This window comes from Lepidochelys olivacea (genome assembly GCF_965140295.1).
Source record: "Lepidochelys olivacea isolate rLepOli2 genome assembly, chromosome: 4".
Lineage (NCBI taxonomy): Eukaryota > Metazoa > Chordata > Testudines > Cheloniidae > Lepidochelys > Lepidochelys olivacea.
The window spans coordinates 95,011,227-95,075,126 of NC_140414.1; the positions used below are offsets into that span (position 1 = coordinate 95,011,227).

The window sequence follows — 63,900 nt, forward strand, 5'->3', positions numbered from 1 at the left end:
TGCTGTGTTTGGCTCCTTCCTAGCAGGGAGCTATCGCCAGTCCATCCTCAGACCCTGGTCACTGGAGAGCCTCTCAGCACAGAACTGCTCCTCTTCCATACTAAGAATAGGCTGTCTCTTCTATTTCCCCCAGTAGGCTTGCCTCCCCATCACCTGTTATCTGAGTCTTGTGATCTGGAGGGACAGAAACTAGGCACAAGTCTCAGCTGAGACGTGAACCACTTGAAGGCCAAGCTCACCCTGCAACAGTAGGTCACAGGTAAAAGCAGTTGAATAATAAAGGCATGTACTTCTAAGTTCAGTAATATGGTTACTACAATTCAAGATGGACAGTAATATGTTGTGATGTTATTGACATAAACTGTGACGGTATAGATCATTGTTGCAATCACTGTTATATATCTGCAGCAAATATTGTACAAAGCTGTCGTGTGAGGTGTCTATGACAAAGTTATGATTTGCTGGTAATGATTATGCTATCTGTATGCATGTATCATTTTTGTATTTAAAGTTATTAGTATAGGCTCTACACTGTCTGTATTTCAAACTTGTGCTATGCTTCTGGGTGACTCCACAGACAATGTGGTGTCAGCCCTGCCTAGCCTGCTTGATAGCCCATTAAGGACCATCAGCTATACAACTGACTCACTGAGAGAAGGCAGATACATCTTGTGACTCAGCAAGACATGCAGGGATATGCTTATGAACAAAACTCTAAGGTTTTTCCATGTCATGTGCTGGGTGGCTTGTGGTTGGAACAAAGAAAGCACAAGCCACATAGCAAAAGGACTGTAAAAGGCAACATAATCATCTCCATTTTGTCTTCAATCCTGCTTCTTACTTCTGGAGGAACCTTGCTGCAAACTGAAGCTCTGAACAAAGGACTGAATGACCCATCCCAGCTGTGGATGTACTCCAGAGACTTGATTTGAACCTGCAGTTTATTCCATCACTGCTACAAGCCTGAACCAAGAACTTTGTCATTACTGTATGTAATTGATTCCATTTAACCAATTTTAACTCTCATTTATATTTCTTTCTTTCTATAAATAAACCTTTAGATTTTAGATTCTAAAGGATTGGCAACAGTGTGATTTGTGGGTAAGATCTGACTTGCATATTGACCTGGGTCTGGGGCTTGGTTCTTTGGGATCAAGAGAACCTTTTTTCTTTTCCTGTGGTATTGGTTTTCATAACCATTTCAAAACATATGGTTTTCATAACCCCATAATGAATGGTACTAGTGGTGATACTGGGAAACTGGAGTGTCTAAGGGAATTGCTTGTATGGTTAGCTAGTGGGGTAAAACCAAAGTCCTCTCTGTTTGGCTGGTTTGGTGTACCTTAATGGTAAAGGAAACCCAGCCTTGGGTTGTAACTGCCCTGCTCTAAGCAATTTGTCCTGAATTGATACTCTTAGTTGTGTCCCGCCAGAGGCAGCATCGTTACATATGTAAAGAAATCATTTTATTTAATAAAAACAAGTGGTATCTCACAAATATATTGTAGAAGAGAAGACTTGCAGTGGGTGTGCCTTCTGTTGGCTGGGTGTTGCGTAGCAGCTCTGTCTTCTCTAGCACACCAGGCCAATAGTCACTCCAGTTCTGTGGTGATGTACCTCGTCTCAAAACTCAGCCTCCAGCCAGGTCGCATTTTAGTTTCACACCCATATTGTGGTAACACAAAGTCCAACAAATAATTCCTTGTGTCAGGTTTCCAGCTCCTAGCTCTGGGCCCAGTAGTCCTTACATCATTCTCTCAGGGCTCTGAACTGTCCTTATCCTCCTTATGTCAATGGGCTTCACGCCCAGTGGCTGGGAACCCAGGCCCACCCTCTATGGTGGGTTCCAGTCCAGGGACTCTAGAATGCGCAGCCAACGTCTTCTCTCCAGCTATTTTTCCCTGGAGCTGTGCATCTCCTTCCCCTCCGACGATGGCTCAGGCTTACAAGAGACACGACTGAACCAATAATCTTTAAAGTTTTCAGCTTTAGAATTTACTATACAAAAATACATGCATTAATCTATGTAATTTTAACGATTTTCATTTTGAGTCATTTTGGGGAATAGGTATAGGGGCCCTTTAAATTTTAATTCTGACACTGAGTTACCCAAAGTAAGAAATGACAACGCACAGAGTTCATGTTTGTGAAGGAGTGTGATTTTGGGAGACTGATTGTAGCTTAGGATAATGTGTATAGGAACAGAAGAGGAGAGTTCACCTTAAAAGGGTACTGAGAAACAAAAGACAAAAGAAAGGGATAAATGCTTACTTTGAGGAAATTTTTGGCTTTTAAGAATATTGATTGCTCTGCTTATTATTTTCTTAGGACTAGACTGCACACTAGTCTTGGTTATTGATAAGATAATCTTGTTGGTTGGTTTGCCTTTCAACCAAATGGTTTTTAGATCTACAATCTACCATTTATATCATTTACAACTTGCAATTAAAAGACTCCTATCAAATATTCTATACTAAACACAAATCACAGTAACTAACACTTTCAAAACATAGTGTAAAAGAAAGCACAATAGAAGTCACAAAGTTGCATGAAAACAATTGTAAGTATCTCTTAAGGGTCAAATAAAGGCACAGGCCAAATTGTTATAACCTACCATTATAGGGATAAACTAGAATTTTACTGATAACAATTTAGCATCAATATTGAGGTTTATCCCCCATACTAAGAGGGGCTGAAATCACAGTAAAGGGATGCCTTCACATATATCACAAACATTTGTCATTATAAATGATATTCAGCCTTTTCCCTCACTGTATTCTCTGATTCTCCACTTTTGCACTTGTTAGTGTATGGAAAGGATTATACACATAAACCAATTAGGGGATTGGAAGTGCTTTCCTGTAAGCAGGAAAGCTCATTTACAGATATTGAATGAGCTAAATGCATAATAACAATGCAGCAAGCTTTTTATATACCACTACAGATAACTAGAATAGTCAGGCACAGAATCTAATCTATTGCATAAGCATTATACAAGAGACATGAACTAGTTCTTTCCTGCAGCAGTGCCATATCTAATCCAAATATACCGTGGGCTGCATTTTCTCATATTTTGTGTTAGCATTGTTAATACACACGGCATTATTGGCATAGGTCATATGTAGAGTAAGAAAATACATTTACAAACAAGTTTGTCAGAGTACTGAAACCTCACATTGTAATTCAGCTATACCTGGCCTGAGGATAAAAAAAAAAAAAAGAATCTCTGTGTATGTTGGTTTTAGTCCTTTAATCCTTACTCAATATAAATATTGACTCAAACATTTTTAAAAGTAATAAATACTGTATTAGCAATTGGTGAACCTCAAAAGACTGAGAGGTTTGGTTTAGTTTGGAGTTTATCATCAAAGCTTAGCTGGTGTATCATATCTTAGGGTATGTCTACACTTCAGCTGGGAGCATGCCTCCCAACCTGGGTAGCCAGGCACATGCTAGTTCTGCTCGAGCTAGTATGCTAAAAACAGCAGTGTGGACGATGAAGCATAGGCAACAGCCACGACAGAAGAAGCAAGGTCTGTTATCCATGGTTTGAGAATAGCCTCCTTTGTTGTTACTAGCTAAAACAAGTGAGTAAAATTCAAAATTAGCATAAATTAATATCTGTCCACATACCTAAAGCATAAGTGTAACTATTCTACAGGATTTGAAGATGAAACAAATTAGCTGCTTTGCAGTGTATTTAACAATGTAGCTCAAGACCATGCAACAAATATGCAATAAGATTAGCCTTGAATGAGGACAAGAGGTTTAAAAAAGGAGGCGCCTCTGAAGGGCTAGAGAAATTACACCGTTAGAAGAATAGCCTTCTTGAAACCATAGTGTGAGCAAATTGTAGGTCTCACAATTCAACAGCCTTTTATCACTGTCAGCTCAGTAGGCCCACTTCAGCTTCAATTTAAGAACAGGAATCTTAACACTGTTTTCAATGAGATTAGAATTGGACCAAATGTGATCACCATGTTTGGTTGAATAAGTATTCTAAAGGCAGACAAAAAAGCTAGTGAATTCCTCAGGTGGGATCTTGAAGTGGATAGCCCTGCCTCTGTTTGTGGAGTGTTTTAATCCCAGGAACTGATAATAAGAGCTTCCTGTCTAATTTTAACTACCGGACTGGGTTACAGGATGAGACGTGGCCTCTCAAAGAACTATACACCAGACTACTCAAGTTTTAATTCATAGAATCATAGAATATCAGGGTTGGAAAGGACCTCACAAGGTCATCTAGTCCAACCCCCTGCTCAAAGCAGGACCAATCCCCAACTAAATCATCCCAGCCAGGGCTTTGTCAAGCCTGACCTTGAAAACCTGCAAGGAAGGAGATTCCACCACCTCCCTAGGTAATGCATTCCAGTGTTTCACCACCCTCCTAGTGAAAAAGTTTTTCCTAACATCCAACCTAAACCTCCGGCTCTGCAACTTGAGACCATTACTCCTTGTTCTGTCATCTGGTACCACTGAGAACAGTCTAGATCCATCCTCTTTGGAACCCCCTTTCAGGTAGTTGAAAGCAGCTATCAAATCCCCCCTCATTCTTCTCTTCTGCAAACTAAACAATCCCAGTTCCCTCAGCCTCTCCTAATAAGTCATGTGCTCCAGCCCCCCTAATAATTTTTGTTGCCCTCCGTTGGACTCTTTCCAATTTTTCTACATCCTTCTTGTAGTGTGGGGCCCAAAACTGGACACAGTACTCCAAATGAGGCCTCACCAATGTCAAATAGAGGGGAATGATCACATCCCTCGATCTGCTGGCAATGCCCCTACTTATACAGCCCCTAATGCTGTTAGCCTTCTTGGCAACAATGGCACACTGTTGACTCATATCCAGCTTCTTGTCCACTGTAACCTCTAGGTCCTTTTCTGAAGAACTACGGCCTAGCCATTCGGTCCCTAGTATGTAGCAGTGCATGGGATTCTTCTGACCTAAGTGCAAGAATGTGCACTTGTCCTTGTTGAACCTCATCAGATTTCTTCTGGCAAGGTGAACTTCAAGGGTTGCCTGAAGTAGAGCACAATACAATAGTCTAGCCTGGAGATGCCAAAGGCATTCATAACTGTTGGAAGGTTCACATTTCAGAGGAGTGGAGACCATTTCTTCACTATGTGTAGATGATTAGGATGCATGGAACCTGCCATGATAGAAATAATACTAAACTGCCATCATTTGTGGTCACACAGTTAATTATGTCAGCAATTATTTGTGGAGGTTTAATGGGAGGCAAGTTTTAAAGTAGTCATAAAGGATTTTATTTTATTTTATTTTATTTTATTTTACTAGCAAGTTTAGAGCTAAGCGGATGAACATTGATACTTCAAAAATCCTAAAATGAGGACAGTATTAAGGTCTGGGAGGTGCTATATTAAGCATAGTGAGGCATACTTACCCCAGGTATCAGTAGTGAACACCGCAAGAGCCAATATAAATGGACTAATAGATATGATAGACTTAGCAGGTTCCTGCTGCATCCGCTTTGTTTGGAGTTTTTACTGTGTGATCAAGTTGTGAAAATAAATCCAAAAGGATTGTCTGTAGTCTAGTTATAGCTCTCATAGAACAAATCTGTATTAACAATACTCACTTAGGGCCAGCCACCTGAGCAGAGAACATCATTCTGAGAGACAGCAGCTTGCGTATAAGCTGAGGACTTTTGCAGTTCAGGATGCAGGTACTTGTAATATCCAGAGTTGCCTCAGTATATGCTCTGCTCTCAAGCACTCATTTCACCTGTACTGAATGTCAATCTCAGAAAAAGTTGTCAACCATAGTATTAGAACAATAATGTAACAATACAAATAACACTTGGACTTCAACTTCACATGACCCAAGAGGCCTGATGGAATTGCTGATGATGTACACCAAGAGAGACCAGATGAAAATGTCCATGATTTGCTTTTAGAATAATAAAGTCCTTAGGTGCCCTATGGTCCACTCCTTTCTGCACAGCATAGCCAAGAATGAGACTGTTTGGATCATAGAGAAGACATGGATAGTTCAGCAACATACTGACCCCATTGCCCCAGCACCACGTAGTTGCTGGGAGGCTCTCTGTATCAAAACACACATATTGTTCTAAATTAGTCATTGGGGAAAGGTCACAAGGAAGGTGGAGCCAGGAACAGCTGTTGTCCATTGGGTACTCCCATTCAAAAAGGCTCTACGTTATGGGGCAAATTTCAGTGTAGTGTAATGTTGCTCATTGCATCAATGGCAGACACTATATGGCTTTCATATCACACTCACATACACCTGCACAGGGAGGGGTACAGCCACTGCCAGCAGACCAACAGCAGTACATCCAATGAGCCAGCTTTGCTCAGTTCATGGGTGTAGGGTAAGGAACTGGGAGGCTGGTATGAACCAGACACCGACTATCTCAACAAGTTCTAAACCTGGCCAAGTGGAAACAGAATGTCAGAGTTCTGCATTCCTACAATCTTGTTAATCTTACTTCTGCTTTCCAGTTAATTTATTAAGTTTTGTCACAGAACAAAAAGTCAGTTCACAGTATTCAAAATCACAAAACCTCTGGTCTTGGTCCTGTAGGCAGGTGATGCCACCACCAGACTTGGTAATTGGGTAACTTCCCACCATATGCAGCACTGTCTGCACAGCACTGCATTTGTAAGCCCTATTTATGTAACATGTAGTGACAATGCTCATGATTCAAATGGAAACGGTTCAGCAGGATCAGACACCAATGGGGAGCCTAGGATATGTACTGTAGTGACCAAGGAAGTTAGAATTGTACAATCTTAAACTAGAACAATTCTATTTAGTCATTCAGTCCATTTCCCTGCCAATGCAGGATTGTTTTCTACAGTGCACTTTCTGTTGTTTCTTTTTTACTGTTACTCATTACCTCACTCCGCAATGCTATAAAGTTAAGATGCAAGTTTAGCCTACCTAGACTGCATCATAATGGACCATCAAACCACATAGTTTTCAAATGATTTGATGAAATATTAAAAATATCTTGGAAGGTGAGGATAGTAAGTTAAATTCGCCAAGAGAAATTAAAACAAATTCTCATTCCCATGGAGAAGCTCATACTGTCCCTGTACTCATTCCAGGACTACCGTGGGCACTTCAATTTTCAGTGACGTTCACAAGATATCTTTCAATAACATTCAATTCCCTAAAAATGAGGCAAACACCTTTTAAACAAAAACACCTATGTGAAAAAACAAAACTTGCCAAATGACTTAAAATGAAAAGACAGTAATAGCAGCCATATGCTCCTGCCTAATTCACAGCACACAGTGAAGATGTCTGCAGTACGGTAGTACAGAAAGGGACAGTAAAATTACTGCATGGGTGAAAAGTGCTTAAGTGACAACATGCTGCAGTAAAGCTACAGTGTAGCTCATCTGCAAGAGACCTGAACGCTCTGAAATGGGGACATGATTAGGATGGGAGAAGTGAGGATCAAATCCAACACATCCTATGCTAACCTCAGAACAATTGCCTTGCTTCTTTTTGAACATCTGTTGAACATCCAAATTACTGCTGCATGGACACCTGTAACTGAGCACAGAGAGATACGTACTTCACAGTCTTGCTTTCCAATGTAATCGCTGACTGATTCAGACTGGGGCCATATGATTCAACTGTATGTGTGCAAGACAAAGTACAGCACTTGCCTCAACATAATTCTGTGCAAAAAGACACCTAGGCCCTTTGCCGCGGGCAACTGAATACTGGAAGTCTGACCTATGAGCCTTCACCAGTAGTATCACAGCAGGTACTGCTTCTTGAAAATGAGTTTTTCAATCAGACTTACTCTAGAGTCCTTGGGCAAGTGTTGTGTGCATATCACAAGGCAAGATGTGATGCTAATTTTTCAGGTCTTCATCACAGCTTTCTTTCCTGTATCTGCCACCACTGCACTGTTTTTCCACACGAGAAGAACATGTGGTTCTTACATTATATAAAGGGACTTTTCTTCAGCATGATCCCAAAGTACTTTAAAGTGTGTGTAAACACTACCGACTCTTTTGCCCACCAAAGCAAGGCAATCATGTTTGAAGAAGAATGTGGCAACTATTTAACAGTGTTAGCAACACTATACAACAGTTTAGGTTAGAAAGTGAAGAAAAATAATTTTAGGTAAGCAAAGTATAATTGTCCAGGATGGAATCTGGCCAGGAGATCAGAGTTTGAATAGTCTTACTCTTTCAAAAGGGGTTATAAGACTTTTACTGATCAAAAGTCAGCAGGGCTTGAGTTTTACATCTCACCCAAAACATTAACCAATATATTAATTATTATTCTTTATTATTGTGTAGCAAGGCACCTCCTTCATCTCCTCAGCCTCAGTGTTTCTCACTCTGGCAGCTGGGGGACCTGAAATAAATCAGTTCTACTCCAGACGTTTTCATTTTGGTTTATTTCTTTCAATATGTTGAAGGTGGGACTCAGGGTAGGCCCAAATAGGGGCTTGTCTCCTCTTACAGTGCTGCAGTGGTGGTGCAGCTCCATCACTGTAGCACTTTGTGAAGATGCTACCTACGCTAATGGGAAAGCTTCTCCTGAGAGGTGAGAGCTATGTCTTTTGGCTGAGACTGCTAGCCAGGGCTGGAGTCTCTGGGCTTCTGGAGAAATCTGCAAATAGATCTTAACAATGACATAAATAGATCATAAGTCCAGTAAAACATTTCAAAGCTATGCCCACAGCAGTCTTTTAGATTTTTCTGTAATAAACAGGGAAATTTATGATCAAATTTAATAGCATAACATGCCCAGAGGGAGCAGAGATGCATTCAAACAGAGTATGAGGGAATATTTACAAAGGCACTTATTTACAGAGGCATGAGGTGTACAGACTGTGTTCATGAAACTATGCAGAGAAATATTTGTTCTTTCTAAGTAAAACTATGCCATACCATAACTTTTAATACATCTGTTTGTCTGCATTAGGTTCTCTCTTGTTTGTTTGGGCTGGATTTTTTGGTGTACTGATCTCTTTCAGCTATGCACCTTACTTTAATACTATAGTTTGAAAAGTTATTAGCCAGTTTTTGAGTTAAAGAGTAGAAATAGCTTTTGTGCATAGGTAGATTTGTTACTATGTAGCATCGCTTAATGGTTACAAACATTTTCAAAGGTTATGGTGAAGATAATCCATGCAGCCAGAGGACTGAAGCAACAACAAAAGACTTATTTTTTAATTTTCTTATGTAAGTAGACTGGCAGAGAGCCAGCTCTCTCATTCTGAAAGCTAGTCTGAATCAACAACACAGTAGATATTCAGGAGAAGTTACAACAAATTGAAAAATGTGAATTCCTCTTATAGCCTTTGTTGCTTTAGAAAGAGAATAGTTTTCTTGTTTTGGAAACAACTTAAAATCAATTCAGAAAGTCACTTGGGAAAACAAAATTTAAAAATTAGTCAAACAGGATATTTACCCATTTGACCAGTTTGAATATAGAGTCTGATGTCACATGGCAATTGGCTACGAGATGACTAAATTGGGGGATGGGTGAGTGAGGGGGGACCACAAGTGACTGGAGAGGAATTATTTAGGAAGGTACACTGGGGGAAAACTAGGAGTAATGGGATAAAATTAAGAAATAGAAATGTTAATCTGAATACAGGGAAAGCTTCCTGTCAGGGACAGTACTAGGTTGTGGAATGGTTTCCTCAAGGAAAGGGGTTGAAAGATCAATTATTTGGCACATATAAAACTTCACAAGGCGCACTACAAGAATGTAGGGAAAAACCCTCCATTGGCAGGGAGATGACCCTAGTTGTCTTCTATGATTACTTTATCTACCTATCTTTGGTTAACTATGATGGGAAAGGACTGACGGATTTTAGTACTGGAACTACTATGAATGTGTATGTGAAGATATGCAAATATCCCTATCAGCAATATGGCAAATGAGTTCCCCATTACTTTCCTGATAAAATTTAGACAAAGGCCTAATTCCCCACAAGAGATACAACCAGGAATATTATTTGTTTGATTTAATGGTAAAATTCCTACCATTGTTACTCAGTTGACGTGGAGGGACTTGGCAAGTTACTGAAGTACTTGTCAATTAGTGTGTAATCACAAGTTTTTCTTTCTGTTTCCGAGACTGCAAAAGTCAGTGGTCATATAAAGGTTCCTATGAAAGGCATGATGGGATAAGTGCTATGAAATTAAGTAAACAGCAGCAAGAAGATTTTAAAATATTTAATTAGCCACCCTGATACCTGGCTGTCATTGGAATTTTGTGCACTGTTTTGGGAATAAGTAAGGCTACTTATGTCATGGAGGTCATGGAAGTCATGGAATCTGTTACTACCAGAGACCTCTGTGGCATTCTCCCTTCAGGCCCAGGGGCTGTGGGACTCTGGAGTTGGCAGCCAGCGGGGCCCTGGCAGGGTTCCAGCAACAGGCAACAGCAGTCACAGGGGCCCCCCCGCAAGGTTCCAATGACAGGTGACAGACTCCTCCAGCGATCGGGGACAGCCTCGCATGGGGGGAGGGGCAGATGCCTCGGGCAAGCGGCTGGGGGTGTCCCATTTTCTCTTTGGGAAATCTGGTTACCTGGCAGCTACCAGCTGCCATGGGTGGGGGCGGAGGGGGTGGCCCTGAGGTTTCCAGCCACCATGATGGTGGGGGAAACCAAGGAGCCGCAGCATCAAAAGTCACAGTCGGGTCACAGCTTCCATGAATTTTTGTTTATTGCCCGTGACCTGTCCATGACTTTTACTAAAAATAACCATGACAAAATCTTTGCCTTAGGAATAAGCCTTGCATATCAAAAAGGATATTTCTTGGGGAAATAATGAGTAGAAATAACTATAATTTGTACATGTAATTATATAATGCAGGAAAGAGTAATGTAGTTAATACCAAAACAGGCTAGGATAGCCAAACAATGAAACCATAAACTTAAATTTGCTAAGTAATATCAAGAACCAGTCAAAAACCCAACAAACCGCCAAAGTGCCTAGTCAGGAAACCAAATAAGTCACAATATGATTCTTAAGTGAGAGATAAATATTAAAAGTCCTTCCTTGCCATTTTTTCATATTAGCTTTATTTCGTTGCAAATGTGAAAAAGAGACAAAGTTGCAGTCTGATACAATTTCCAACCTTCTCAAACTTTATGAAGCTTTCAGCCATAGCACCTCAGGTTGTGATCTTATCTACTCCCGAAAGCGGAGCAGGGGGGCCTGGTCACACAGTTGACTGGGGAGTGAAAAGAAAAACCCTGGGTGCTGCCGGAAGTGGTACAGGTGATTCAGTGGGTGGCATTCTTACTTCTGATTCAATATTCAATCAATGCCATAGCATGGTGCTTGAGAGAAAAATATGTTATTGGAGGTGCTATCTTTTGGTAAGACATAAAACTATTCGTGATCATCAAAATCCTGTGGCACTTATTTCAAGAGTAGAAATGTCCAAACCAAAGTCCTAGGGAGATTCTAGCCTGGAGAACTACATTTTGATTCCCTGGAGTTTTAACTAGGTACAGTATTCTTCTTCATTTCATGTCCTAAGTTATCGAGTAACATTGCTGATAAACAGCTGCTATGTTCCACCCCAAAATGGGTTATGAAACTCCAGTGCCAATATAAGTAATGTACTTACATATATTTTGGCAATGTACGCTAAATATATACCTTAAGTGATAGGGGGAAAAAAGCATCTTTGATTATTAACCGGTTCTATTTCATCTAAACCGCTGTCTCAGCCATCTCTTCATAGAGTGAATTCATAATGATTGCCCCAGGAAGTTCTTCTGAGCCATGGCTAAAAATCACATAACTGATTCTTTTCAACATATACTGTATGTATGTATACTTTTATATATATGTGTGTGTGTATATGTGTATGTACACACACACACACATATATATATATATGGATTTTAGAAACCATGGGTGTGAATTGTACCCCAACAACTCTTTGTATTAAGTCCTATTTTTATTCCTTTCTTGTCAAACACTGCTGACTTGGAGAATGAATTAATGTAGTTCTCCAGAAAGAACAGCAGGGAGTACCAAAGAGCACAAATACCGGTAAGAACTCTCAGACACAAGACACATTGCTTCCTTCACTGCTCACCTTATAATAAATTGTCTCTCTGTGTCTGTATTTCTATTCAATTGCTATAACTTAATTCACATTAATAGAATAGTTTGAGGCCTTATCTATGCTATCATTAAAACTGAGTGAAAAGACACAATCACAGCTGTTGTCTGACCAGGTTACATACAACATGGGGACCCAGTTAGGTCCCAGCCACACTACCAATTTTTAACTGTGTTCATCATGGTCAGGGAATAAATTACAAACAGATCTTCTGATTCAGTTAGTTGTGGTTTAGATGGGGCCAGAGCATTATGGCAGTAGTGAGGGGCTTACAAGGCTGTTTCCAGATACTGTGCAAGATTATATTAGTATCTGTGTGTATTTTAATATCAACCCATCTTTCTATATGAGCTGTGGACAGGTAAGGATCCTGCCTCCATATCCAAAAGATTGCAGGTGTTTTATATGAAGCGTGTATGTATTTTTGTGACAAGAGTGACCTATGAGCTAAAGATGTGTGAGCAACTTCTGGCATCAAAATAGAAAGTAATTTTATAAAATGTATTTAAAACTTAGTAAAATGCAAGATCAATATTATCTTTTATTTCTTCTCCTGTAGGATGCATGGTTTCTTGAAATAATTAGAGCTATGGACCCAAATGTACACTCTCCCCTGAGATCCTTGCATTGAGGATCCCCTCAGATTACCCCCACCAGGAATAAAAGAAGCTCTCCTGCAACATCAGCCTTTTGGACCCCATGGAAGACTGTCTGTGGATCCACAGATCAGAGGGAGGGAGGGGCCTGTTGACTGTGAGTGGACAGTCCAAGCAATGAGTGAGAGAGCTGCAGTGAATGTACATTATTTCCCCCTATGATCGGATGACCACACCCACACCAACCCTGAAAAGGTTAAGGAAGCCGAGAAAGGTCCAATTAGTGTGATAGGCCACACAAGGGTCAGAGGCTGGAGAAACAACACCTGATTGGAAGATGAAGCTCAGCTGAGCACTTGTGGGGTGGGCTAGTATAAAGCCAGGAAGCAGGCAACAGAAACTGTGATGGTGAGGAAGTCAGCAGCTACTTTCTGTGCATTAGAGCAGGAAGGAGGGAACCCAGGTGCTTATGGAAAGGCATACCAAGAAGAGAGCCTGTGACAAGCAGAGCAGGGAGCAGCAAGCTTGAGGACTGAGTAGACCTTGGCTGCATGTTGTAGGGTCCCTTGTCTGGAATCCAGAGTAGTGGGTGGGCCCGGGTTCCCCCACCAGCCACTGATGGAGTGGCATTGCCTGGACAGTAGGTACAGGTTGACCCAATATCCCAGAAGGGGAAAACATTTAGTGACATGGCCAGAGGTCTGATTCTCAAAGAGGAAGAGCAGGGGTTGCAGTGTGAGAGAGGGCACAAGAGGTTGAGATACTGTGAGGAGAGGTGTTTGGACCTAAAAGAGAGCTATTCCCCAGAGGAGCCAGGAGGAGGTGTCACCTGCAGTGAGAGAGTACCCCATGACACCCCCACTCCACCCTTGAGCCCAGCAGAATTCAGGAAGGAATTCTAAAACAGCTTAAGGCTGTCTTATTTTTCAAGCCCCGCCACACTCAACAATACCTCCACCAGGCAGCTGCCAGCTGTGGGAGCCCTATCAGAGTGTCTCTATTGGACCCAGGTTACCAGGGTTTCATTTGGGTGGGGAACTGCCAGAGACCAAGAATCAGCAAAGAGGCATGGGGCTCCTGAGCAGAAGTCTCTAGCATTCCATAGATACAGTGGAAATCTGTGGGTATGCTCTGTTCTGTGGGGGAAGATAAGAAGACAAACATAACACAGAACAATGGGGGAAGGAACTCTCCAGGAAAAACCTAGTCGAGATTTCATCCCCCTTAGCCTCTGCCTATGGGTATTCCCACATGAGAAGACAAAAATAATAAACAACAACAACAATTTGGTTTTACATAGCTCTTTCATATATTTTAGATGTGAAGAATACAACCCATGTCTAATCTAACTAGCTACTTATATGCACGCACACCCCAAAACACTGTGGTATCTGAGCACCAAATAAACATTAATACACTTTTCCTTATAACATCCCTGTGAGGTGGGTATATTCTCAGTTTTACATATGGGAAACTGAGGAACAAAGATTAAGTGACTTGCTTAAGGTCACATGGGGGGCCTGTGGCAAAGGCAGGAATAAAACCCAGAGCTTTCAAGTCCCTGTCCAGTGCCTTAACCACAAGACCATCTTGTTCAGGTGTGCCATGTGATATGAAATTGTCTTTAATATAAGAGGCATTTTAAAAAAGTTAAAATAATAGGAACAAACTCTGCTGTCTGATTTCACTGAAGTTGCTCCAGATTTATGCTGGCCTAGTTAAGAGAAGAATTTGTCCCATAAATTCTGGAAGTACTTGGCTACACCCCAAACACAGCACTTATGTAACACTGCATAATCACCTGACACTTTGTAGCTGATTTTCCAAGTATGCTAATCCACTTTTCCTGAAACTATCCCTTTACTGAGCAAATATCTGTAGCCTGTTTTTTATATGTCTGTTTCAGAGCTAGCCAAGTATGCTGTCATGGAGTAAACAAGAGAATAATATTTTATACTCTCAAATATCAGAGATAAGGACAGAATTCTTACAGCAAAGCAGAGTGACTTGTCATATAAAAGGGACACACAACATCACCATTCCTTGCTTGGGAACCCCAGTAATACTGAATACTGCTCCTAACCATTAAAAAAAAGCCTTCCCATAAGAACAGTGAGGCTTCATTCGTCTTTTCTTTCCCACCAAACTAAGGATTCATCATTCTAGTAAGGGAGGTTTGTGGGTGGTGCAAAGCAATTATTAGGCTGTCCTGAGGAAGAGCAGAGTTATATGTAGCACAGCTAGATACCAGGTTGGAGCCAGAAGTAACTTGAACTTTTTATTCCCTGTAGCTTTATGTTTTGGGGTTCTTTTGCTGTAGACTACTGATATTAAGTTTTTTATCAGATGTCTAATTAGATAATAAGTAGCAGTTCCAAGTTGTACAGTATATTAGTGGACCAGATCCTCATTCCATCGGAGTCAGTGCCATACACTTCAATGGGACCAGAATTTGGCCCAGCATTATGCTAAGTATTTATCACTTAGGAGGGCCACAATATCAGGGTTATTCTTTATTAATTATTTTTGTGCATGTGGTTTATTCATGTCTTTTGTGATACTTAAGGGTCCTGCTCACACAGCACTGTCCTGAAAATAACAACAGAATTAAAAGGCAATGCTGGGCAGAGGAGGAGGCAGAGGGCACACGGAGCCTTCCTCTGTGCCATTGTCTATTTGCTCAGTACAATGGCAATCCTTGTGCTTTCATCTTGAGTAGACTGCTCCAAGCCTCCCAAAAGGGCTGTTGCCAGCTCCTCTCCTTCATGCTAGACAGCTGTGCTGGATCTCAACCAAGGTTTTCAGGGAAGTCTCCCATTGTTGCTCTGTCACCCATGCAATTCTACTAGTGTTAGCAACAGTGAGTGCCCTACTGTTCCAGAGCAGATATAGATAAAGAAGAGGTAAAAGCACCAGTGGTCATACACATTACAGCACCCACTGCTGCTTGCACTGGTGGTCTTGCTTTGCTTGGAGCTTTCCATAAATACTGTAGTGTAAACCAGGCAGGAGAATGGGTCTACAGGGGAAATTTTCAGTACTTATCCTACCATTGTTTCAACATTGGTGCAGTCACACCAATAGCAGCAACAGTGGAATCAGTGGAGTAGACAGGGCAAGACACAGGAATTTCTACCATCATCTCATCTAACTGTTCTGCAGCTGAGGCTGCACCAGTAAGCACTGCAGGGGTGGGAGATTTTAAGAAAAGTGTCAACATAGGCCACTTCAGAGCAACTGCCTCATCAGTGGCAATACTTGATCATTGTCACAAGCATCGCAGCCAATGGGAGCTGGAGGGAGGTGCCTGAGGGCGAGAGCAGCACGCAGAGCCGCCTCCCCTCTCCCCCCAGGAACTATACCTGCTGGCCACTTCCAGGGCGCAGCGTTGAGCCAGGACAGGCAGGGAGCCTGCCTTGGCCCTGCTGCACCGCTGACTGGGAGCCGCTCAAGGTAAGCCCACACCCCAACCCCAAGCCCTACCTCCTGCTGCAGCCCTGAGCCATCCCGCAAACCTGGATCCCCCTCCTGCACCCCAAGCCCCTCATCCTTGGCCCCACTCCAGAGCCTACACCCCCCTCCTGCATCCCAACCCCTGCCTCAAACTGCAGCCCCCTTCTGCACTCCGAATCCCGAGGCCCCACCCCCCAGCCTGGAGCCCCTTCCTGCACCATAAAACCCTCACCCCCTCCCACACCAGAACCCCCTGACTCAACCTGCAGCCCCCTCCCACACTCTGAATCCCTCAGCCCCAACCTGGAGCCCTCTCCTGCACCCCAAGCCCCTCAGCCCCACCACAGAGCCCTCACTCCCCTCCTTGGCACCCCAACTCCCTGCCCCTGCCTGAAGCTCCCTCCCACACCCTGAACCCCTCATTTCTGTCCCCATCTTGGAGCCCACACCCCCAGTAAGAGCCCTCACCCCAACCCCCTACCCGAGCTCAGTGAAAGTGAGTGAGGGTGGGGGAGAGCAAGCCACCAAGGGAGGGAGAATATTGTGAGCAGGAGCAGGGCCTCAGGGAAGGGGCAGGGTGGGGCCTCAAGGAAGGGCTGGGGCTAGCGTTCGGTTTTGTACAATTTACAAGTTGGCAACCCTACCCCCCACACCTTTCTGGATTAGCTCCTCACTGTCCTGGGACACAGTGAAGTTGAAGTGGCAGCTGCAGTCCAAGGTGGCAGGGGAGGGGCTGAAGGCTGCCTGGGCACCGGGACGTGCAGGAGACAGCGAAGGCTGGGCAGTGACATGGAGCCAGGCAGGTTGCTATGTTTGTGGCCAAAGCCCCAGCAGCACTCACAGTGCTGCTAGGAGCAGCAACTGAGACAGAGCCCCTATCTTAACCCCTAGCTGCGGGCTGCTTCCTGCTCCTTGAGCCACAGCTAGGGGCTGCCACCTCCCCCAGGCAGTCCCACTAGCTTCATCTGTAACCACTGCTGCCCACAGAAGGAATCTGAGAAAGTCTAAAGAATCTGCCTAGTCTGTCTATAGCTAAAGCACCCTCTCATGCAACTGATATACTCCCTCTGCATCAGAAGGTGGGAGTAGTTCCAGTACAGAGCCAATATGCCAGCTCTACACAAGCTGGAGAGGCCTTCAGAAAAAGGAGTTTTTCTCAGGTGGGTAATTCTGCCTCTTTGTGTAACTGAGCATCAGTCTGACTGCCTTAAATTTTTGGGAGAAGAAGGAAGTGCTTATTTAGTCTGCAGAAGAGAAGAGTGAGGGGGATTTGACAGCAGCCCTCAACTACCTGAAGAGGGCTTCCAAAGAGAGGGATGGAACGAGGCTGTTCTCAGTGGTGGCAGATGACAGAACAAGGAGCAATGGTCTCAAGTTGCAGTGGGGAAAGTGTAGGTTGGATAGTAGGAAAAACTATTTCACTAGGAGGGTGGTGAAGCACTGGAATGGGTTACCTAGGGAGGTGGTGGAATCTCCACTCTTAGAGGTTTTTAAGGCCCAGCTTGACAAAGCGCTGGCTGGGATGATTTAGTTGGGGTTGGTCCTGCTTTGGGCAGGGGGTTGGACTAGGTGACCCCCTGAGGTCTCTTCCAACCCTAATCTTCTATGATTCTATGAACCAACTTCCAACCTGCTCCCTGTCTAACTGTATTCTGTTTAGAATTCTCCCCTTAAAATATTTTGTTACTGCCCCCAAAATGTGTGTTCTCCTCTGCTGGGTGTGTGTGTGTGTGTGTGTGTGTGTACATTCTAGGTAGAAAGCTGTGAGATTGTGGGCATCATTCCCCTTTGCCTCTGGTTTCACAGTTTATGACAGGTCATAAGAATTCCGCATAGACCTTTTTCAAAAGCCTTCTATTATGTTGTGTTATCATTTACTTTTAATAAGTCAATGACTTTGGCTGAGATAAGAACTGTCCCTAACATGAGTGTAATACCTAATTTTGAAGAATGGGATCAGTTGTTGCCCTGATCCCTAAATTTGTAAATAAAGTTGCAGCGCTTAGCACCTGTGGAAGCCCCAGGACTAGTAACTGAAAATCCTGTGTGCTTTTTTAGGCAATTGACAACAAGACCAATAGGCACTGAAGTCATCCCAGAGGGCATATCCTTTGAATTGGGATGTGTTGGGGTCCAGAAACTAGTAAGCACAGTAAATCTGGACAAGAAAAATATGTTACAGCTTCTACTCTTAACTATCCTCATTTTGAAACCAGACCCTAAATGTAAGTTATAGCATGGATTTGTGATTATTAGGATATATAAGAGAGAAGATGTTTTATTTGGAATTTGTTCAGAAAAGGAGACTAGACTTACTGTGTAGCCTTGGAAAAGTCACTGGATCTTTATGAGAGTCAGTTTATCCATCTATAAAATTTGTGTGGTAATAATTACCTACCTCACAGGGGTTCTAAGAGACATAACTAATTATATTTGTAAAGTGCTTTTAGATACTCTGATGAAAAGTGCTATGTTATAAATGAATTTCATGAATTTCTATTTTATCAGTAATATTAGTATTAACATTTCACTTAGAACTAACATATGCATTGCATTTAATTTATTGGGCTCTATGTAGCCATCTTAACTGAATGATCTTTCATAAATCATTGCTTCCATGAAAGAGGATTATGAAGTCCATAATCCAGCTCAAGCATTTATCATGCATCTTCACCAGATCTTTCTAGGAGCTTGAGTGATGCAGTTAAACGTTTAACAGCTTTTATTGTTAATTCTTTTTGTTTCCCCTTTTATATTGTACTTGCTATTAAAAGCCTAATTAGTTTAAGAAAACCAGGTATCTGTTGCTTTTTAAGAGGATGTTCCCTTTGCCCTTACATGAAGGGGACAAATGTTGTGTGTGATAGCCTGATTGCTGGTCACGTGAGAAGAGATGGTAACTTCAGCTCACAAGGAGAGTCAGGGTAGATTAATTGTTTAAAGATAATACAAGTTATTTTAAAAACAAACTTCAACAGGTTAGGCATAAACCTGTGTGACCGCAAGGGCTGAGGGGGAAGATACCAGCGAAAGAAGGACACTCAGGCCTAAGAATAGTAAACTATGCTTTATTGAAGGAAGGAAGAACTTACGCTCCAATCTGCATGGGAAGCCCCTAGGACACGCGGAGGGGCTGCTGGGGACTCTGGCCATTCGGGATAGCTGACCAGTCAGGACTCCACCGGGGGGGAGTCCTCTGTGGCGCTATATTCTCCACGCTTATCTCGGGGTTACATGGGATCAACAGCCGGTTACATTCTTACATGTATGATTTATGCTTATTATATAAACTGACTTGTTTACAGGCAAAAATATGCTGAGCTATGCTACAATATCTGTTGGCAGGGTCTGTCAAACAAAGTTCATTGAAACTGCTTGCATCCTCCGCTTATATCCAGTCACAGTCACTCAGTCCACCACTTAGCTCCTCGCCAATCTTCCGCAACCTTGCCCCTATAACCTGTTTTATAGCTCATTCCAAATTAAAGCCACACATATACACCTATATAGTTATAATTTAGTTACTTTAATGGTATATTTAACTCCATGAAGAATGAACAGAACAAATAAAGAATGTTGAAATATTTGTCAGAGGCAATCAATATGAGTGCACTTTTTCCCCACATATGTTTTGGAACTGTGTAAAAAAAAAAAAAGAGGATTTGGAGCTGATGTAAAGTCTGTTGGCATGGACCCAAGCAAAATCCTTAAAAAAAAAAAAAAAAAAAGTTAACATCAAATTAGATTTTCAAATACTCAGTAACTATAGACAAAGAAAAAATGCATTACTGTAAATAAATGCATTTATCCCAAGGACTGGATAAAAGTTATGGGATCCTCTCTGAAATGTGTATAAATGAATAAGAAAAACTTAGGGCCTGATCCTGCCAATCCTTATTCATCTACCCAAATAGTCTTTACTTACCTGTGTAGTTGAATTGACTTCACTGGGTTAGTAAAGGCTACTTCAGTGAGTTCAAGTTTTCTGGACTGGACTCTAACACTTCAGAGACAGAAAGAAAAGTACAAGAGTTTTCTACCCATTTTTTCCCTTATGAAACAGAGGTTGAGTATTTGTTGGTTGTTTTTCCTGTGTTTCCTCACAAACTCAGAACAAAAATCAAACTGTCTGAAAGGAACCTTGTAAAACTGAAAAAAGCTAATATTACACCGGGGGAGGAAGGACAAATCACATCCAACGTAGTCCTGTAACAGGGTAGCTCACCCCTTAAGGGCTGGTGACTCTGGGGCTAGCCAATCCTGTGTGGTAATGGACTTTATTTTGGGACACTGAGCATTAAAAATTGTTTCTGTCATTAAACCAGCCCCAGGAACAGATGGTGTTAACCAAGAAGTCTGTGTGCAATTCTCAAGGGGCCCTGAAGTAGGGGAGAAACAGAGGCAGAGTGCAGCAGAGTAACCTGAGGCCCCAAGGGGTTGCTCTGTGAATGGCAACCCTGTTACAAGCCAAGCTTTTTTATAGCGTTATTGCTCTTGTGGTGGAATAAATCATGCATTCTTTACATTTTGCATTACAAAAGTAAGAACAAGTAGTTTATCCACCTTACTTGGCAATTGTTGCTTAATACTGACTCAATACATATTGAGTTACATAAGCAATAATATGTAATGGAAAGTAATTTTGTTCCAGTAACAGAATATATTTTCCTACCTCATAAACAATGTTATTTTTAAAACCCTATTATATAGCAGTGTCACTGTAGCAAATGTTGTAGCAATGCTGCAATTTAAACATCCACCTTTGGGGATATCTATTTATCTAGGCCTTAAAGCAAATATTCCATGTTTAGGCCTTGATCTTTCCCTAAACAGAAAAAGCATGTCTATTAGACTGAAGACTCTGAGGTTCACTTTGCAAGAGCTACTTATAGTTGAGCTTGCTGTGGTCAGGATTTGCCTCTCTCTGCTGTTCAGGACGAGGTCCAAGTTTGTACAGTGCTAATCACAATAGGACTCCAATCCTAACATAGCTTCTGGGTACTATCACAATACAAATATTTATCTTAATTCATGAGAAGTAATGATTCTCTTTTTCAATAATGTCAGTATATTCCTTTGAGTAACATGGGTTCAGTTTCCTTTTGAAGGACATTAATTATATAGCATGGAGTGAATAAATCTGAAGCTGTTTGGATTATAGTTATAAAACTCAACCTTAGTGATGATGTTTGTACCACAATAAAAATTTCATTGTGCTGTGACACCAGCGCAGAACAACCCCCTGCTCTATAAGTCCATCCCAAGCACACAAAATGATAAAGAGCAGATTGGAGAGGGGTTTCTTCTTTAATGCCTGCAGAGAAGCAGCCAGCCCATTTTTTTCTCTTCTTCTCCACCCTCAAACTCTCTGACTGTAGACTTCCAGGACATGACAAAACAGGATATGGTGACATTTACCTCACAATGCAACATCGCAATATCCTGATTCAAATGTCTACATGAGATTTTACTTTAGCATGGCAAATTCAAATCCACCAAGTTTGAGCAAGCTCAGAAATTTTTTATACAAGGTTCCATTTTAGGGCTAAAAAAGCCAGTCTGCCCCATGATACCCAAAATGTTATTTAACTGAAATCCTTGAGAGTGTCCCAATCTTCTTGATGGAAATTACAGTATTTAAAATATTTATTAGAAAAATCAACTGTATAAAGCTCAACCAACCCATTACAACTTACTGAGTCAACAATGCGTATTTTGAACACTTTGTTATACATATTTATACAATAGTTCACACTGGCTCCAAAGTGACTACGGCAATTTATCAGGCCAAAAGAAATACTTTAAAATTCCATCATATATATATTTATGTGCTCTACTTCACCTGAATGAGTCATTAAAAACTACTGTCCCAAAAGGAAGCAAAATAAAGTTTAAGGTATGACACAAAAAAACAAAAGCAAAACAGCGTGAAGTTAAGACTGACACTCAGTTTACTTCTGAATTCATCCCTTGTGCTTAGCTCTCATCAGTGTGTTAGAGTAACATATCTGTACATATTGCAGTACTTCCTTGCTTTCACCTCTTTGCATAACACTCTTAAGCTTACTTCTCTATAGATTTGTACGAGTTATTATATTTAGGATGTAAATATGCTTATATCAGGGAATTAGAATCAAAAACAGTCATCTGTGCTAGTTGACATTAAATGCCCTTGATTGCATTATGCAACACACTGCCTCACAAGATAACAATTTACTTTACATAAGTCACTGAAAACTTTCAGTAAAACAAGTTTCTATTTAATATTTCTATATCCTGTCTTCCATAAAGCAAGTTCCTTATTATTATGGACTGTCATTTAATACACAGTGCATATCTTATAGAAGGAAATGTGAGCATTATGCATATGTTCAAAAATATAATAGGAATGCTTGAAATTTCTACTGATATGTACAGTATGTTTAAATTTGCTAGAATTTGCTATTTTCCCCAAAGGTGTTGCAATCATCTACCCATATACTAGAATTAGATTTTTTTATTATTTTATTAATCATTCATATCATAGCACCTATGAGCCACTAGAAATCTGTGGAAGGTATGAATTCTGCACCCCCAGCAGGGTGGAGAATTCCCCAGGAGTAATTTGCTGACCCGAAATGGTTTTGCTTTCTCACCCAACCGATGCAATTGTTTTGCAGTATTGGCAAACCCAGCAATGAACCTTCTATAATAGAAGTAGAGCCCTGTAAAACTCTGCACATCTGGGGAGTTGGTCAGCTCTGCACAGCCTCAGTTTTCTTGTTCTCAGTGAAAACTCCCTTCTCACTAATTGTGTTTCTTAAAGGTAGACTATCTGTTTTCAAAAAAAAAACAAAAAACAATTCACATTTCTTTGGGTTCAGTTTCAAATTGGCCACCTTCAGTTTATCACAGACCACTTATAAAAGTTTTAGTTCCTGCTTAAATGTTTTACCATGCACCAGGATATCAAGCATCTAGGAGTAATAGACAGGCTGAGGGGTGAATGCCACATAATACCCTCTCCATTAGCCTCCCAATGTGACTAGTCCAGTGGTTCCCAAACTTGTTCCACTGCTTGTGCAGGGAAAGCCCCTGGTGGGCCAGACTGGTTTGTTTACCTGCTGCGTCCGCAGGTTCAGCCGATTGCGGTTCCCAGTGGCCGCTGTTCGCTGCTCCATGGGCCAATTATAGGGGTAATCCTCATATAGGGGTGTAAGTATGCAAAACAGTGGCCTCCACCTCACCTCTCCTTCTCCCATATCTCTGCTCATGACATCAACAAACACTTGAAGGACTCTGAACTGGGGGAGAGGTCCCTGGCTGAAAGGAAATCCAGTCTGTGAACTATTACAACTTGTGGTGAGAGAAAGATACTTGCTTTAAATCCTATTAGCTTGTTAAAGTTTAGCAATTATCTTGTGTTATCTTTTTATTTTGTTTTGTAACCAATCTTGACTTTTATGCATTATCACTTGTAGTCACTTAAAATCTACCTTTCTGTAGTTAATAAACTTATTTTATTGTTTTATCTTAATCAGTGTGTATTTAGATTAAAGTATGGGGAAACTCCAATTGGGATAACAAAGTTGGTGCATTATTGTTTTCTTTTGTTTAAATGACAGACTATGAGCTTATACTGTCGGGGGGGGGGGGGGGAACTGTGCAATATAATATACACATTTCTGGGGTCAAGGCTAGGACTAAGAACATGTTGGTGTCACCCTATAAGTAATTTATGAGTGGCTAGCTAGTAGTACTCAATATTGTGTGGCTGGGAGCAAGTTACATGCCTGAAGCTGTGTGAAAGCAGAACCTGGAGAGGTGGCTGTTCAGCAGCAAAGCAGTGTAAGAGGTATCTCAGGCTAGAGAATTAAGGGGGCACAGCTGTTCAACACTCCTGATTGAACCTTGGGGAATGTCACAGCCGTATTTTTAAAGGAATTTTCACAGACTAAATTTGTATGACACTTTTCCTGGAATTGATTACACAGTTACTAGTCGTAGGGAAATCCAAGCAAATTATTAGCTCATTCATTCTTTCAGCCACACAAACTTCTTGCTCAAATTTTAGAGGTCCAATCTTCAAACCCAATTTTCCCAGTTTTTGAATAGGTACCCTTGCCCCAGTCAGTCTACACTTGAGACTAATTAGGCAGTTCAGTTTTGGATCCCCTATTCCTTAGCCTTTTTAACATGTCTGATCTAATAACTTACGTTTGAGCCTGTTTCAACTATTCCCATACACATCACAGATTCTATTCTACAATCAATAGCCAAACTCCGATTATTATTTAACTGCCCAGATCTAAACAAAAACACCGGGTCTCATACTTACACCTCCATCAAGCTTTGCCTCTTCTGTGTGGTGTTCCCCATTTTCCTGAACTGGGACAGAAGCTTTTGCTAGACACCTTCAACTGTCTTGGTCTGCCTTCAATTTTTAGCAATCCTTCTTTGTGGCTACTCTTGTCATACTATCGACACTTAACTGAACTGTTTGGCAATAATACAAAAGAGCAATCCCCCCCCCTTTTTTTTAAACAAACCAAATGTATCTGTTTGAATTGTTCAGTAAGCTCATGAACCAGATTAGAATCCACTCTTTATCATACATATTAGACACAGAACTGTACCTCCAGGGATAATGCTGATCAGTTTCCATCTTCCTCAATAGTAGTTGCTTCCTCTTCTGGTGAACTACTGCAAGGAAAGATTAAAGTTTTGTGGCAAATTCCACAGTCTCGGGTCTCCTTTTGCTGCTCTTGATCTGTAACTCCAGCTGTGTATCTATAAACTGGTCCATTGCCAAATGCCTCTCCTTCTAGCTCTTAGCTCTGCCAGGCTAGCTCAAAACTGCATGCTAAGGGCCTGTATCAGGTCTGGATAAGCAGTCTCTTTTCTGGGGGTAAGTTCTGCAGGACAGAAAGAGCTGGGACCTGTAAATTGGCTGCTAGAAACATTCCTTTCTGTCCCACTTACCACCCATTCATTTTAGTTGAATTGAGCCAATAAGTCTCCCAGAGAGCATTTTACCCCTTGAAGATATGAGGCTTTTGCATTATTTGAACTGGGAATCCTCCAGATGCTACTTTAGTTATGTTTGTGAAACTTCCAGGTCTTACACCAAATTCTTTTGTGAAGGGTCCAGCTCCTGTGTTAAGTATTGTTTTACATCCTGCTGCCCATTTTTGATTCCTGCAAGCACCTCCATTATTTGTTCTATCTTGCTTAACAGCTCACAGTCTCTCTCCTTGGAAACTAAATCCCACTGCTAACACAGTTGTTATCCCTCTTTGACCTGAGCAGCAACTCAAAGTTGAGAAGCCCGAGGATGCTTAATTTAGAAGTAGACCTTGAAGGAGTCAAGTATTTTTTGTTGCAACTGGGTTTATTTATAAAGAATGTAGAATTGCTTTCCCCAATGCAGGAGGCATAAATGGAGCAATTATTTAGCTTACAGCCCCAAGCCTCTTCAGCTAACAGACCCAAACACACTCACTCCAGCTTTTTCTAGGATCACAGCCTATTGCTTGGCTTTCCTGCTTCTCTCTCTGTTCTTACCTGTCCTCCCTTCCCCCCTGTTCTCCCCACCACCTACCCAAAGAGCTACTCCACCAAAATCTCCTGCACCCACCTTTCATCTGAGGTGGGGGCTTATGCTTAGAGTTATGTTCATTGATAAGTGTGACCCTTCAATCTCAATGGGGTTTTAACTCACCCCCTAATTTCACCCAGCTCCTAACAGGATAGGGCCTAGCAGAGCAGGATTCTGGTTCATGAGAGGGGCTCCTAGGTTCTACAGTAACATAAATAATAAGTAGCCTTCAACCCCAGCTGAAATGCTGTAGGTTACAGTGACCCACTGAGCACCGCCCAGGGGCAGTTTGGTACCCGCTGATCACTCAGCGCAGGCTCAAAGAAGCGTCTTGATCTCATGAAAGCCCGAGTCAGACACAGGCACTGTTTAAAAGCTATTTGAAAAAAGTGCACGTGTGTGTTTGGCTGCGGGGGGGCAGGTTCTTTCATAACGGGGGGCGCTGTAGAGCACAGAGGCTCCAGCATTTTTAACATCACTGGGCTGTTTCTTCTCTGCTTGCCTGTCTGCTGGAGCCTCTGGCGCACTGGGTCCCGGCCAGCTCCCCTCCTTGCCGCTCCAGCCCTGCTGACCTGAACGAGCTCCCTGACTGCCAACGCCTCACAAGCATCGAGTCTCCTCCCCTTCCCCTAGGCCCTGCCCACCACCCCGTCGGGCTCCTCCCACGGCTCCCCCGCGCCTCTAAGCCCCGCCCTCTCCTCGCTGAGCTATGGCACGCGGGGAGCGTCGAGCTGTGTTTTGTAATCTCCTCCGCCCCCTCCCCCACGCCGTGCCTCTCAGCCTATGGGGAGAGCCTGCTGTGGTCAGGTGACGCAGCTTTTTATGTAAGCCAGCGGCGGGTCTGCGGCGATGTTTGAAAGGGGGTTATGGTCTAACGACCGCGCTGCGAAGCTTCTGCTGTAGAGCGCGCGCGTGCTGCGCCCGTCACCCGCTTAAGTGTCTACTCCCCCCGTCGCGAGTGCCTCAGAGCCGTGCGCACAGCCGCGCCGCGCGGAGCGCCACACCCCCCTCTGGGATCCGGGCGGGAGCTCGCAGCAGGATGGCGTCGTCGTCGGTGGGTGTGAGCTCGGAGGGGTCCCCGGAGCCAGGGGGCAGCGGCTGGCCCCGCAGGGAGCCCGAAGGGGAGCAGGAGCGGCTGCTGCGGCGCGGGGAGCTGCTGGCCCTGGGGAACCACCTGAAGGAAGCGCTGGAGACTTACTCGGCGGCACTGCGCCTCGGGCCGCCTGCGGGACCCCGCCGTCTCGAGACCCTTGTGGACTGTCTGGTGCTGAACTACCGCCTCCGACAGGGGCCGGACTGGAGCCGGGACCAGGGGGCCCGGGAGGAGGGAGGCGGCGCGGTCGCAGGGCCCCTGACCTGCTGCGGCTGCCGGGGCTTCTTGGGCGAGCCGGTGACCGCTCGGTGCGGGCACAGTTACTGCCGCCGCTGCCTCCGGGGGGAGCTGCGCTCCCGCTGCCGCCTGTGCCGGGACCTGCTGCTGCCGCTGGCCGGGGGCGGCCCCGCCGCCCAGCTCCGGACCAGCGTCATCCTCAGCCAGTTGGCGGAGAAGTGGTTCCCAGCCGAGTGTGAGAGGGCGAGGACCGGCAACCGGCTGAGGGAGCTGCTGAGCCAGGGGCGCTTCCGAGAGAGTCTGAGCGCCGCCAGCCAGGCCTTGCGAGCAGGTAAAGGGCAGCGGGGGAGGCCGAGCTCGGCTTGCGCGCTGGGCCCTGGGACGGGCCCCCAGTCTGCACCCGACGGGAAGGGAACCTGCTTCGGTTTAGTGGCCGTTGGCGCGAGGGGCAGAGACTTGGCTCCCCGGGTGTGCCGCAGGGCGCGGAGTGTTCTCGTCAATCTCCGGTCCCTTCATCTCCACTGTGCCCCTCCCCTCAGCGCTCAGTCGGGTGCGAGTCGAAGCCGGGAATGAAATAAGCTTCCGAAATCATGAAGGGAAGCTGGCAGGGATAGGCAGCCATTTGAAATAAGTCTGAAGTTTGCTAGAGCTCCAAGAGTTGACTTTCCTAATGTCACTAACTTACTACGGGAATGAGCTGCGAGAGACCGTATTGTGGGGCTGCATGAGGGCTGGCTGGTGAGCAGATACACGTGAGGGGTATTTGTGGAGTAGGGCACGCTGCTGCAACTCTCTACTGCAAACCTTTTCCCAGGACAGCTTTTGCCGTGTCTCCGAGATAGACCTTGTTGGACGGTGATACGGTCTCCTAGAACCATGCCTGTTGTATTTGCCTTGTTTCCAAAGAGAGAGCTGTTTTCCCAGCCTCTCAAGTGTGTCACTGAGACAATTCCCAGCAGGCCAGGCCTAGTTGCATAAGCAGAGGGGGCATGGAGGGGGACAGGTTATGTAATGCTAGTGACATCACAGATGGGTGTGGTAGGAGTTTTATAATACACTGTTGCTAGAGAGGTCAAGGGGGGAGGTGAAAGGGTGTGCTTGGATTATTATTTATTGAGCACTGGCAGCATTCTTGATTCTGTACAGACTCATACGTGGTCACTGTATCAGTGAGGTTAGTGTAGTTCACCCAAGCATTTTGACACCATAGTGATGAGAGAGATATAAACACCTAGACAGAAACAATGCCAGGTTCCCAATTATGATGCCTTAGTTCCAGTTTGGAAGACTGAATTTGGTTAAGTGCTGGTGTCTTATTTTCACTGAGTTTGTTCAGAAACTTAGTCTGGTACATTTAGAAATGATACCTTTTTAACACTTGACTTTTAATACTTGGACGCTGCATTTATGGAATTGCCAGCTGCAGGGGGGGAGAAGTTCAGATATCAAGCTAAACAGATTCATTTGACACAAATCTCTTTTCTGATACATACTAGGGAGAAATGTTAGATGCAATTTCATAAACTGTTGTCAAAATCAAATCTTAAACAGGAGTGTTACAGAATATTTCAGTCATCTCTTGGTAGCACAATATGTGAGACTGTGAACTATTTTGGTTGTAGCAGTGTCCTGAATTATTTTTTAGCACAGTTGTAGCATCTTGTGTCAATGGAGCCAAAGAAGTGTGAAGTGTTGAGTGATTTATTTTTAAACTAGGAACTTCTTAAGAATTAAGTATTTTATTTTAATGATCTAGAATTTAGCATTGTGGCACACACACAGAAGGGAATCAAACAAACGAAGTAAAATCTAAATGGCTTTTGGTTTGTAAATGGGTCTCTGTGATTATAAACATTTATATGGAAGACACACATCACTTTATAGTTTAGGAATTTTGAGGAGGACGAAGGAGGAGGAAATAGATTTTTCTGGTTAGACATTAAGAATCCAAGGGATCTCTTCTCCTCCCCCCCCCCCCCCCCGTGCGCCTTGCTAATGGTTCTGACTGTCATAATACTTGAGGTGTGTATGAATGCAGAGTTTTTTCATTACATTGTTGTACCAAGTTTACATTTAGGTTTGGGTTTAACAAATGGCAGGTAAAACCTAAAAATATAGCTTTCAATCTTAATATTTATCCATAGTTTTCTTATGCAGATTATTCATGCAAATATTAGATTGCAGATTTAGAGATTTACTCAGTCCACGATCCTCCGTACGTTGTTTGTCTTTTCCTGTTGTGTAGCCCTAAAAACTCAGCATTCCAAGTACTGACTAAGTGTACAATAAAGTTGTTACTCAGTGTGGTAGTTCTAATGTTTCAGAGGTGTATAAGAGAACTGTATAAATCTATAATAGATGTCATACATAGGGACCTTTAAATTCATTGATCTGTGAGTGTGTTCTTACAAAACATTTGCTGTAATGTAACTAAGGCAGATACATGATTCTGTTAGTATATATTCTGAGCTATTGGCTTGACAAGTTTTTCTTTTCCTCCTGTAACACAGAGGAATTCTCACAAAAGGCTCAGAGTTTGAGAGAGAGGGAAACAATATTAGCTTACTCTTTTTAAAAATAATTCCCTTGGTTCAGATGTGTTTTAAAGAAGCTTTTCTCCTTGTCAGCCCATCTTAGTTCTACTTTACCCAGATATACAGTCCAAAATCTGATTGACATAAATCTGTTGCCCTGAAATTGAACTTAATGCCATAAACTCCGCTTTAATCAGGTTAAAAGAGAAGATGAGTTGTAAAAGAACAAACCTTTATTCAGACAATTGCTTTTAATAACTTTCTCCTATTATTTGGGAACGTGAATTAATTATAAACATGGAAGTTTGCCCCCTAACTCTTCACAAATGTGGGGATGCGTAGTTCTTATGCCGATTAAGTTGAAATGAAGTTAAGTAGAAGTCATTAAAGGGATGCTCTCAGGTTAAAATCAGAATGAAGGCATCTTGAGTCTTTTAGGTTAGCATGTACCTCCTACCTCCCATATAACTGATATAGGTGCAGCTCCACCATTTAGTAAATTTATACTGTAATCATAAATAGTATGATTTGAATTTTGTATCTTTCTTTTAGCATATCTGAAATACCATAATAAATTATGAAAATAAACACTTATTTGATTTCCTCCTGAATAACACTTTAATTTGGTGAAACTGAAAGTTTTCGCATACAAATGTATTTTTTACAGTTTATGCTGCCTTATTTATTTTTTTGGTATCTTTGTTTGAATAGTTAAACTGGCTAGTTGTAGTCTCACTTCCGTAATTTGTAATAGAATAGGTTTGATGTTTGCAATCTAGATGTTGCGTGGATATATTTTTAATTTTTATAAAAGCATAGGCTTAACCTAAAGTTGGGGCCAAAACTGACCCAACAGTATTTCTTTAAGCATTGCAGTGCTGCAACAAACACTTAAAAACACCTTGCAGTTTTGGCAAGTACAGTCACTGCCATTTGCAAATAGGATTTATGCCTGCTATATGCATATGCATATTGGGTAGTTAGTGGCTGATAACATGTTAATGGGTCACTTCAGCTCAAATGGTCCCTTGAAATATGTAACTACTTATGCTAAACAATCTGTTCCTCTTTGTATTTAGCCACTTTGTATTTAGCTGTGACACTCTGGGTATGTTTCCCAAATCTGAAGATCTCTGCATAAGCCTGAAAGCATGTTGCTCTCACCAATAGAAATTGGACCAATAAAATACATACATCACCCACCTTGTCTCTCTAATATCTGGGGCCCAACACTGCTACAGCAGCACTGCATATAATGTAACGTAGCATTTAGATTATGCTTACAAAATTGCACATGCAAATTTAGGCCTTGATTTTGAAAACACTTTTGCACACAAGTAACTTTACAATGGGAGAAGGTCCACTAAAGTAAACTGGATTACTCGCTTGTGTAAAGCTAATGTACATATTTTGCCAAGTAGAGGCCTTAAAGGGCTGATTAAGACCCTTTAAATCTTGGCCCATCATTTTGTACAACTCCACTCAAAACAACTATCCTATCCTTTTTTGGAAAGGGAATTGGTGTGTACAGTGTGTTAAAAGAACACTATTGATTCGGGTTAGGCTTCAGTTTATCATCTTCTTTAAAAAGTCAGGCAAACAAGAGGACTGGCAAAACCATAATATTAATAGAAATGTTCTGACATTTAAAATTCAAAATATATTTTTATTTAAGGGACACTGTCGATTCAGAATCTAGTCAATAAAAAACAAAAAGTTAAGTAATTTCAGGTACTCTACCTGTTGCCAAGCCCCTACCAATGATTGTGTTTTTTTTATAGTCTCCTATTCCTTGAGACTGTTTCTCTATAACGCTTTGAATCCTGACACACAGTAGTGCTTGAGAATTACAGTAAAATTGATCAGTCTAACTTCCTGGCCTAGGCAGAGTGAAATGTTAACTTACTTGTTACAGCAGAAAAGGTGAAAGTAAATTAGACCTCTTCTAAGAGGCGTAAGTGCTTTGAATTAAAATGATTTTGCTTTTCTCAGTGCAGAGGTGAGAAATTAAAAAAAAAAAGTCTAAACAAAATGTAATGTACATGTGAATGCAAAACTAACTTGCAGATACTTAGACTGTCCACGTTAAGTATATTAGAAAATTTATTTGTTTGGGCATCTTAAGTAGGTTTCAAATGTTACCTTTTTGTTCATTTTTGTAACTAATAAGTAGTTTTATCTACTTTTTTTAATCTAAGATTGTGTAAGTACATTAGAATTTGCTATCCTTAAGATTTAAGGGAGGTACCAAATATTTTGCAAATCATTTGATGCAAACATTGTTTTTAAGTACGTTCAATTTAGGGAAGCATTGCATTTTTAAAAAAAAAAAATCTCGTATGCTTGTGGGTCTTGTCATCTTATAGGTATGTGTAACTTTTTTAATTAAGTCAAAACATGTATATGTATTTAACTAAAAATGTCTTGTTTTTAGATCCCAGTGACTTGATGTTAAGAGTTTACAGAGCTGAATCATATGCTGGCCTCCAAGAGTTTAAAACAGCCATAGAAGAACTAAATTTTATCATCTCTAAAATGTCAAATTGGCCAGAGGTAAGTTGGCTTACAATCTGTGTGTTTTTTTAAAATCTGAATTTGTCCACAATATAATTAATGCTAAATTATGTTCAAATGGCATCAAAATAAGTTGGCTGACCTGGTTACTCTTACTTATTTAAACTTTCAAATCAATGTTGTCTAAATGGTTGATTTAAAAAAAACCAACCCCACCCTTAAATCTGTGAGTCGATGAGATGTGCAAAATATTGCTTTTCTGCATCCTTGTTTACACTTTTATCAATTTTGATTCTAAACTCTTCAGGGTGGAGGGAACCTCTTATCCATCTTTTTTTGTCAGTGAAGTACCTTGATGCTAAGCGAATATTAAAAAATTATGGATTTTTTTTGTTCTTTTATGTTAAATAGACCGGGGGGAGGATTAGTTCCAATCCACCAGTGAGTCACAGGAAGGTTCTAGGTGGGTTGCCACATCCCGCGCTATTTAACTCATCACTGAGCCCTGGCTTAGGCAAACCTAAATTTCTTGAGGCCTTGAGAGGAGCTTGTGGGGCAGGAGGGTGTTGGAGAGCAAGCCTATCTCTCTCTCTCTGATCCCACTGTGGTGGCTTCCATCCCTCAGGGCTGGGTGTTGTGACCTGGTGCATGGTTGTTGGGACCTCAGTGCCACTTAAGATTACTCTGACCACCCCTCTGTCCATTACAGGAATGGCCAGGCCAAACCTTAGGGGTTCTGCAAACCCATGCACCAGGTTGCAGTATCACTCAGTCAGGTTTGGCCCAGCTACTCTTCTGTCATGGACAGGAGCTGCTGCTACTCTTTCGAGATGAGTATGTGGCAGGCTTGGTCCCCAGTTCCCCCTTACCTCTGCACCAGGTTGGGATTAGGGTTGTGGTGCCTGCACTGTGAGTGCTATATGTAATGGTGGGTCATGAAAAGACAAAATGCAGTTGATGAGTCATCTTAGTAAAATGTTTGGGAACTCCCAGACAAGACTAAAGATGTTTGCTTTCAAACCAGAGAAATTCTATTACCATTTTGTTATTGCTAAATATAAATAGACAACACTATTTTATAAGTTTGAAACTAACTTGCTGTTACAGGCTCGGTTTTGACATGCCCTGTAGTCTGGCAAAACCTAACTAAGCTGCCTGAAATGTCAGACTTCTGCTTTATGCTGTCTTTCTTAAAAAAAAAAAAAAAAAAAAAAAAAAAAACTTGGATGAGGCATTTGGGAGGCAAGACAGTCAGAAGTTGAGGTGGTTTTCACTTCTGAAACATCTTGCTCATGATTTTGTTGTTGCAGTTTTGATTCTAAAACAGCTTATCTCCCTCTGTGGAGATAGAGGTGGTTAGGGACTATTTAGAAAAGCTGGACGTGCACAAGTCCATGGGGCCAGACGAGTTGCATCCGAGAGTGCTGAAGGAATTGGCAGCTGTGATTGCAGAGCCATTGGCCATTATCTTTGAAAACTCGTGGTGAACGGGGGAAGTCCCGGATGACTGGAAAAAGGCTAATGTAGTACCAATCTTTAAAAAAGGGAGGAAGGAGGATCCAGGGAACTACAGGCCAGTCAGCCTCACCTCAGTCCCTGGAAAAATCATGGAGCAGGTCCTCAAAGAATCAATCCTGATGCACTTGCATGAGAGGAAAGTGATCAGGAACAGCCAGCATGGATTCACCAAGGGAAGGTCATGCCTGACTAATCTAATTGCCTTTTATGATGAGATTACTGGTTCTGTGGATGAAGGGAAAGCAGTGGATGTATTGTTTCTTGACTTTAGCAAAGCTTTTGACACGGTCTCCCACAGTATTCTTGTCAGCAAGTTAAGGAAGTATGGGCTGGATGAATGCACTATAAGGTGGGTAGAAAGCTGGCTAGATTGTCGGGCTCAACAGGTAGTGATCAATGGCTCCATGTCTAGTTGGCAGCTGGTATCAAGTGGAGTGCCCCAGGGGTCGGTCCTGGGGCCGGTTTTGTTCAATATCTTCATAAATGATCTGGAGGATGGTGTGGATTGCACTCTCAGCAAATTTGCGGATGATACTAAACTGGGAGGAGTGGTAGATACGCTGGAGGGGAGGGATAGGATACAGAAGGACCTAGACAAATTGGAGGATTGGGCCAAAAGAAATCTGATGAGGTTCAATAAGGATAAGTGCAGGGTTCTGCATTTAGGATGGAAGAATCCAATGCACCGCTACAGACTAGGGACCGAATGGCTAGGCAGCAGTTCTGTGGAAAAGGACCTAGGGGTGACAGTGGACGAGAAGCTGGATATGAGTCAGCAGTGTGCCCTTGTTGCCAAGAAGGCCAATGGCATTTTGGGATGTATAAGTAGGGGCATAGCGAGCAGATCGAGGGACGTGATCGTTCCCCTCTATTCGACACTGGTGAGGCCTCATCTGGAGTACTGTGTCCAGTTTTGGGCCCCACACTACAAGAAGGATGTGGATAAATTGGAGAGAGTCCAGCGAAGGGCAACAAAAATGATTAGGGGTCTAGAACACATGACTTATGAGGAGAGGCTGAGGGAGCTGGGATTGTTTAGCCTGCAGAAGAGAAGAATGAGGGGGGATTTGATAGCTGCTTTCAACTACCTGAAAGGGGGTTCCAAAGAGGATGGCTCTAGACTGTTCTCAATGGTAGCAGATGACAGAACGAGGAGTAATGGTCTCAAGTTGCAGTGGGGGAGGTTTAGATTGGATATTAGGAAAAACTTTTTCACTAAGAGGGTGGTGAAACACTGGAATGCGTTACCTAGGGAGGTGGTAGAATCTCCTTCCTTAGAGGTTTTTAAGGTCAGGCTTGACAAAGCCCTGGCTGGGATGATTTAACTGGGAATTGGTCCTGGTTCGAGCAGGGGGTTGGACTAGATGACCTTCAGGGGTCCCTTCCAACCCTGATATTCTATGAAGTCTGGATTTGTTTAAAATTTGGTCTTGGCATATTTACGTGACTGTGGTGGGGTGAAAGAGAAGGGGGTGGGCAAGGCAATACATGGGTTGGAAGAATTTTGGAAAGGACGGGGTCCTTATGGTTTGTTAGCTTTGCTTGGATTTCTGACAGAGCAGTTTGATTGAGAATGGTGAAGCCTTGCAAAAAATCTCCATAGTGGAGCTAAAAAGAGGGACACCGTTAACTGGAAATCTAATCATGTCCATAAACTACTGTAGTTTCTAGTAAAAAGAAAAGGAGTATTTGTGGCACCTTAGAGACTAACCAATTTATTTGAGCATAAGCTTTCGTGAGCTACAGCTCACTTCATCGGATGCATACTGTGGAAAGTGTAGAAGATCTTATTATATACACACAAAGCATGAAAAAAATACCTCCTCCCACCCCACTCTCCTGCTGGTAATAGCTTATCTAAAGTGACCACTCTCCTTACAATGTGTATGATAATCAAGGTGGGCCATTTCCAGCACAAATCCAGGGTTTAACAAGAACGTCTGGGTGCGGGGCGGGGGGTAGGAAAAAACAAGGGGAAATAGGCTACCTTGCATAATGACTAAGCCACTCCCAGTCTCTATTCAAGCCTAAGTTAATTGTATCCAATTTGCAAATGAATTCCAATTCAGCAGTTCTCGCTGGAGTCTGGATTTGAAGTTTTTTTGTTGTAAAATAGCGACTTTCATGTCTGTAATGGCGTGACCAGAGAGACTGAAGTGTTCTCCGACTGGTTTATGAATGTTATAATTCTTGACATCTGATTTGTGTCCATTTTACTCTTTTACGTAGAGACTGTCCAGTTTGACCAATGTACATGGCAGAGTGGCATTGCTGGCACATGATGGCATATATCACATTGGTGGATGTGCAGGTGAATGAGCCTCTGATAGTGTGGCTGATGTTATTAGGCCCTGTGATGGTGTCCCCTGAATAGATATGTGGGCACAGTTGACAACGGGCTTTATTGCAAGGATAGGTTCCTGGGTTAGTGGTTCTGTTGTGTGGTATGTGGTTGCTGGTGAGTATTTACTTCAGGTTGGGGGGGCTGTCTGTAGGCAAGGACTGACCTGTCTCTCAAGATTTGTGGGAGTGTTGGGTCATCCTTCAGGATAGGTTGTAGATCCTTAATAATGCGTTGGAGGGGTTTTAGTTGGGGGCTGAAGGTGACTGCTAGTGGCGTTCTGTTATTTTCTTTGTTAGGCCTGTCCTGTAGTAGGTGACTTCTGGGAACTCTTCTGGCTCTATCAATCTGTTTCTTCACTTCCGCATTTGGGTATTGTAGTTGTAAGAATGCTTGATAGAGATCTTGTAGGTGTCTGTCTCTGTCTGAGGGGTTGGAGCAAATGCGGTTGTATCGCAGAACTTGGCTGTAGACGATGGATCGTGTGGTGTGGTCAGGGTGAAAGCTGGAGGCATGTAGGTAGGAATAGCGGTCAGTAGGTTTCCAGTATAGGGTGGTGTTTATGTGACCATCGTTAATTAGCACTGTAGTGTTCAGGAAGTGGATCTCTTGTGTGGACTGGACCAGGCTGAGGTTGATGGTGGGATGGAAATTGTTGAAATCATGGTAGAATTCCTCAAGGGCTTCTTTTCCATGGGTCCAGATGATGATGTCATCAATATAGCGCAAGTAGAGTAGGGGCGTTAGGGGATGACAGCTGAGGAAGCATTGTTCTAAATCAGCCATAAAAATGTTGGCATACTGTGGGGTCTTGCAGGTACCCATAGCAGTGCCGCTGATCTGAAGGTATAAATTGTCCCCAAATGTAAAATAGTTATGGGTAAAGACAAAGTCATAAAGTTCAGCCACCAGGTTAGCCGTGACATTTGCTCCAACCCCTCAGACAGAGACAGACCTACAAGATCTCTATCAAGCATTCTTACAACTACAATACCCACCTGCGGAAGTGAAGAAACAGATTGATAGAGCCAGAAGAGTTCCCAGAAGTCACCTACTACAGGACAGGCCTAACAAAGAAAATTTGTGCTGGAAATGGCCCACCTTAATTATCATACATTCATCATACATATCAGCATTGTAAGGAGAGTGATCACTTTAGACAAGCTATTACCAGCAGGAGAGTGGGGTGGGAGGAGGTGTTTTTTTCATGCTTTGTGTGTGTATAATAAGATCTTCTAAACTTTCCACAGTATGCATCCAATGAAGTGAGCTGTAGCTCACGAAAGCTTATGCTCAAATAAATTGGTTAGTCTCTAAGGTGCCACAAATACTCCTTTTCTTTTTGCGAATACAGACGAACATGGCTGTTACCCTGAAACCTGTAGTATCTAGTGTTACCCTTGCCCCTGAGGCCCCCTGGCAGTTTTTGTGGCCTTATAGGCACAGTATCCTGTTTTTTAAATGTTTTTTCTCTCTCCTGCTATATAAAAGACTTGCAAAAAGAGGAAAAATGACTATACAAAAGAAATAATGAAATTGACTACACAAAATGGAATCAAATGCACAACGTAAACAAACTAAAAACAAAGTGCTTTTCTGTATTCTTTGGTGGCTGTAACAAAAGCAGCATTTTTTGTTCTTGTTTTTTTCAGATGGAAGTATGATATTTTTTTTTATGTTGGTGTTTCTTCAGTATGTCTTTCAGTTCCTGTAGGGGGAAAATGTTCAACAGCTATTGGTGTAATTGAATTTGTCTTGTGAATTAAAAAAATTAAGATTTCTTGTCTTAAATTTATCAAAAACTTCATGAAAGACCAGCAATGCCTTCAGCTCACATGTGAGGTGTGATAATTACGTAGGGTGAAAGATTTTTGATTCTCCAATATGTATTTTCATGCTATCTAATTTTAAATGTTACCTTAGTTAAGAATTTCCAGGCTTTCCTTTTTTTTTTTTTTAAGAGATTATTGTTCACTTAAGGGAAAACACTTGAAAATGTAAATATTTACAAATTTAACTCAGCTTAAATTCATTGCTTGGGAATTGTGGATGACTCCGGATGTGGTGCAGGTAGCTGTAATCACTTAAAGGCAGGATCTTTCTGGGAAAATGTGCTGTCTGTATATGCAGTAGGTAACTTAGTGTGGAGATTTGAATGAAAATTGAATTATATCTGCAAATGTCTCACTTTAGAGTTCTGCACTTAATGTGAAAGTATAAGCACTTGCATAACATTTTTTCTCATTAAAGCATTTAAACATTAAATAATACTTGGAGTAGTCCTGTAAGGGGAGATGCATACTGTTGTCAGCCAGGACTAAAAACTTCAGATTTTTATATCATTCTTAGAACACATGTCTCTTCATTCCTAATTTTGAAGTAGAGAGACTTATTTTCATTGTTACATAAATAAAACTACATTTCCCCCAAGCTCTTATCCCCATCAAACTGAAAACTGAATGCTTTTTCATTGTTCTCAGATCCAAGGGTCTGGGTCTGTAGTCACCTAGGCAAATTGGTGAGGCTTTTTACCAAACCTTGCCCAGAAAGTGGGGTGCAAGGTTTTGGGAAGTATTTTGGGGGGAAAGACGTGTCCAAACAGCTCTTCCCCAGTAACCAGTATTTGTTTGGTGGTGGTAGCGGCCAATCCAAGGACAAAGGGTGGAATATTTTGTACCTTCGGGAAGTTTTGACCTAAGCTGGTAAAGAGAATCTTAGGAGGTTTTTCATGCAGGTCCCCACATCTGTACCCTAGCGTTCAGAGTGGGGAAGGAACCTTGACATAGGGAAACTATCACAGCCAATTATTTTGGAATTATGGCAGTTGCTCCATAGGTAAAGCTGCACTGAATTTCCTTTTTATCAACTTGGTTTTGGCCCACTTACCTAAATTATTATAAAAAGTCATTGGCCTCAATATTGTTAGTTAGAAAAAATTATAGTGGATTGACAAGATGTTTCTGAATTGACACACTAAATGTGTACATCAGGATTCAGAAAGTCCTGTTTCTTCATCTTTCCATAGCAAAAAAAAATCTGAAAGGGGAAAGAATCTAGTTTGACTTCTGAGATCTAGCTATCTAGTGCTCACGAACAAAATTAGTTGATTAAAGTCAAATGTCAAATGTTTTTAACTTTTGTGTTTGGAGCGTGAGCTCAAATAAACTTAATACTGCATACTACATGATTGCTGGAGACATGAGTTTTCAATTTTTAAAAAATAGTAAGTATCTAGCTTTTTCTCTAGGTTAGAACAGAGGGCTTTGGCAGTGGGAGAATTGTCATCACTGGGAAGACTTTGTCAATGGAAAAGGTAGCTGATAAGGGAGAGTGAGGGACCATTCATTAATTTTAAAGTCTAGCCCAGGCCATGTGGAGCCTCTTTTTGCTCTGTTCCAGTTCCTCCCTATCCTGTACTGGTAGCTTTGATGCTATTTTGCAGATGCTGCAAGTCTGACCAGCTGCCTGTTTTGGCATCAAGAAGGAATTTTTCTTCCTATAGAAGCCAAATTGGCCAAGGCCTGGGTAGTGCAGTTAAATAGGTGTGGGTTGAGTAAATAGCGAAAGTACTTGGTAATGATATTAATTTGTCGCAACTTGGCAGTCAGTTTCCACTGGGGTTGAAAGGAATGGTTCCCAGAATTGAAAGACCTGGGATTTTACTAATGGGCCTTGTGTTTATGATATAAGGGGAGATCTTCATGGGGCAGCACCCCCCCCCCCTTAATATCTTCTGTCCCCCTTGTGGGTAGGATTAGGGTGATAGGACTCAGAAGAGCTGAGTTCTAGGGGTAGGCTGTGGAGTGTCTACTCCAAGTTATGGGTTGTATAGTAAAATCACTGTAGCTCCCACACTGGACCCATTTAAAATGCCTGGTATGTACGAATATAGGTGACAGGGCAGGTAGCACCCCTCCTCTGTGTTAAGCTGTAACTTTATTAAACTTATCACTTAAAATCCATCCCTATGTTTGTCCTATTTTGCCATCATATCCAGATCAGAGAATTTTTCCACTCAAAGGCTTGTGGGGTGGGAAGCGGCACATGGCAACGCATTTTTCAAGTCTTAGTATAGGGATTTTACCTTTTTCTGCAGTCCTCAAAAGTAAGTAGGAGAGTGTACTCTACAAAACTGCCATCTTACCCAGTCTCCCCTTCCTGTGGACCTCCTGAATAGGGGAATGCTGCTCCTGCAGACCTTGAAATACAGTAGAACCTCAGAGTTATGAACTGATCAATCAACCACATACCGCATTTGGAACCAGAAGTATGCAATCAGAGAAGGAAAAAAAAGCAAGTACAGTACTGTGTTAAATGTAAATACTTAAAAAAAAAAAAAAAAGATTTCACAGGATAAGGGAACTCTGCTTGTTTCATTTAAATTAAGATGGTTGAAAGCAGCATTTTTCTTCTGCATAGTAAAGTTTAAAAGGTGTGTTAAATCGATGTTAAGTTGTAAACTTTTGAAAGAACGACCATAACGTTTTGTTCAGAGTTATGAACATTTCAGAGTTACGAACAATCTCTATTCCCGAGTCGTAACTCTGGGGTTCTACTGTAGCTGTGTGGAGGACAGAGACTAGAGAACGTGGTATGTTCCTCCTTTCTGTGGACCTTCTAAGATCTGCAGAAGAGGCATATTTTCTTCCCTATCACAACATCTCTAATTCTCACCTCCATGTGAGATGGAAAAGACATGCAATGCCATAGTGTGTCCGAATATTAATATATAGTCTCTTTAATGAAAGTATGAAAATATCAAATGTTACTTCTATATCTTTAGATTTACTTCAGGAAAGCAAAGGTGCTGCATGATGCTGGGTTTGTAGGTGATGCCTTACAACTGTTCCTACAGTGCTTATCCCTTGATGAGGATTTTGTTCCAGCAAAGCTAGAAGTGGAAAAGGTAACGTGGTATTTATAAACTTTGCTGCTCTTTCTCTTAGGTGGCCCACTTTACCCTAGAATCTCAGTCTTCAATGTATTTATGCTCATCATGTCTGTATTTGTAAGAAGATGTTCAGCTAAAAATTTGGATGACTTTATTTTCACATATCTAATTTTCTGTGTAGAGTAGAGGGTCCTAATATGCTTGGATGCAATAAGGGTTCTTGTGCCCATGTATTCCAGAAAAATCTTTTTTTATTTTTATTTTTTTAAGTTGGGTTAGGGGAGAGTATATATACTTAACCCAGTTACAATTATAGTTGGTACAGTTTTCAAGTAAAACAGGCATCAGATTTTCACACTTTCCAGTAGATGTCAAACAAATTTGAGTAAGAAATCAAACACTTGAATCTTTTCATTCTATGGAAACAAATATCTGCACTATCAAGTTTGCACAATACAGATTAACATTTTTACAGAACTGCATCTTGTTTAGTTACACCTCACCTAAATAAGAGTTGGGAGAAGATTATCATCACTTCCTGTAAGGGGGGGAATTTAAGAGCTTAACTTGTGTATAAAGATAAGGATATAAACCTTTAATTAGGAGAAGAACTACTGAACTGAACTTGTGCTACAGCTGATCATAAGGTAGAGAATAAGATAAAGGGTATATTTAAAACAAGAAATTTTGATATAAAGTAAGCTTCTTCATGGTGGTTATGTAGTTATATTAACTAAAGTTATAGCTGAATCTTTTTTCCCCCTAATCTTAATGTTAAGATGTTTATCTTATAGACATTGTATGATTTGCTGTCACCAGAAAATGTGAGAGAGAGTCTGAAGGAATCTACTTGGACTTCACCTCATATTCGAAATAAGCCTTTTACACTTGGTTCTGAAATGGAGGAGTCTGGCTGTAATCTACAGCTTTGTCCAGAGCAGGTAAGTAAGGAAAACCATGTAGTATTATATATATTTTTGTCCCTTAGTTAATAGACAAACTCAGGGCATCAGAACTTAAGCTATTTATCAAACTTTTATTAAGCTTCATATTAAGCTCCAGACATAATATGCTGCTACACCTTTCTTTCTGCTAGTTGTAGACTTTTCTGTTGGATTTCATGAATCAGCTAGAAAGTATCTTAATTTTTTGACAGTTCATAAGACACAATCTAGTGAACTTTTTCATTATTTAAGGTTTAATGCTAATAGCTCCAAAATAAAAAGGGTATTGTTATAGATTTATTTTCCAGATAACAATAATTCTAAATTTCTTTTCCCAAATTATTTTCCCCTTTGAGGGAAACTGAGGTTTTTAATCCCTTTTTTTATTTCAGCAGGTGCTTTCTTGACCTGCCAAATTCCATAAGTTAATCATTGAGTCTGGCTGTGCAGTGGAGAAGTTTATCTGAATTTGGCTTCAACTTATTCATGTTCAGCTGTCATAAATGATTAGCCTCAATTTGAAAATGAGAATAAGTACTATTAACTTTGTTCATTTTATTTCTGTAGAATTTAGACGTGTCCGAGATAACAGTGGAGTCTTTCAGACGAAGCCTAAATCGTGTACAATCTGCCCATGCTCTTAACTCCACAGAAAAGCTTGCTAAAGGAGATGGATTAAAAAGGGTTTCTTCTGAACCTTTGCTTTCTGGTCAGGAAAAAAGTGCTCTCTTAAAAAGGAAGCTTTCCCTTTCAGAACAGGATGCAATCATGTGTGAAGATGGAAGAAGCAAACATAAAAAACAAGGAGGTAAATAGCCACTTAATGTCAAGATTAAACATACTTATTTTGATTTGTTTTGTCTTCAAACAGTATCTTCTCTTGTTTTTCTTAGAAACCACAAAAAGGGATACTGCATTTTCACTGGTTTGTGGAACAGTTCCACAGCACTTAATCGATGTGGCAGATTTTGAGTGCTCTCTGTGTATGAGGTAATATTTACTATTTGTATAGTATCTTCCATATGATATCTGCATTATAGATGTGGGCAGATACCTTTTATGTGTAAACTGAGGTAAAGAGGTTATGACTTGCCTTATTGTCTGTTTTATTTGAGAATGGTGGGTGGGTGAGGTTTGGTGGGTGGGTGAGGTTCAGTGGCCTACAATGGGCATGAGGTTATGCTAGATGACGACTTCCATCAAACTGGATTCTCCAGAGGACAAAGAAAGTTGGTCCGTGGGATTGTGGAATACTTCTGGTAGATTTCCGGAGGACAAATCCAGTGGAGCTGTGTCTATATTGCAGAGCAATAGGGCTTGAACCCTGGGTCCCAGTTTGACTCTGTCTTGGATCCTCCACCACTGTGGGGTCCTGGGACCCTTGGTCTGAGCCCTTGGTTAGTGTGATGTTCATGTAGATAATAGGAGGGGGATTAGACTTGAGCCTGAGTTCGAATCCTGGGCTTAGGTTGCAGCATAGACATAAGGAGTACCTAGACTTCTTGGGCCTTTGCTGTTACCCATATTAGAGTTGCAGACTAGTGGCTATGTCTACACAGCAGTGCAAGCCTAGGCTCAAATCTAACCCTCTTTGCATCCACACACCAATTGTACTAAACTAGAGGTCGAACCTAGGGTCCCAGGACTCTGCATTGCTAAAGAGTCTGAGCCCATGTTAAGCTGGGACCTAGGGTCTGAGCCCTGTTGCTTTCTTGTGTGCACGTGTCCCTGGCTTGACTCAATCCCAGAAGTCTTCCAGATGCTCCCAAGAGTTCCTTGGGGAAAACTTCCTTTGTCCTCTCTATGCTGACAGTCTGTGGTGCAATCTGTTGCCACACCTCCCTTCACAGAGGGCAGCAACTCAGGTCAGTGTTAACCCATTGTCTGCAGAACACTAGTTTGCAAGCACATTGTCAGAGAGCCTATACGGTTTTTTATGGAGAGTGGTCAGAAGAAGCTTTTTGCAAAAAGAGCTGCTTCCTGGTCACAATAGCAGAGCCAGATTTTGGTATACACTGCCTTCCCTTGCACACACAGCCCCAGAGGGGCCCAGGAGCAAGGGCCAGAGAGCAGAGCAGGGTCTAAGCAGCTGCCCTGCAGGGAAAGGGAGCTGCAGAGCTCCTGGCTCAACATGGCTAGGGAAGGATGATCCCCCCCCCCCCCCCGACCCAACAGCCCAGGTGCTCCCCCTCCCTGCAGTGTAGTCGCTTGATCCCTGCCCTGCTCTCTGCCCTCTTCCTCGCCTCCAAACCTCCCCTTTCTGGAGCTTCATGTGCAGGAGTGTTCAGGCAGTGTGTGCTGTCAGGACGGTGAGGTGGGAGCCAGCCCCAAAACCTCCATGATGCCTCCTGCGGCAGTGGCTTCAGCTCCTCCTCGCTGTTGTGAAGAGCTTGCCCAGGGCAGGGAGCACAGCTGATCGGTGGGAGTCATCCCTCCCATGGATCATCCCTCCCCTGGCTGTGCTAAGCCAGGAGCTACATATGTGTAGCAGCATATATGTAAACACTTGGTCCTACTTGGCTCTTTGTTCCTTGCTCCTGGCTCTCCTGCCCTCCTTGGGGTTGTGTGTGTAGAGGGTTCAGGGCAACATGCACTATGAGGGTATTGAGTGGGAGCCCCCTCCTGCCCGGGGTGTGGTGGGTGCAGGGATAACAGATCCCTGGGGTGTGCTGGAGCACACTACACATCAAGCCCTAGGGATTCACTTCACTGGCAGCAGCTGGGCTGGGGTGGGTGTGTCTGTGGGTGTGTTTTTCCTCTGATACCTACATTTTATATCAAACTTCAAAACAGAAAAATAAAAAACTGAATAAAAACACCTTCATTGAGCATTCCATTTTAAAAATTAAGAATTGCAAAATTTCATTTTTAATACTTTGACAGTCCTGGAGACTGATGTCCTAATTATCTTCAGAACATGTGCACATGGGCATTTTCCTACCAATGTGACACAGCCTATAGGCGGAGAGCCCAATTTTCAGATTAGATGGTAGTTCAGTATAAATTTTTCCCAAACTGCAGTCATTTCTACTGAGACAGCCACCAAAGGAGGCTAGGCCCTCTGGGATAGGGTTACTCTGATTTGTCTGTGCACTGCAGTGTGAATCCCAGAGCCCTAGGTTCGACCGTGGGTCAGAAAATCCTTAAATTAGGGTTAAAATGCAATGTAGACACCAGTCAGCTGATTCGAGTCCCATTAACCCATGGCTGTCATTGCTGTGTCGACGTACCCTTGGTAGATGAGTATTGGTAAGGACAGAATATTTGTATTTAATTTTATAGGTGTGACACAAACTGATAATTGAGTTAAAAATGGTATTCTATTCTTAAATGTCAACAACACAAGAAAGAGAAAATGTCTTAAAACTAGAGTACGCTTTTTTTATCTAGAAGTCATTTTGTTTTGGTGGATAAACTGACAAATACTGTTTAACACTTGCACCTAAATTTAGCCTTTGGGTTAAGGTATTGGTTGAGATTCTCAAAGCAGTATAGGGGATTTACACATGTATTTTCTTTGAAAATCTCACCTCCTCTTTTAGTAGATTATTTGATAGGCTTCTTAAGAACTGCAAATCTTTCTGGTATGTCGTATAAATATACACCATATGTTCTAAAGTATTAAAAATCAGAAGTAGTTATTATGTGTGCAGATGATGTTGGTTAAAGTATACGGTTTATCATGACCATTGTCATATCACATTAAGTTAATGCTTTAAGGAAGCACTGTCTGTGTTTGTGTAACTTATTTATATTAATATACTTTTAGACATTAAATATTTGAACCTAGAAATGTGATCAAATTAACTATGAAGCGCAGAATACATTAGGTTGTGCAGTGTTGAGAAAATGGAAAATACACATTCAAAAAAAGTTCTAGCACAAATCTTGTATTTCTAATTTTCATTTAACTTGTCTATTTTCTTATAGTATAGCTAGACTTCTTTAACATTTATTTAAAATATGTTAGAATCACTGTATCAATTGTTGACTGACTTGTTTTAAAAAAAATTTCAGGTTATTTTTTGAGCCAGTGACAACCCCTTGTGGACATACCTTCTGCAAGAATTGTTTAGAACGCTGTTTAGACCATGCCCCGCAGTGTCCCCTATGTAAAGAGAGCTTAAAAGAGGTAAATATTCAGAAGACCTATTAAACTGTAGTAGAAGGAACTTCATACACCATCACACAAAACCCAGATGACTTGAGTCCACTGAAAGCTTGGATGCGTCCAGAATCCAAAAACCCAATCGATTACGTATTGATGGTACTTTATGTGGCCACTGAAACATGAACACATGATTGACTCATGCTACAGAATTAAAACATGAGCAACTTTGATACCTCGTCAATCAGAGTTCTCCTGCCTACTCATGTAATTTTTCTATCACATTTTTCTTTGTATTTTTTCCTCTCTTGTGGCTGTGGAAAGGCTGGGGAAATTGACTAGGCAGAGGAAATATTGACACTGATTAGACACACGTCTTGTCAAATGTACCAAATAAACTGAAAAAAGTAGAGAATTCATTCTCTTTCCGTTACAATAATTTTAGAGGTTACAACTAAGACTGCGGGAATGTCTTAAGTTTACTGTCTCTTTAATACTGTTTTGTTAGGACAGATTTTATAGTCCCATATCTGTTTATAGTACTTTTTAATTAAAAGTAGCTCTGAATTTTGTGTTAATGTTGTATAAGAAATGGTTTATGGTAAATATATAATTTATTTTATTTTAGTATTTGGCAATTAGGAAATACAGTGTCACAGTACTACTGGAAGAATTAGTGGTGAAATATCTGGCAGATGAATTATCTGAGAGAAAAAGAATTCATGATGAAGAAACTGCTGAACTCTCGGAGTAAGCCTACCATGTGTATTTTTTTTTTATCCAAGGAAATTTGAAAGCAAAATTACTGTATTTTTGCACAGTAGCATTGTAAAATAGTGTCTATGGGTGTTCCACTTGAGATGTGCATGTACCTTTGATCAGAGATTTTTGGCAGCAGTGTTCATTCAGTCTGCATATGTGCCCCAGTTATTCTCGTGCCCTGTACTGAGGATATATAGGGCTGCAACAGATGGACCGCCCTCAGTTCCTTCTAGAACAATTCTGCCCAAGACAGAGACCGGACAAGGCCATGGTCGTTGTCATTGCACCAACCTGGCCAAATCTAGTGTAGTTTCCTTACTACCTTTGCCTCTCCTCCATCAGCCTTCCATCAATGTCCAGTCTTCTCACTCAGGGCTTGAGGAATGTTCTTCACCCCATACTGAACACTGTGGCTCAAGGCTTGGTATCTAGATGGCTCTCAGGGTTAGCGCACTCCTAAGGAGAAGGATATGAAGTCCTGCTGAATAGTAGGAAAGATTCTACCAGAAAGACTTGCCTTCAGAAATAGAAAAGATTTTACCACTGGTGTACTGACTGGTGTACCAATCTCTTGCTGACTCCACTATCTGAGATTCAGGAATATCTTCTTGCTCTGAAGAAAGGAAATCTTACTTTGGGTTCAATTAAAGCTCTTGTAGTAGCCATCACAGCACTTCATTCTCTGGTGGAGGGCTTCGCGGTATTTGCTCACCTTGCAATTTTGCTACATCAAAGGATTATCTAATCTTTCCCAAATGTCAGATACCCCATTCCCACCTGGGACTTAAACTTTGTTCTTAACTTTCTGATGGAGCCTCCCTTTGAACTGCTAGCTACCTGCTTGTTTCTAAATCTCTCCATTAAAACAGCCTTTTTAGGCCCAAAGAGTTGGCAAGCCAAGAGCTTTGATGGCTGACCCTCCATATTTTCTCTTTTTAAAAGAAAAGACATCCCTTTGACCACACCCATGTTTCTTGCCCAGAGTTAGCTCAGACTTTCACATAAACTAGACAGTTCACCTCCCAGTTTCCTATCCTAAACTCCATTTGTCTAGTCAAGAAGTTGCCCTTTATAACTTGGATGTTAAGAGGCTACTGACCTATTATTTGGGCAGGATTAGACTTTTTTGAGCCTCTGAGACTATCTGTTTCTATTGTGGACACAGCTAAAGGAGTGCTAGTGTCCATGCAAAGACTTTCTAAATTGCTTTCTGACTGGATCCTCTCTTGCTATACAGCTTGTAATATACTATACCTACCTTCCAGATATAAGTCTACATCTGTTGTTCTGCTAATGGACGGAGATTTGCAAGATTGCTTTGTGGGCTTTGGTTCATTCTGTCTCAGGACACTCTACCATACTTGGTGCTTCTTGAATAGATACTGTCACAGGCTCTGCAATTTTACTATCAGTCTTAGATTGCAGGAGATGGGAACTTTGGAACTCAAAGGATACTGCTCGGGAGCCACCTCAAATTGAACACCATAGTGGGGAAGCTTCTCAGATAAGAAAGAAAGGTTACTTACCTTGTTTAGTAACTGGACCTTTTTCAAGATGTGTGTCCCTATGGTTGCTCCACTACCTTCCCTCCTTCCACTTTGCTTCAGAGCCTCGTCTCCTTAGGCTTTGCAGTGGAGAAGGAACCAAGGTCTATCCACAGCTCTATATGTGCTCTGTACAGGGCTTGAGAATAGCTAGGGAACATGTGGACTGAATTAGTGCTGCTGCTGAAAATCTCTGATTGAAGGAGTGTGAGCACCTCAAGTGGAGCCACCCATAGGGGGACACAGCTTGAAGAAATCCAGTTACTGTCAGGGTAGAAATATTTGTATCATTTGTTAATGATTCTAATGATGGCATTTCATAGTTTTGTGAAGGAACATTAAATATTGGAAAATCTGTTAACTTAGTATTTAAATTTACTAACTTCAGAAAATTAATGAATGTCCTATTTTAGTTAGTATGGCATGAAATTAAAAATAAAACATTTTTATAAGGGTCTCTTAGGTGAGCTCATGATTAGCACCACCTAACATGATCAGGCCCATCTCTCTTCCTTCTCTGTGCCTACATTGCTGTCTATTCAGTTTCAGCTTTGCTACTGTTATATGTAAATATCCTCATGCAAAGCCTGGGGAAGAGCATACTTCTGAGTTTCCCTCAGAGTTGCGTGATCGATAAAACTGCACAAAATAAACAAAGTTCAAAAATGAGTACTTTCTCTAATCTTTCAGTTGTAATCTTAGGGGTTATCTTTAAGTACAAAACATTCGAATAAAGTGACTTTCAAGTTGTTCCTTTTAATATTTAGAGCCATCTGTCTGTCAGAAAATACTGGTGAGAAACTACCACTTAGGCAACTTACAGTGCAGAGCAAAACACTAACATTCAAATGACCATTTGTGTACTCTGAAAGGCAGAGGTGTAGTGCAAGATATAGGGTAACTTTTAATGCTAACTGTTTGTGTCTGCTTCTAGCAAAAATAAAAACATTGATTTAAAAAAAAAACAAACAGGTTGGAAAAAATATTTGACCAAATCCATTTCATTCCCTCAGTTAGCTGCTACTACTTGAGCCATGTAGTTGTGTAGCAAATTTTACCTTGTATTGCACTGATGGCTTACAGTAACTGCAACTATAGAAACTATCCTCTCACTTTGGTAAAACTTTCACAGATTGGTGCATCTCACAGAATAAGTGTTCTTTCAATGGTAGTTTATATGCTACAAACTACTGAATTTTTTTTCTGGCTATAAATATTTGATCAGAATAAACTACTGTCCACAATACACTTAAATGTTTAAAGAGCAATAAATGTTCACCCTGCCAGGGACATTTTATGAATTCAGGTATAATGAAAATCAACAGACACCCAGCACTACTACTTTATATATATTTTTTTTTAGATCACCTTTGGCAAAATAAATGTATTGCAACACTTTTGCTGTTGTTTATTATGGCTTGGCACAGTCTTGTGGTTAGATTTCAAATGTGTATTTAATCTATTTTGGTTTTGTCTTTAGCTTGACCAAGAATGTTCCAGTATTTGTTTGCACTATGGCATACCCCACTGTGCCTTGCCCTCTTCATGTGTTTGAGCCAAGATACCGACTGATGATTCGCAGAAGTATGGAAACCGGGACTAAACAATTTGGGATGTGTGTCAGTGACCCTCAAAACAAGTAAGCATCCATTCTTGTGCTCTTATGAGCTAAGAGTTCTCCATGGTTCTACCCTCTCCCCGCATTTGGATTTCAAAAATGCTTGAAAATTGTGAATTTAGCATTGCTGACAATGCTTCTGGTTCTAGTTTTGCAGATTATGGTTGTATGCTGCAAATTAGGAATATTCATTTCCTACCTGATGGGAGGTCTGTTGTTGACACAGTTGGTGGAAAGAGATTTAGAGTTTTACAAAGAGGGATGAAAGATGGCTATTGTACTGCAGACATCGAATATTTGGAAGATATTAAGGTATCTAGAACTCTTTCTGAGCAGTAACACTCCTCTTAACCAGCACTCTTAGTTTGCTATACCATTTGTTCATAAAGACTCGGCTTCAAATGTTTGGGATTATACAGCAGTTACTGGGAGACATGGTTCTCCTATATTAAAGAAAAATAAAAATAGCTAAGATTTTCTAGACCTTTTGAGATGTCAGATTTATCTTAGAATTGCACTTTTTTTGCCAAATCAATACTATCAACTTTTATGAAGTAAAAAATACTTTTGAACTGGTACATAGCTAATAGGTGTCCAAAAAACCCACCACACCTTATTTAAATTAGAAAAAAATATGTATTGGCTATCCACCATAACTATAAAACATGCCAAAGTACTGATTTCTAGAGTTTAGCTGCATCGGAATTAGAACTTGATCTAAATGTTGTGACTGTAGTAAAGAATATAATAAAAAAGGTGGGCCCATCAAATGTAAATTAAATATGCAGAATGATTTTAAAGCAGGACTCTAAATATGACCTACTTAAATACAATTGTGTCTTACATAATTCTTGTCATGTTGCTATTTTATGAGAGGTATTTGGTCTGAAGTGAGGGATTTCGGTACGACAAGGTTTTTTCTTCTCCTTTCTGCCATTGCCCCTCAAGGCTAGGATGAATGCCGAGGCTTAATGATTGTTACTAACAGTTGAAATGGAATGTATGTTAAACTGATTATCTCATTCTTTGTTGTGTATTTAAGCTTACTCTAGTGTTCTATCATAGGTTGCAGATGAAGAAGAGCTGAAGAAACTGAGAGAGCTTCATGACATAGTATACAATCAGGCTTGTGGCTGGTTCCAAAGCTTGAGGAACAAATTTCGCAGCCAGATCCTTCAGCACTTTGGGCCAATGCCAGAGAGAGAGGAAAACCTACAGGTGAGTGAAGATTTTGGCATCAGTTATTCATTTATTACTTTTTAAAAAAACCTGCACTTTTAAACATAGCAGTTTTTACAGGGATCTGCTGTGTGGAGGATGCAGTACCATCTTCCATTTCCACTAGTTATATCCATTCTATAAGCAGCAACAGGAGGTCATTCTGCCCCTCTTTTTGTGCTGCAGTTGCTTTGCATGAATCCCTCATTGACATTCTAGGCAGGGCAGGGTAGTGCTTCTTTGTAGATATTTTTATCTACAAAGTTAGCAAAAAACAAACATGATCATCTTTATTTTAAATAGCTTCTTAACACTATTGGTCAAATAGATTTGTCTTATATTGTACCTAACCCAGTTCATTGGTGAACTTTTAATTTTGCCCCTAAATATCAAGTGTTCCAGTCTCATCCTTGTGGGCACACTGGATAGTAGCAGTCGTAGGGCTTGTCTTCACTACCGGGGTAAATCAACCTAAGTTACGCTACGCCAGCTGCATGAATAACGTAGCTGGAGTCGACGTAGCTTAGGTAGACTTACCCCTGTGTCTTCACTGCGCTGTGTCAACAGGAGACGCTCTCTGGTCAACTTACCTTACTCTTCTGGGGGAGCTGGAGTACCGGAGTCAACTAGAGAGTACTCTGCTGTTGATTTATGGGCCCTCACTATACCCGCTAAATCGACACCCACTGCATTGATTGCAGCAGTGTGGATCTCCAAAGCCCTTAGTAGCTACATAATTACCTCATTGTGGGTACAAATCTTGTAGGTGCAGGAAGTACAGGCTTATCTTTTGCAAGCACAAATTGAACTGCAGACAGAAGTCAGGCCTGAGCGTAGCTGAAAACTGTCCATTTAAAGAAGAGCTTCATTTAGCTAAGGATGTTAAATTGTTTCTTTTCGTTTCAAGTTTCTCCTATGTTACTTTTATATTGGTGGTAGTTTATTCTGAAGACAAGGACACCCAATCTGCAGATATTCTTCAAACACTGATGGCTATATTTATATTAGTACTCATGCTTTTCAGCCAAAGCTTCTGCAAGACTAATTTTGACTACTTGATATACAATAACTTTCAGCTAGAAGTAAATAATACTTAGCATGTGAAGCGCTATATAAATACTCTGATAATATTGCAGATACCAACAGTTAGTGATTATATCAGATTTTAATCCTTTGGGAACTCCAGTGTTCTTGCTTATTGTGTGTTCCGTGTTTTCAGTTTTTTCTGATTTTTCACCGATAAATTGTGTGGTGGTGTTTTTTTGTTTTGTTTTAAATATTAAAGGAGTTTTGGTTTTCTACTGATTTACACCCACTTATTCATTAATTATTTTTTGGGGGTACTTATTTTTGTTAAATTCTAATGCTTTGTGCGATTGTTGTGTCCTGCAGCTCAGAGATTTGAAGCAATTCCACAGTGTAAAACATACACAACACACATGGTAGAGGTCGGAAAATCAAGTTAATATTGCGCTATGACTGGCTCACAAGGAAATGCTGCCTCCTATTTCTTTCTGTCGGTTTAGTGCGACGCTGAATTTAGCCAGTCAATCCTCCACAGATAAAGAGAAAGTAAACATGGGGGGAAAAGGGAAAACTGTCTGAATACCAATAAGAAATCAGTGCTTAAAAGTTTTCAAGAAAAGTAAAGACTGGAATGAAGAGGATGCATCGCGCTGCAGGTATTGCAGCAGTGAGGTCACTGCTCGTGCTGAGAGAATAAAGGAGCACGTTGAAAGCAAGCGATACAAGAAGCTTGAAGAAGAAAGTGGGTTTTGGAATAAACAGTCCATATCAGGAGCTTTCACTAGGGCTATAATGAAAGAGAGGACACAGCATGATTGTGTCAGTTACTTTGTGCGTGCTCTTTGTTTAGTCAGACAACTGCTGCTAATTGCAGAGGGCCCTGTTGGTGACTTTGTGCGACCGTACTGTCCACCAGCAAAAACACTTCCTAGTGCAGACAACCTGCCTCGTAAGTATCTGAAAGAAAATGGTGATGCTTTAGTATCTAACAAATTGATGGAAATGTGGTATCTAGTCTGATTTTTGATGAGTCTGATGCTCTGGACCGTCCAATTCTTGGCCTTTTTGTTTTAGTTCAATTTCAAAGCAAATAAACCCACTTTGTTTTGTGTTTGATGTGACAGTCATCCCCTCTGACACCTGTTTTGTCAATGCAGCAATAACTGACATGTTAAAAATTCTTAATTCTGGCATACCTCAGGGCTCTGTCCTGGCCCCAATACTTTTTAATCTATACACCATGGATAACCTGCAATAGAGTCGAGGCAATTCATGCATGCAAATGACATTGCCTTGGCTGTTCAGTGCATGAGCCTCCATACCATCAGATGCTCCCTAACCCGAGATCTTAGCATATTTGCTGATTATTTCCAACGCTGGAAATTTAGGCCTAACCCGAAAAAAGCGATGGTGATCGCTTTCCTTCTGAAGAATAAACTGGCTAATGCTAAACCCGATGTACAGTTCTGCAGAGAGCATTAGCCATGAGGCTAATCCAAAGTATCTTGGCATTACGCTGGACTGGAGTTCAGCCTTTCAGAAATACCTCAAGAAGAAGGTCAGATATTGTGTTGTGGTTATCAGGAAATTGGCCGTAATATCATGGGGCTCCAGTGCATGGACCTTACAAACTGCAGCAATTGCCTTTGGTATATTCTGTGCCTGAATATTGTGCATCAGTTTGGTCTCACAGCAGTCACACTAAAATCCTTGATACTCAACTCAAAAACGCCATGTGCATAGTCGGACGCTTGTCAGGGACGCTCAAATTGACTCCAGTTGACTGGCTTCTGGTCCTATCGCACATCCAGCCTCCACAGATTAGAAGAGCTGTCCAGACATCTCACTTTCTCAATCATGTCAGTGAAAACCTGAAGATCCCATTGCATGATGACTTGCAGAACCCTCCAAAGACACAATTAAAATCCCGCAACTTTCTGTGGAACTGCCTCGACCCTTAAGCTCAATTTAAACACAGAGGCTCTATGGAGAGCCACGTGGAGCATTTTGACTGCTCAGAATAAACAGCTGCTTGTTGACCCTGCCGAGGAACCTCTGGGGTTTGATTCCAGTTGGAAAGACTGGTGCAGATTAAATCATATCAACAAACCCTCTTTAAATGGAAAACGAGGCAAACACCTGTATGCAACTGTGGTAACCAGGCACAGACGATGGAGCACATCCTATATCTTGGTGTGTCCTTTATTCTTTTGCCAGGATCATGAAAGGAGGAGCATGAAAGGCATTCACCAACTCACTCACTGCTGCAGGAATGTGCTCGCTATCAAATCTAGATATAATTTGCAGTCATTGCTGCCTAGCCAAGCTATATGGAAGAAGACATGTCATGTTTGAGATGTACCAACTAACTTGGGAAAATGTGGCTACAACTACCACGGATTATGCTTCTTATGTGGGTAAATCTGCACGAGAGATTAAACTCTATCAGAAACCAAGCTGCTACATATTACCTGTCATGTTCACCTGATTAACATTGCACTGTCAGCAGCTACTGTTACAGAAGAAATGAAAGACGTGAAATCTTGCATTATTGGATTCAGGAACGTTTTCAAGAATGCAAACAAGTTGAAGGCTTTGTTTTACAGAGGGGGAGATGAGTGCAGAGCCAACTGTCAATTCCGTACCCCTGTTGTGCCACATCAGTGGATGAGCTTGTACTTCGCTGCCTGTCATGTAAATAACGCATGGACCGTGCTAATACATCTCCTAGAAGACCTAGATAATCTTGAGATTATTGGTTCTAAAGCAGAAACTCTGAAGAGACTGGCAAATAACCAAAATGACCGGCAGATTCTGCATACAAAGGTAGTGTTCATTGTTGAAAACTGGGAGTCGGTGTGACACACAAAAAACACTGGAGTTTTCTCTGAGTACTGCCAACATATTAGCCAATACAGCTGTTTACCGGATCTGGACAACCAAAATCCAGCTGAATTGAGCAGAAAAGCTGCAGGAGAAACATACAGTAAGAGAACCCAGCTGTTTCTGGAAATCCTTCCAACCTTGGAACACAAGAACAAAAAAGTGTTCAAAACCTTCAACACAACACTCCCCAAAAAATGGGAGTTGATCGTGGCCCGTAATCTGGACCCTGAAGAGCTTTTTGTGCCAAAGATTCTTTTTGGAATGTCACCCACTTTTCTCAAGGTGAACTTTGCACAGACTACATCCGTTATGCCAGAGTGTTTCTTCCATTTGCCACTAAAGATATTTCAAATCTGAAATGCTTACATGAACATGCATAACCCTGACAACGTGAAACTGGATGTGTTGGATTTTTGGAACAATCAAGACACGCTTTCCAACTTCAGCAGAGTGGTATGGCAAGCTTTGGGTGTATTCCCTGGATTTATTGGTCTATTGATGATGGATAGTGCTAATTTTCAAAGTTGGACTACTTCCAAGATTGCAAGAGGCTCAACGTGAGGGAGGATACTTTGGAGAAAATTGTGACTGTACATAAACTAGGATTTCTGGAAAAACTACTCTCTCTGAGACAGACAAAAAATAACTTAAAAAAAAAGTCAGCTGTACTGTAGTAAAATGTGTATTACAAACTTTTTTGTTCCTGATTTTTTCCCAATTTCATCCCCGTTTTAATGTTTGGAAAATAAACATAAAAAAATTACCAGAATTTCTTTTACAAATGAAAACTGAAAATGCGGAACACTAGTTATTGCTTAGTGTAGTGCTATAAGTTTAAAAGGGGTCTTTGCACTAACAGTGAGACACAGGACAATTGTTCTGTTAAAAGAGGAAGTGTAGTAAGCTTATTGGTGGAAAAACAAGGGTGGAAAGTTTCATGGAAGTAAGGTATTTTGCGGAGAGGAGGGAGGTGGTTGGAAGGGTCTCCATCTTCCTATCTGCCAAAGTAAAGGTGCAGAGAGTAGAGAGAATTGAGAAGAGGGAGTAGGAAGAATGAGAGCAGTTGTGCATGGGACTAGGATTATGTAAATCTTGAAGGTGAGGGTATGGGTCTTGAATTAAATGTGATATAAAACAGGAAGCTAAAGAAGGGATTTGAGGAGAGAGTAACATGGTTGAAGCACCAGAAGAGGAGGATTATAACTTTATTTGACCACTAATGTTAGACTAAACTTTGTTCCATAGTTAGCTTTTGTCTTTTTAAAAAATTATTCAGCATATAATTTACCTTGTGCTAAATTGTTAATTCAGTAATCCAATTCATTCTCTAATTTTAGGCAATACCTAATGGACCAGCTTGGTGTTGGTGGCTTCTAGCTGTCCTCCCTGTAGATCCCAGGTATCAGATCTCAGTTCTCTCAATGATGTCTTTGAAAGAACGTCTAATCAAAATCCAACATATACTCACATATTTTTCTAGAGACCAGTCGAAGTGACTAACCGCCTGGATCTTCCTGAAGAGTTACTCTTTTCTGGTTGTAATCATAGCCGGAGTTTTTGCTGCCTTTGCACATCTAGTGCTGGTTTGAAAAGTGTGATGAATTTGCTTCCTCTCCTCGCCAACTTCCTGAACCATCTGGTTCTTCAAATGGGCACTGTCTTCAACTAGAAGGATAGACCACTAAAGTTGCACATGCAAAAATCAATCCAGCCACAGAACATGGAAAAACTCTACATTATTTGCACTGTGTATGAGACAGTCATGCTAAGACTTGAATTTATTGCCACTGACTTTTTAAAGCTGTGGAAAATGCAAGACTTAAGGCTGACAGTCCAAGTTTACAGCATTAAGGATGCATTTTTTGCAAATAAGAGCTTGCCTCAGATACAACTGCCCTGCTGCTATTTGCACAAATATTTGAAATATAGTATTGAATGTTGCTGTTGGAAATTACTGCTCTTGCTGAACTGTCTTGACTATGGCACCGATTCTTAATTATCTTATAAATATTTGCAACACAGAACAAGTGCCATGAATTATGATTAAATTAGAGCTGGTTTTAAGGAACAACTGCAAAAAAAAATGAACATGGTACTTCTGTCAAAGATAATTAAACTGTGAATATGGCTTTTGTACCTATAACTGTACATGTTCAAAGGGAAAATTGAAAACAAGCGTTTAGTACCAGTTACAATTTTATTGGGCTTTTCAGACTGGTGGTCCTTCTGAGCACTTAAGTAGTTTATAGAGCTTATAATAAGAAGCTTTAATATAGTATGCTAGAATTGTGCATTCAGATTTTTTTTAAACAAGCTTAAAGGGTGACTTTAAAAAAAGTTTATAAATTGTTTGCTGCCTCTATGCCTTATTCATATTAATAGTAGAGCTAACTGCAGTGGCAAGGTTAGAATTCATGTTGCCAATTGGTACTTTTGTAATTATCCGTTGGCTGCATATTTGTGAATGTCTGACACATTAGGCTTTCTTGTATGTAAATCATTTTGTAAAATAATTCTTACAAATCTTGCTTTTGCTAATATATTTAATTTTCAAGAAAAGCTATGTTTGTAATACTTGGTAACTTAACTAAATGTTACTTTTTTATAAAATTGTTTTCATACATCTCCATTGGGGGGGGGCGGGGTCTTACACAGAGCCAGAAGCATTGTTAGCCTAGGTCAGGGTTGCAAGCACTTCATGGACATGAGTATGGCATGTACATTGGTTTCTTGCCATCAGTTCCTATTCTGTCAGACCAGACACTGAGGTTTCATCAGAATAATTTGTCTGTCCTGTTTTTAGCTGTAGTTTTGTTTTCTCCTTCCAAATTTAAGAACTTGAGCTTTACATTTTATTAAACTCTGTTCCTTGTTCTGTCCTCAACCCACAGTCTTCAGATATTAGCAGCTCCTCAAATTCGTGCAATTTGAGTATTCTTACGGCCTTATCAACACAACCTGTTCTTTAATGTTATTTGTGGAAAATGCCAGTTTTCATTGATCAGTAGTAAGAAGGAAAGAGAACTAAAGAAGCTTTTTGTTTTGAGTCAAGTTCTTAATACTTTCTGCTTAAAGGCTTTAGTCAGGCTAGGTTCTCCCTTTCTTATTTGCTCCCCTCGCCACCTCTTGTGAGGACCTCTTGACAATATCTTAAAAACTCTAATTTTATTATACCCACTTGGTTTCCTTGGTATTAAGTGGCAGATATTCTTGATGTAAAATTAGTATTTGCCCAGTTGCAAGTATGATGGGTTGGGTCACAGAGACCCCCTTGGAACTGTCGCCTGACGTGCTGTGAGACTACCTCTGATCCAGTTTTCCCTGCCAGCTTGGGACTGCAGAACCTTGTCTTGTTGAGCAGGACACGCAAGCTTGCTGCAAACAGACCCAGCTCTGAACCACGTCCCCCAAAAGCTGCAGACTTAATTGAAAACAGCTTGGAAAGTGTTCCTGTCTCTAGTACCCAGACACCCAGTTCCCAATGGGATCCAAACCCCAAATTAATCAGTTTTACTCTGTATAAAGCTTTTACAGGTTAAACTCACAAATTGTCCACCCTCTATAATACAGAGATATGCACAGCTGTTTGCTCCCCCAGGCATGTATTACTTGTTCTGGGTTAATCAATAGGCAAAAAGTGATTTTATTAAATATTAAACGTAGGGTTTAAGTGGTTCCAAGTAATAACAGAACAAAGAATAAAACAAAAACGCGATCATTCACACCCCTATAGTTACTGTCCTTTGTTCCAGTTTCTTTCAGGCATCTCTTTAGGGGGGAGAGGCTACCTTTTGAGCCAGCTGAAGACCAAATGGAGGGGTTTCCAGGGTCTTTCTCTTGTGGGCAGAAACCCCTTTGTTCTCCTGTGCAAAATCACAGCAACAAGATGGAGCCTGTAGCCACCTGAGCAAGTCACATGTTTCTGAATGATTCAGCTTTTTGCAGGCCGACACCATTGTTTACATGTTAGTTTGAAAGTTCCCAGGAAAGCTCAGATGTGGATTAGGGTCGCCCAAAGTCCATTGTCCGTTAAGTAAGTGCCCATTCTCAAGAAGCTGACCAACTGCTTCACTGAGGCTACTTAGAATCAAACAAATACATAGCCAATATTCATAACTTCAAATATAAAAATGATACACATAGACAGCATAACCAGCAAACTACACCCTTTCCACAGACACCCTACTTGGCCTCCTCTGTACAAGACCTGGTGCAACCATAGGACCTTCGTTGCAACAATGATCTATATGGTCACAGTTTGTCAATAATGTAATAACAAGGTCTCATCAAGATAATCCTGTTCAAATCAGTTGGAACTCTAGACCTGAGAGAAGTATTTGAGGGTTTGGTTTGGTTTCCCCTGCTTCATAGAAAGTAGAGATGACAGATAACTTAAATTTAATCCAGCAGTTCCAAAAGTTAATACTTTTTAGTGGTCTGAAGCAGTGGTTCTCAGCCAGGGGTCTGGGGCACTGTGGGGGGCCATGAGAAGGTTTCTGGGGGTCCTAAAAGCAGGGCCAGTGTTATACTCACTGGGGCCCAGGGCAGAAAGCCAAAGCCCCACTGCATGGGGCTGAACCCCAGGGCCCTGAGCTCTGCTATCTGGGGCTGAAGCCAAAGTCTGAGCAACCTAGCTTTGCTGGGGCCCTGTGGTATGGGGCCCCAGGCAATTGCCCTGCTTGCTAACCCCTAATACTGGCCCTGGCTTTTATATGCAGAAAACCAGTTGTTGCACAGGTGGGCCATGGAGTTTTTATATCCTGTTTGGGGGGGCCTCTGGAAGAAAAAGGTTGAGAATCCCTGGTCTGAAGTGCTGGCTAGTTACACGGCTTTCTGGCTGCTTTTATAGCTTCCAGGCTCTTTAATAGAAATGGGAACCTTGGAGGCCTATCAAAACCTAACCGCCTGTCTTAATGGCCACTGTGAGGAGACAGATCTGTCTCCTGGTTTTGGAGCTGCCATCCTTCTGTGGGAGAAAATAAAAAAGCAAAATCAGTATGCTCCCAAAAGAGCAAAATACATTGTATTAGTTACTAATATTTCTTTCCTAATATTACTATTCGACATAAGCAATCAGTACAATTGCCCCAGGGATGAGATTATGAATGGGAGGGAAGGTAGTTTATAAGTCTTTTTATAAAAATGGTGGTATGTCCACACACTGAGAATGGTGGGAAAAAATCCTGAGTCTTCCCTGTAAGTGTGATTGTTCTTTCATGTCTCCTAGCACTTTTCCTGTCCAGTTCGAAATGCTTGCAGGAATAGGACTGTCATCGTGTACCTTGAACAAGATACTACACCTCTACCCCGATGTAATGCGTTCCTCGGGAGACAAAAAAATCTTACTGCGTTCTATCGAACTTGCTCTGGAGGGCTGGGTAGGGAAGGCCGTGCCTCCCAAAACAGCCTGGCCCTGCCCCCTATCTGACTCCCACCTATTTCCTGCCCTTGACTGACCCCTGAGAACCCCCAACCCACCCTCCTGCCTGGCCCCCTTAACACGCTGCTCAGAGCAGCGTGTCAGAGCTAGACAGACTGCTGCCATAGGCGCCAACTCTGGGGCTGGAGCACCCAGGAAGAAAAATTGGTGGGTGCAAAGCACCCATCGGCAGCTCCCTGTCCCGCCCCAGCTCACCTCTGCTCCACCTCCTCCCCTGAGCGCTGCCACTGATCCGCTTCTCCCCGCTCCCTCTCTCCCTCTAAGGCTTGCCACGAATCAGCTGTTTGGCGTGGCAAGCCTGGGAGGGAGGGGGGAGAAGCAGAACGGTAGCACGCTTGGGGGGAGGAGGTGGAGTGGAGGTGAGCTGGGGAGGGGAGCGGTTCCTCTGCCCCTACTCCCCAGTTACTTGCTGCGGCTCTGCCCCAGCTCACGTCTGCTCTGCCTCCTCGCCTGAATGCGCTGCCACTCTTCTTCCCTCCCAGGCTTGCGCAAGCCTGGGAGGGGGAGGAGGGGAAATGCTTTACTGCGTTATATCCGAATTCATGTTAATCAGATGCGTTATATTGGGGTAGAGGTGTATATACCACACTCCAGTACACCTTACTGTTAAGAAAGTTTTCTGGCTATTTACCTTAAACAATCTTCTTTTGGATATTGGTAGCTATTCCTTTGTGCCATGCTGAAGTCGTCGTCCTGTGTTCACGCTGACAGATGTGTAGTTGGTATGTTGTAGATACTGAACAATTTTATGAACACTGTAGGTGACCAAGTCACTCAGGGGGTGTTACTGTGTATTGGGGTGTTAGAATTTCATGTGACCGTATTGATCTAACTTACATTGAGGATAGTGGAATGTTTACATCTATAATGCTCTAATTCAGTGGGGTCTGAATGAAAGTGATACAATAGCTTCCCTGATAAGGACACCCAAGCACCCACTTGGAAGATGATGAGGCAAGCTGTTAGCTTACTATTCTCCAACCAGTTGCAAACCTTGTTTTGCCAAAGCTGCATATTACCAGATCAAAAGAAAACTAAATAATTAAAAGTGTCTTGATTCCTCTGAAGAGTCAGTTGTCAGTGAGCTCTGACAGGGAGACAAGCAGACACACACACACACAGAGACTGTGGAAGAATCTGTAGGGAGATGCTAGGCATGCATATTGTTTACTTTTTTATTTTAGATGCTAAAATGCTTTTGTGATTTTTGGGGACGAGGAAGATGATGAGGGGAAGGTTGAATATAGCGCTTACTAGGCAAGTGGAGAAACCGTTCTCTCGACAGCCAGGAACTGTTTATCACCCTGGAGACAGTACCCTCCCAACCCAGGTTCCCGGACCTTGAAAGCGGAGAAGGTACCTCTGCTGAGTGTACCTTTGTAAATATAATACATGGTTTAAAAGCGAGCATGTTTAATGATTAATTTGCCCTGAAGACTTGGGATGCATTCACGGCCAGTACAGCTACTGAAAAAGTGGCTGGGGATGGAGCAGAAATCCTCCAGGGACATCTCAATGAAGTAGTCCTGGAGGTACTCCCAAAGCTTTTGTAAAAGGTTTCTGGGAAGGGCAGCCTTATTGCGTTCTCCATGGTAGGACACTTTACCACACCAGGCCAGTAGCACGTAGTCTGGAATCATTGCATAAGAAAGCATGTCAGTATGTGGTCCTGGTGTTTGCTGGCATTCAAGCAACATCTGTTCTTTATCTCTCTCTGTTATCCTCAGGAGCGTGATATCATTCATGGTCACCTGGTTGAAATAGGGGAATTTTATTAAGGGGACATTCAGAGGTGGCCATTCCTGCTGGGCTGTTTGCCTGTGGCTGAAAAGAAATCATCCCCGGTGTTAGCTATGCGGTGCGGGGAGGGGTGAAGTCATCATCCCAGAGAATTGGGGGTGTGTGGGGGTTTAGTTGGGTTTGTGCAGCACGTTAACCCGAAAACATCAGCCCCTCCTTTTAAATGGCCAATGTGTCTTTTTCAATTTTAATCTCCCTTTTTTCCCTCATGCAGCTGCAAATGTTTCAACACTGTGACTAGCATCTCTGTCCCAGAGGCTAGTGCAGATAAGGTGAAAAAAACACACTTGCGATGAAATGTTCTTTGGGCTCATGCAGTCGACCCAAACTGAAAGAGCCCAGCAGAATGCGTGGAGGCAGACAATGGCAGAGTCCAGGGAAGCACAAAACGAACGTGAGGACAAGTGGCAGGATCAAGAGAAGAGGTGGTGGCAGCATGATGAAAGGATGCAATGCTGAGGCTACTGGAGGATCAAACTGATACGCTCTGGCGTATGGTTGAGGTGCAGGAAAGGTACAGACTGCCACTGCAGCCCCTGTGTAACCAACTGCCCTCCTCCCCAAGTTCTGTAGCCTCCTCACCCAGACGCCCAAGAACACAGGTGTGGGGGAGGGCTTCCGGGCACCCAACCACTCCACCCCAGAGGACTGCCCAAATAACAGAAGGCTGGCATTCAATAAGTTTTGAATGCAGTGTGGCTTTGTCCTTGACTCCTCCCCCACCCCTTGGCAGTTATCCCCCTATTTGTGTGATGAATTAATAAAGAATTTATAGCCTCTGCATGCAGTGATGGGGGGGGGGGAAGAGGGCTTACAGGGAAGTAGAGTGAATGAAGGGGGGGATTTTCATAAAGGAGAAACAAACAGAACTGTCCCACCATAGCCTGGTCGGCAGTGAAACTGGTTCTCAAAACTTCTCTGATGTGCAGCGCACCCTGCTGTGCTCTTCTAACCATGCTGGTGTCCGGCTGCGCGTAATCAGCGGCCAGGCGATTTGCCTCAACTTCCCACCCCACCATAAATGACTCCCCCTTACTCCTACAGATATTGTGGAGCACACAGCAAGTAGTAGTAACAATGGGAATATTGGTTTCACTGAGGTCTAACCGAGTCAGTAAACTGCGCTAGCATGCTTTTCAACATCCAAATACACATTCTGCACTTGCTCAGGCTATAGTTGAACAGATCCTGACTATGGTCCAGGCTGCCTGTGTACGGCTTCATGAGCCAGGGCATTAAGGGGTAGGCTGGGTCCCCAAGGATAACAATAGACATTTCAACATCCCCAGCGGTTATTTTCTGGTCTGGAAAGTAAGTCCCTTGCTGCAGCTGTTCATACAGACCAGTGTTCCTGAAGATGCAAGCATCATGTACTTTTCCCAGCCATCCCACATTGATGATGGTGAAACGTCCCTTGTGATCCACCAGTGCTTGCAGCACTATTGAAAAGTACCCCTTTTGGTTTATGTACTGGCTGCCTTGGTGCTCTGGTCCCAAGATAGGGATATGTGTTCTGTCTATCGCCCCACCACAATTAGTGGATGGCTTGGCTGCAGTGGGATTCCCTATGACCTGCACATTTCCCAGAGTCACTACCCTTGATTGCAGCAGCTCAGTGATTGCATTGGCTACTTGGATCCATGAGCCCCCACAGTAGATTTGCCCACTCCAAATTGATTCCCGTCTGACCGG

At 41.9% G+C, this 63,900-nt stretch overlaps 1 protein-coding gene and 1 long non-coding RNA gene across 3 annotated transcripts; one reads left to right on the forward strand and one right to left on the reverse strand.

Annotated features, from left to right (window-relative positions):
* Positions 1-19,255: 19,255 nt before the first annotated feature.
* LOC311519669 lies at positions 19,256-27,014 on the reverse strand. Its single transcript, XR_014711338.1, has 4 exons — positions 26,933-27,014; positions 24,773-24,839; positions 20,083-20,160; positions 19,256-19,863 (listed from the first exon to the last, which is right to left on the reverse strand). It is a non-coding gene; the product is annotated as an uncharacterized lncRNA (long non-coding RNA).
* LONRF1 (LON peptidase N-terminal domain and ring finger 1) lies at positions 26,500-57,444 on the forward strand. 2 transcript variants are annotated; one of them, XM_084626420.1, is made up of 13 exons: positions 26,500-27,395; positions 32,033-32,151; positions 40,755-40,877; positions 41,657-41,803; positions 42,374-42,614; positions 42,700-42,796; positions 45,824-45,938; positions 46,543-46,664; positions 49,701-49,859; positions 49,988-50,150; positions 50,904-51,056; positions 56,306-56,367; positions 56,449-57,444. In XM_084626420.1, exons 1-13 carry the CDS (start codon positions 26,774-26,776, stop codon positions 56,462-56,464), a joined length of 2,139 nt encoding a protein of 712 aa, XP_084482546.1. In that variant the 5' UTR covers positions 26,500-26,773; the 3' UTR covers positions 56,465-57,444. The 2 variants fall into 2 exon arrangements, with proteins under 2 accessions (XP_084482546.1, XP_084482545.1); XM_084626419.1 differs by having other exon boundaries at positions 56,306-57,444.
* The last annotated feature ends 6,456 nt before the right edge of the window (positions 57,445-63,900 follow it).

Excerpts from the sequence above, each read along its gene's own strand:
- LONRF1 (XM_084626419.1), top strand. The coding sequence starts at position 26,774 with ATGGCGTCGTCGTCGGTGGGTGTGAGCTCGGAGGGGTCCCCGGAGCCA. Across the intron at positions 27,396-32,032 it reads CAGCCAGGCCTTGCGAGCAG|ATCCCAGTGACTTGATGTTA; the intron begins GTAAAGGGCAGC and ends TCTTGTTTTTAG. Across the intron at positions 45,939-46,542 it reads GTAAAGAGAGCTTAAAAGAG|TATTTGGCAATTAGGAAATA; the intron begins GTAAATATTCAG and ends ATTTTATTTTAG.